Source organism: Sitophilus oryzae, unplaced genomic scaffold, assembly GCF_002938485.1.
Source record: "Sitophilus oryzae breed Bouriz unplaced genomic scaffold, Soryzae_2.0 scaffold_937_pilon_pilon, whole genome shotgun sequence".
NCBI lineage: Eukaryota > Metazoa > Arthropoda > Insecta > Coleoptera > Curculionidae > Sitophilus > Sitophilus oryzae.
Genome location: NW_022147569.1, coordinates 2,127,825 through 2,195,279, shown reverse-complemented (window position 1 = coordinate 2,195,279; position 67,455 = coordinate 2,127,825). Strand labels below are relative to the sequence as shown.

At 34.7% G+C, this 67,455-nt stretch overlaps 4 protein-coding genes across 5 annotated transcripts; 2 read left to right on the top strand and 2 right to left on the bottom strand.

The window, feature by feature from the left end:
• The first annotated feature begins 20,116 nt into the window (after positions 1-20,116).
• On the top strand, positions 20,117-21,385 carry LOC115890931. Its single transcript, XM_030911295.1, has one exon. It carries the CDS (start codon positions 20,117-20,119, stop codon positions 21,383-21,385), a length of 1,269 nt encoding a protein of 422 aa, XP_030767155.1.
• A 9,879-nt stretch (positions 21,386-31,264) lies between these two features.
• On the bottom strand, positions 31,265-32,599 carry LOC115890930 (matrix metalloproteinase-16-like). Its single transcript, XM_030911294.1, has one exon. The coding sequence runs from the start codon at positions 32,582-32,584 to the stop codon at positions 31,265-31,267; it is 1,320 nt and encodes a 439-aa protein (XP_030767154.1). The 5' UTR covers positions 32,585-32,599.
• A 659-nt stretch (positions 32,600-33,258) lies between these two features.
• On the bottom strand, positions 33,259-34,479 carry LOC115890929. The gene has a single exon (XM_030911293.1). The coding sequence runs from the start codon at positions 34,477-34,479 to the stop codon at positions 33,259-33,261; it is 1,221 nt and encodes a 406-aa protein (XP_030767153.1).
• A 5,211-nt stretch (positions 34,480-39,690) lies between these two features.
• Positions 39,691-44,993, top strand: LOC115890903. Of its 2 annotated transcripts, none has more exons than XM_030911256.1 (3): positions 39,691-40,176; positions 40,234-41,293; positions 41,354-44,993. In XM_030911256.1, exons 2-3 carry the CDS (start codon positions 41,021-41,023, stop codon positions 44,789-44,791), a joined length of 3,711 nt encoding a protein of 1,236 aa, XP_030767116.1. In that variant the 5' UTR covers positions 39,691-40,176; positions 40,234-41,020; the 3' UTR covers positions 44,792-44,993. The 2 variants fall into 2 exon arrangements, with proteins under 2 accessions (XP_030767116.1, XP_030767115.1); XM_030911255.1 differs by having other exon boundaries at positions 39,691-40,516; positions 40,576-41,293.
• The last annotated feature ends 22,462 nt before the right edge of the window (positions 44,994-67,455 follow it).

Here is a 67,455-nt window from a genome sequence, read left to right as displayed (position 1 = left end):
CTCATTGTACTTCGTTCAGTTACGTATTGTCGAAGGCAAAGTGTCCTATATCGTCGTGATTGTACCTCAATATTTGCCATCTACAAGCTTTGGGCAACACAGCACGATTTCCAACCTCTGTGCGCTTATACACCACTCCTTTTCGTAAATTATATTCTTTGAAAATTGCTTTGTTGTTATTTCTTTCTCCAGATTGTATGATTCTTTTTATACTACTAATATCTTTGTCCTGTTCTTGTGTAGCTAATAGCCAATCATTTTCATTGATCAAGGTGGCATAAACACCTTTCACAAAATCGACAGTCGGGTTTCTGCTAAGAGCATCAACGTGGCTCATGGCAGTTCCTGGACGATGGACTATTTGAAATTGATACTCTTGAAGCTCAAGGATCCATCTTCCAATTCGTCGATTCAAATCTTTCTTTGTTATAGCATTTTTCACGGCTGAACAGTCCGTAACTATTTTGAATATCTTTCCAATCAAATAGTGTCTGAATCTCCTTACTGACATTACTATAGCAAGTGCTTCGAGTTCGAATGAATGATATCTCTGTTCAGTTGGAGTGGTAGTTTTACTGTAATAGTCAACTACTCGCTCGTTTCCATTTTCAATCTGAATTAGCATTCCAGCTAAACTAATTCTACTAGCGTCTGTGTAGAGTATAGTTTCTCTTGTGGAATCGAACAACGTCAAAACAGGTTCGTTCATATAGCCTTTAAGACATTCATATGCTTTTTGCTGTTCTGTGGACCACGTCCATGGTTTATCTTTCTTCAGCAAACTGGTTAATGCCTTTGATTTTTGTGCGAACTGATCTATAAACTTCCTGAAGTGTCCAACCAGTCCGAGAAATTGTCTTACTTGATGCACGTCTTTTGGAACTGGAAACTTCTCTATTGCTTCTATTTTAACTTTGCTTGGTTGAACCTGACCGTTTTCCACGACGTAGCCCAAAAACTCTATCTTTTCGGACAAAAAGTGACATTTGGAAAGTTGTAGACTAACTCCATACTCTTGTAGTCGATTTAAAACTGTCTCCAGGATTTCAAAATTTTCCTCAATGGTCGCTGTAGGGATCAGTATGTCGTCTAAGTACACAACCACTTTAGTAAACCTTAGATCACGTAAGATGGTATCTATTGCTCGTTGAAATACATACGGCGCATTAGTCAATCTAAAAGGAACTTTCAAATACTCAAATTTTCCTTCAGGAGTAATGAATGCGGTTATTGGAATTGATTCTTCAGAGAGGTTAATCTGGTGGTAACCTGATCTACAATTCAGCGTTGTAAAATATTTCTTATCAGTTAGTCTATCGATAAGATCCTCTATTATAGGTAAGGGATAACTTTGTTTTACGGTTTGTTTGTTGTCAAGTCTGTAATCAACAACTAAGCGCTTCTGACCGGTTTTCTTATTCACCATGATGACCGGACTTGCGAACGGCGACTGCGAAGGACGTATGGTTTCGTTTAGTAGAAGCTCGTCAATTATTTTGCGTAACTCAAATTTTTCAGCTTCAGCAAGCCTATAGGGTCTCTGGACAACAGGTTTATCAGATTTCAGCTGAATGGTCATTTCAAAACCTTTTATGCTACTGAGTTTTGTCTTTCCATCAGGGAAACAATCTGAATATTTCTCAATCATCAATCGTTTTTCTTGTACTTCTTGATTTACTACGCCGATTTTTACACTACACTGGATCGAATTAAGTTTTTCTTGCCTGACAGAATTCACTTCTAACGCTAATGCGTTGAACAATAGCTTATCACCAACGCGCGAGTAACGTATTGATATATTTTCAGTAAAGTTTTGACCTATCACAATATCTATGCCTGGAATGCACTGTACAACGACAAGAAGATCAATACACAAGTAAACGCTATCTATAAGTACTTTACACGATACTTTTCCGTGAACATCAATCTCTGATCCACCGAACACCGTAAGGATCACTGGGTTTGAAAGTTCAGTCACTCTTAGCTTATATTTGCGCACGAAAGATTCTGTAACCATTGAGCACTCACTTCCAAAATCGATGAAACACGTTGTTATAATTTGTCCGTTGATTTCTATTGATTTGTAGAATTTGTTTCTGTCACCTTCTCGTGATATGTACAACACGCGTTTCTCATTGTTTTCCAGAGGGCTTGATTGCATTTGTGTTCTTCTTTTGCGTTTAAAACATTCTTCGATTGTATGGCCCTTTTGGCGACAATAATTACAATGTTTTCTTTGTGTCTGGACAGTGTTTTGGACTGTATTCTGATTAGTGTTCTGTGGACAACTGTTTTGTTTATGTCCAGCTTGCTTGCACCGATAACATATAACGGGTTTTGGTGCTTCCCTAAATGACTTGGCAGGCTTTACAGTGAAATTTGATCTGCTAGTCGACGGACGAGACTGATCTAAAATAGAAGACAACTCGAATGATTTTAGGTACACAGCTAGTTTAGCAGGATTTTGAATATTAGCAGCTTTAACAGAAAATTTTATATTTTGATTTTCTAGTCCACCCACTATTAAATTAACCTCGTCAATGCCGCTCAACTGTGAGCCCATTTTTCGGATATACGACAATTTTTCGAAACAATATTCATATAAATTTTGGTTTGGTTTTGGCTTGAACGCAAGCATTTCAGTCATTAAATTATGCAAATCCCGAGTAGAAGGAAAAGTAGTTGTAAGTAGCGTTTTCCACTCAACCCACGACTTAGGTACAAAAGGCAGAGACTTGTGGTTTCTGCAGACCCCCTTAATTTATTTATCGCTAAATGGCAAATATTTACATCATCCCATTTATAAATATTCGCATGTTCGTCAATCTTGGAAATCCATCGGTTTACATCGTAATGCAATGGATCGAATTCAGAAATATCGGTATCTCGCACAGACATACCCATCCGTGGCCTATGTTCACTTTTAACTAAATCAATTATATCTAGCAAACCTGATTTTAGTAAGTCCTTATCTCTCAGGGACACCGCCCCTGTAGGAACGTTTTTCTTGATCAAGCTTTTTCACTTTTTTCTGACGTTCTTCACTGCTAGACGAGCTGCTGGAAGAGCTACTTCGCTGTCGGCGTCTATGATGCTTTCGTTTTCCCATTTTCACTCGCGAAAACACAACTTTAGTACTAAAACGACGAACTTCACTAATTAATTCCGCTTCTGATGAGAACTTGGGTATGTTTTAGTTTAAATAAAACATACAGCTTCGCAAAATGTTTATATATTGCCCAATTTGGCACTAAAAACAGAATAATCACAATAACAAAACAACAATAATCTCCCGGTCGTAAACAACTATTACTGCGCAGTCTCCATATGTCACGCCACAGCACAAATGTACCGCCTCTCTGGGTGACATCCCAGGGTCATCCAGCCTACTGCATACGTTCTCCGGTTAGAGAACACCAGGGGTGCCAACACATGGTAGATTATATTGGTATAACCTGTATTTATTCAGTAATTTTTATACCTAATTAATATGATATTTAGAGATTTTTTTAATCTAATATCAAATTATGTATTTTTGCATTAAATGGAGTTATTTAAATAAATTATGTAACAATTAAATTTAACTAGTTTTTAAATTGATTTTCAGTTTTTTCTTTGTTTAAACAAATTATTGGTCGGGCGGCGCGTTTGCTATGAGATTTACCGCCCAGTCGACGGGAAGGACAAGCCAACCGGAGCTCGGCGCGCGGCGCGAGTTTTTGGTGCAGGCTCGGCGATCCACGCGCCGTGTAACTGCACATATGGAACCCGGACCGTGTCCCGAAGATAGTCAAGCCGACCCAATCACACGGAGCGCGGCGCGAAATTTTTTGTTTCAGGCTCGGCGATCCACGCGCCGTGTAATTCTGAAGTAGCGGATTAAATATTAATATTTATATCACAGGAAAATAGTCCTATTGCTTAAAATTTTTTGTAGGGCTGTATCTCAGAGTAGGAGCTGTATCAAATTTAATACCTTTGATGATGACACATTAAAGCATCAGTCAAAATCGAAACGATTTGGGTGTCAACGGCGCTCCAGGATGAAGCGGGGATAAATGGGCAAATAGCAGAACTGAAATCAGAAATATCTTATCTTAAAGTGGAAATGACCTCTATGACAACGGAAGTGGCGGAGTTAAGAAGGGAAATTCGGGAAGACTACAGGAAAACCAGCGTCTTGTTTGACGAAATTTTAATCAAAATTGAAGCAATTACATTGACCAATCCTCACACAAATCCAAGAGAAGCACAAAAAATTCAGCCTATCCAGGATAATCTTCTCCAAGAATACTCATTCCTTCTATCAGCCATAGAAGAAATTAACGACTTCGAAACCAAACTAAATATTAAACAAGAGTTAACACAAGAGTTCTTTAATTTCCTTAAAAAAATAGGTGGCTCCACTGGTGATGGTGACGCGACAAAGGTAGGGTATAAAATTGTCGATACCCTATTTTCAAAAGAAATACTAACTAAATATTCTTGGACGGGTATTTCCAAGAAAAAAGTGAACTTAGAAGGGGTAAAGCATTCCTTTAGTGCTTTAAAAAAAAATAGTCCGAGTTATTTTTGAGGCCCTACTAGGGTGTGATAGTAGGTACACTCTGCAAAAGCACGAAAAATTTTTAAAGAGGGGTTTTTAAAGCTCGCAACCAAAAGACAGCAGAGAAAACTAAAAGCTACCTAGAAAATTTTCAAAAGGACATGCACTGATCTCTGTTAAAGACCTAAACTTTATAACATCATTCGCTACATGGCATAAATTATGCACATTGCTGCTGATCATTTCCTCTACCATATAAATTTCCAAATGTTTCTATAAACTCTGATATTAACCTATCAGCAACATCTATGTACTTCAAATAAGCTGAATATTATAGAATAGTACTAGCACAAAATAAAAGAAAATAATTATGATATATACGAGGAGATAAAATATCTTTAAGAACTACCGGTCCTAAATACAGCAGAAAAGTCCTATATTCAGATCCTTTCCAAAATTTTAAACATTTTAGGGGTTTGGTTTGGTTTGGTTGTGAAACGAAAATAAAAGAAAATAATTATGATATATACGAGGAGATAAAATATCTTTAAGAACTACCGGTCCTAAATACAGCAGAAAAGTCCTATATTCAGATCCTTTCCAAAATTTTAAACATTTTAGGGGTCTTATTGCCCTGTAAATTTCAACAGGCCTTCTAGTATTACAATTGAATTTGTTTTTATGTTCGTTTTAAATACTAAGATAAATTAATTATGTGAAATATCTGTATATTTGCAATGATAACAACTAACAATGGTAAGAAAATTTTAGTTTTAACATGAAATATTACTACTTACAATTGAAGCATTCCCTCGAATAAGGGTTTATGTTGCATTTTTCAGATATTGGGATTTTTGCACAAAAAGGGTCTATGTAGACAAGTTCATACTTTTACAGTAATAAATACTCGATAATGTGCTGTCATCTATGAACATGCGGCACCATCTTATTAAACCAAACCCTTATTCCCGAGACTCTAGAGTTTATTACATATATCTCTAATACTGATTTATTATTATTTGTGTTGTGCAACTTTTTATATTTCGGGATATAATCTTAAAGATAATACTACGGGCCACGTTGGTCTGCAAGAGGGGTTTTGATGACAGCGGCGGACATAGTGTTTATAAGCAAAAATTCTGTGATTCCGAAAATACTGACGAATACTTGTTTACCATTGCTTTCGTGCCTTTGAAATTAATTGTAACTGCCTCAAAACAGCACCTGTGGACCAATGAGCGCCCTTCGTCAAACATGTTACTGTTGGCCAATTGATTTTTCTTTTACAAAAGAATGTCGCGATCTGTGTTTTGGAAAAAGAAGAAAATATAAAATCCCAAATCCAGAACCTCGTACCCCACAATATTTGCGTCAGCGGATATCGACTTGAAGTATTTTGATTTGTATTTATAACTATTTGTATTTATAACTATTGTTTGATAGTAGCATATGCAACATCTTATCGAAAACGAATTCTTCTTCGAAATGTTATATTTGCGGTGCCAAACCATCTGAAATGAATTCGCCAAAGGTTCACGACATGAAACGAATTTTCAGTATGATCTAGGTCAGGATTGGAAGAGCGAAACGCTTGCCCAGCAGTTAAAAGACCATACCATAACTTGGTATACTGATGCTTCCAAAACCAATACGGGAACAGGGATCGGAGTGTTTGGGCCGAGAGCTAATTACTCCGAACCAATGGGCACTTACCCTAGTATCCTACAGGCAGAAATCTACGCTATCGAGAGATGCGTACAACTTATCTTAGATAGGAACTATCGGAAACAAGAAATAGCCATCTTATCTGATAGTCAAGCAGCGTTAAAAGCGATCAACTCAGTATCAATCAACTCGAAATTGGTCAAAGAATGCATAGAGAAGCTAAATAAATTAGGTAAAAAAAACAAAGTCCTCCTACTCTAGGTGCCTGCTCACCAAGGGATAGAAGGCAATGAAAATGCAAATGATCTAGCTAGAAAAGGAGCGAACACTTCACTAACTGGACCAGAACCGTTCTGCTTTCCAAGTGGTTACCAACTCAAGGCGGAACTCAAGAACTTGGAAGATTCCGTCCGCAACCTGGAATGGGAATCTTGCAACGGTCTAAGATACTCGAAGAAGTTTCTAAGGGCTTATGATCAAGAAAAATCACAGATCTTCCTGGGTTTAAGTAAGAACAATCTTCGGATTGTCACGCGGTTTTTAACAGGACACTGTCTCCTCAATGAACACCTCAGTAGATTGAAACTAAGAAGAAAGGGCGAATGCAGATTCTGTGGGGAGATGGGGAAACACCAGTACACCTCATCACTGAGTGCGCCGAGACGACAACCATTCGTGCCATGAATTTTGGTACGACTGATATTGGAGATGGAGAACTACCCTCTATAAAACCGTCCCAGATACTGGCTTTTGTCAAAGCCCTGGGACTGTATGATGAGTTATGATTCAATAAAGGGGGACACAATGGATCTGTAAGGTCGAAGTGATTAACTCCCCTCCCACTCATTCTAAATTCTAAAAAAAAAATCTAAATGGTCTAGGTTCTTTGCATTTGTGGATAAGATGTTTTGAATGTCTTGTCCACATTGCCTACATATTGTCCTTTAAAGCATGGCGCGTTATAGGATCTGAAAATAAGGCTGTTTTCTTAAATGAAAAGAATATAATTCAATTGGCCTTTAAGTCTCGAATGGGTTTGATTGTGGATCAATCAAAGCAGGGGTTCGGGTGTTCGAACGATAGGAACACTGCTAGGAGGTTTTTCGCTGATCCCAAACTCAGTTCCGAGATAACCAGAGTAGACGAAAACCTAATTAAAGAATTTTCTATAATTTTAAGTGTGATCGCTAGTGGACGGAAAATAAACCTTACTAAGTTTGGTAATTTCATAACACAGATGAGAGAGTCTTATTTCCGCTTATATGGGTGGTATTACATGCCCTGTAGTATGCAGAAGTTATTAATCCATGGTGTTCAAATAATCGAATCGTTCGATTTGTTTGAGCTGCTTTTAGGGCAGTTATCAGAACAAGCCCTAGAAGCCACCCATAAATTTTTCCGTCGCAATAGATTGAATCACACGCGAAAGTCTTCACGGAAAAAATACTTGCCAGGATTTATTTAAGTATATGGCTCTTTCGTCTGACCCATTTATTGTGTCTCAGAGGAATAGTAGAACAAAAGACTCGAAACCAATTATCGAGATCGAAGAGTTCCTCGTTCCCCCTTCCCATGCTTTAAAAAATAACCGTGAACCGATCTTTGATGTTGAAAATTTTGGCTTAGGCAACTCGGACAGTGATGGTGAGTTTTCAGATTAATATAGAACGAGTATGTATATATTCTTTTATTAATAAAAAATATTTTCTTGCCTTTAGCTGTGTATTTTTTTGTAATTTCGAAAAATCGAAAGTAGGGAAAAAAAAGTAAAAAGAAAACTGTTTTGCTTGTCGTAAAGGGGAGAACCAAGCTCCACTCCCACAACCGGTTTCTGGGCCTACCCTTCATCAGGTGGGCTGTCCAGGGGCTTTCACAGTTCATTTCATAATATATTCTTTTATTGACCAGATTTTGTAAAATTGGATTTTTGGATTATTGAACGTAATCCTATTTTGTTTATGGTATCTTTTCTGTATGAAATCCACAGAATTAAATTACATTAACTTAATTTAAGCTATGCTTAATTTAACTGTACAGGATTTAGCTGTAATGTACCTTTTTGATAACTTGTAAGTTAATTTTTTAAAGAAAACATCACCGATCAGTTTTAACTCTAGTGTAATTAACAGTTTTCTAGTGTAATTTGAACTGATATTTTAGTTTTAACTCTCATGCACTTCGTTGCAAAATATGGCTTATGGAGCTTATTTTTTAATGAACTTTATTTGATTATTTGAATATTTCAAACTTCATTTTTGTCAAAATAGATTACCTACATTTTTAGTTTATTTTCTGCAGTGTTTAAGTTTATTTTTTTAAATTAGGCTGTTTCAGTTTGATAATAAATATTCTCTATTTTTCTATAAGACTATGAACTATATATTATTCAACTTACCTTAAAGTAATCACCAGTCGTTCTTCCGGTCCAATGGCCAATGGGCTGTTTGTTGTAGTTTGTCGAATTTTTTCGTAGATATGGCGACACTTTCTCCAAAATATAGTCAAAAATGCCAATCTCCATTCTTAAATATTGAAAAAATCGGACTGGATGTTATCTCACTTCAAAAAATAATATATGATACACTGCTATAAGTCGGCGAAGCGCCGCATTATCGAATAAAATATCATCTTCACTGTCGGAGAATATTGTACATACTGGTTTGAATTGGCAAAGTCGAGCACTAATCGCAACTTTTGTCTCCTTACTATGTACGTGTCTCCTGTCGCGTCGTTTATCTTGTCTCTTACCTCGTCGCTGTGCCTCTAGCCTCGTCGCATATATGGAATATGTACCTTACCACAACATCCCTTCATGTCGAGTTCCTGTATATTATCAAAAACAAAAAATCACAGTATACTTCATTAAAGTATACCTTTGCCTAACATTTGGGACCGGTTGGCATCGGGTATTCTTTCAATTGCAGGTTTATGCGCGCGTAGACATTTTAAAACATACCCGATCGCAATATTCCACCACGTAGATACGGAGGTTATTTTTGTTCCCTCGTTTTTACTCGCTGGAATATTTTGTTTACGTTTTGTCATTTTTTGTCAACATGTAGTATTGTTTGTTTGAGTTACTTATGTGTTTCAATTCGGATAAGTTTAAAAATAAATAGTTTTAATGCAAAAACGGTAAATAAAGTGCAAAGGTGAAACAAAAGTGTATATTACGAAGTGATAACTTCATAAACCTAAAGCAACCTAAAGGTACACGTTATAAATCTTTTCTAAAATTAACGATTTTGAGTACAGTGTGGAATCAATGACAAGTCCAAATACTTTTTTACAGGGTCAGGATCGATGTAGCCATTTGCGACTGTGAGGCTGAAAAATGATTTGGAAAGAAGATTTTGCAAACACCTATGTGGCATTGAACAAAAGTTCGGGGTAGTATTTCTTAATTCTTCTCGTCTATCAATACAGGATAGAATGTTACTAGCAAGAATTGCAACGGGAGATGATATAAATGAAGCTTTTTTCATGAATATGAAACTAAATGAAACACAGGACAATGATTTGGGCATTCCACAGTGCTCTTCCATACAAGAACCATCGCTGCAGCAAATACAGCATGATGCCAATCCTTCGTCATGTTCACAAGAAATGACTATATAATTTCCGGACCAATACAAAAATATAGTTGAAGAGTTAAAAACTGAAATTCAACGCTTTACACATCACTTGTTTGAAATGAACTCCACTTTTCACAATCTAAGAGCTCTTACAACATTTGACACCAGATAAAAACGAGACATGGGCCAAGGAACATTAAAGTTCAAAGCACAGCATTGACCCGACGTAAAAACAGTGGGATAGTGAAAACCAAATCTACGATTCAAAGTGGGCGGCCATTTAACACAGAACGAAGAACTTTTGGAAAATCTACAAGTAAGAAACGGAAGCATAACCTAGAACAGAATATTGAAATGAATGTCCCTAATGCACGCTAAATTTAGGTTTAAAAAAAATAGGTTTTATTTAGGTTAAAACTTGTTTGTGTTCTTTTAGTTTTCATTTCACATTACAAAAATTTCTTTTGTAAAAACGCTTCTTTATTATCCGCATATTATGTAGAATGTAGAATTTTCATTTCATTCATTCTACATTCTACATCCTCATATCAACTTTCTCTTTTTTTCTCTTAATCCTTATAATTTCTCGATCTACCTCTATAGCGTAATTGCAACTCTGAAGTCACAAGCGGGTATATTATACTAGTTCAGAATTGCACAATGCGCTACTTGAAATTATACCCCACCAAAATGTTGCAATGAGGTATATTTTGAAAACCTATCCGCGGCATTGCATATTTTTATTGTATACACGAACTCAACACGAAGGGACGTTGTGGTAAGGTATATATTCCAAACGAGGGGTGTCTCACTATTGGAATTACCTGTACATTTTCTTGGCAGTCGCTGGCAGTCATTGGCAGTCTTACGGCAGTCGCCTATAATAATTACATGGCAGTCATAGGCAGTCTTCTTCGCAGTCATTGGCAGGCGCTTGGTATTAAAACGATATGTTGGCAGTACATGTACATTTTTTACCCAAGTGATGGTAGACACCCCTCGATTCCAAATATGCAGCCTCGTCGCTCCACTATGTTTTTACCCTTACACGTTAAAATCCAACCCGCAGAGTTTACCTGACCCGATCGGTATATGGTAAAATAATGACGAAACTGTACTACCACTCGTTGCCGCTAGATGGCAGTTGCGTCGTCTTCAAATTCAACATGTTGCTGGGCGGCCGCGGCCGTTGGAAAAATAATGATATATTGCCCAGTCGCGTCTTGTATTCTATGTAAAGTAATGTATTTGTAAATAATATATTATTAATTAGTAAATATAAATATTATATATATATAATTAGAAATGAATGACATAGAATACACGTAAGTGTATTCTATGTCAATATTATTCCGAAATTTTGTTCGTTTCATTTAAAGAAATTATGAAAATAAGACGTAAGTGTACTTTCTGTCATTCTTGTCCAAAATATTTAGGTTTTACTTAACTTATTGGTCCATTACGTCATTGCTGTCCCGAAATGTACTTTTTCTTTTTGGTAATTACGTTATTGTTGTCCCGAAACGTACATTTTCTTTTGGTAAAAGTGTTTAAGTAGAAATATTAGCATTGTTGTCTTAAATCACAAATTTTGACTTTTTGCCTTGACAACTGGTTACTTGATATTTCCATGTGTTCAAATAATAGGAAAAATGGTTAATTTTGAAAAAATAATCAGTTCAAATATGGTAATATTTGGAACTTCAGCATTATTAGTAAAAAAAATCTATATTATACACGAGAAAGCCGTTATGGAACCTGCACCGGTCCCTAATGACTTACTTTTCACCTTAAATACATAATAATAATATACTATTATTTATATTACAGAGGTACCAAAAGGGTTTTTGGGAGAAAAATGGATTCGAGAACGGCCAAAATATTGAAGCTTGCTATTGTTCCAGATTTAAAGAGAACCAAGAGGACCCCATTGATAATGACGATACTGGAAGTGTCAGTTCTTTAACCGTAGGACTTGCGGAATCAGGGCCGTTGGTTCCTCCTGTTTTGGATACAGTTAAGGGCAGGGATAAGGGTGATCCTAAAATTGATGTTGGTTCGACAATAAAATCAGTTTCTCCAGAACCATAAATTTCTGCAGGTTTGGTTAGGGAAACGCAGCTAACCAAGCCTGACAAATATATTGTAAACTCAACCAGCATAAAGTTAAGAAGAATTCCTAGATTGACCTATAATGACCCGGCTGATGCAAGAGAGCATAACGATATTTCTTCTGGTTCTAGTGACGATTTTTTTCCAGGAAGTGAACATTTATCAAGCAACTCGTGTGAGCATATGCCTGGCACTTCTAATCAGAATGCTGTTTTTCGCCAAAAAATGTTTAATAGTTCAGAAACTACTGAAAATGACGGAAAACCCGCATCTCCTAAAAAGGGCAAGAAAAGAAGCCACAACCCTGATAATTGGATAAGAGAAAAAGCTAAAGGCTAAGAAATTGTGGTCAAAGCTACACATCAAAATCGGAGAAAATTATTGGTGAAAAAAAGATGGGCCCGCCGTGCAAAGAAAAATATATTTTATCATGATAAAAAAAAATTAATGAGAATTTTAGAAACGAAATGTCTAACGGCGGGAAGCCGATATAGACGCAAAAAAAATTCGTGCTGACCGTGCGGGTGACTGATATCTACGCAAGCAAGGAGGTAGAGTTTACTGCGGGAAACGACCGCGGAAGCAAATCAAAATCCGTTATTTGGGACCTTAAAAATCGGTTGTTTTCGGCGGCATTCGTTTAAATAAGGTGGGGAGACGGTAGGGTATGTCAGATGTTTGAGGACTGTTGTATTTAGACCATGTGGGTATTTAGCCGGTGCCGCTTAGTTCGTTTTATTTTATGGTAGTTTTGTCGCATTATGGCACGTAAAAAACACCTCACTGATGAAGATCTTTTCAATATATTAGCTAATAGCGATAGTGAGGAGGACATAGGGGTAACAATGCATGAAGATGACATGGAATGGGAAAACATTTCAGATAGTAGCGAAGAGGAAGAAGAACCTGAACTAAGGTTATTTTTGTTATTTTATAATAGATTTTTTGTTAAGTTTTTCTAAGTTAACTGAATATACAATACAGGGTGTGCAAAAAATATATGATATGGGTGAGATTTTTGATGGTGTTTTTATCAGAATATTTTGATTCTGATAAAAATTTATCTTTCAACATTAACTGGTTTTTAAGGTGCTTCAGACAGAGAATGATACAGACGATGAATCAGATCCTGGGAATGCTTCAGTAAATGAATTTCCCAACCAGTTTCACTGGACAGATAATGATTTAACACCAAATAATTATGAATTTAGACCCGATAATTCCGGCTGTAAGGTAATGAAGTTAACGGAAGATAGCTCAATTCTTGATGTATTTGAAACCTTCTTTTCTGCTGATATTGTGAGCAAGATAGTAGAGCAGACAAATTTATATTATCACTTTGTAGTTCAAGACCAGCCATTAGAAAGTTCGCGAATAAAAAAATGGAAAGAGACTAATGAAGATGAAATGTTCGTTTTCTTAGCGTTAACCGTTCTTATGACTCAAGTACAAAAACAGAACATCAATGACTATTGGTCTAAATACTTTTTGATTGAGACACCTGCATTTGGTCAAGTGATGTCACGTGATAGATACTTGCTGCTTCTAAAGTTATTACATTTCTTTGACAATTCAAATCCAAATAAAGTAATCCTTTACACCGATAACTGGTATACCAGTCCTTTACTGTATCAGGCATTGTTCAATAAAAAAGTAAATTGTTGTGGAACAGTTAAGTCCAACAGAAAACATATGCCCAACCTATCAAAAAAACTTGAAAGAGGCCGAGTTCAGTATTTTTCTACTGAGAGATTACCGGCATTAAAATGGCAAGATAAAAGGGAAGTAAGGATGCTATCATCGAAGCATAATAGCAGTATGGAAAAAATAAAAAAGAAGAATGGAGAAGAAGTGGAAAAACCAAAATGTATTCTAGATTATAATCAGAATATGGGAGCAGTCGACAAAAGTGACATGATGCTTAGTAGTACTGAGACAATAAGAAAAAGTGTGAAATGGTACAAAAAAGTATTTTTTCATATTTTAGACATAACGATTTTAAATTGACAAATTTTGTATAAGGTTTTAACTGGCAAACAGATATCCTTATTAGACTTTCAGTGATGTCTTATAAAAGAGTTACTAGAAAAGCATCATAAGATAAAACCAAGAACATCTACGAGCCATAGACCTGAAACTGGACATTCACCATTACGATTAATTGAAAGACACTTTCCTTCAATTGGTGTACGCTCAGAAAAAAAAACTATATCCAAAAGATGTACTGTCTGTGCAAAACGGGAAGTAAGAAAACAGACCAGAGTTACATATGCCCAAACTGTAATGTTCCACTTTGTGTTGTTGGGTGCTTCCAAAGATACCACACGGTCTTAAAGTTTTAGATATATTATGTATTTTTGACTAATAAATGGTTATTTTTATATGTTTTGTGTTCAGATTACTAACTTCGCACATTTCCGTTTTTTATGTGGAATTACTTGTATACTGATAGTTTATAATAAAGATGTTGCAACAGACTGTGTTGTTTTAATAACTAAATAAATAAATGACCAAGCAATAAATAAAGTTTATTCTGGGTATTCAGTTAGCTGCGAAAAGCGCATATTCAACGCTTTAATATACAGGGTGAGTCTTAACTAAGTGTAAATATTTTTAGGGGTTGTATATTTCGACCCTAGAAACACATCTATTTTCGCGAAATATTTTTTTAAATTTTGAAAAAAATTTTGGATTTTTTTTAAATTTTTAGTTAAAAAACATAATATCTTCATAATATGGTAACATAGATAGTAGATTAAATTTACAAGAAAGAAAACCCAGAAAAGATACAGTGGTTCTCAAAATTTAAGCGAAAAATCAATTTTTTTTAAATTTTCAAAATAAAATATCTCGGGTATTTTGGACTTATTTGAAAACGGTAAAGAGAAAATATGTTTTATTTGTCGAGATCTACCAGCACTGAAAACATTTAAGACTCACCCTGTATAATTTAACTGCGGAAAGCGGCTGCAGACGCACTGGTCTCCCACTGCAGTACAGTAGGTACAACTTTTGAAAACCGGTTCAGCAGTGAAAGGGCTAAGGAATACTGGGCACTCTGTTCTCTACAAAGACAACGCGATTTTTTGGCTGCCCATATTGAAAAAATTGGATCTAAAGTACTGACGCATTTCAGCTGCGAACCCAGAAATCCCAATTATAATAATTTGGATTGTAAAAGGGGAGAAATGTAAAAGGAACAATTATTGTTCCTTTTACATTTCTAAAGAAGGGCACAGAATTCGTGAATGCAAGACATTCTTAATTAATACTCTCGGTATAAATGAAAGAACAATCAGAACTGTTATAAAGTCTAAGGCAAAGGGTACTGGAATGGTACCAACTGATAACAGAGGCAAGCATCAAAATCACAAAAAGATTGATGAAGAAATATCGAAGTTCGTACGTGACCACATTAATTCAGTTCCTCGTATCGAGAGTCACTATGTCAGAAAAGACACAAAAAGGGAATTTATTAACGGTAGCCGAGTTATACCAAAATTATTCAACACAGAGGTCTTCCGTTAATAAGATTGCAGCAAACGTTACGATAAATACTCAAGAATATTCAATAAAGAGTTCAATATAGGTTTCTTTTTGCCCAAAAAACACCAGTGTGACATTTGTGAAGCCTATAAAAACTCCCAAACCTTGAGATTAATTACCAAAGCCACCTAAAAGAAAAAGAATTAAGTTGAAGTGAAAAACAAAATGATAAAGAGAAAGCCAAAAATAATGAATGTGTGCTTGCAGTTTATGACTTGCAGGTTGCTACCTTCCCGTTTGGGAGGTGGGTTCAAAATTGTACCTATATAAAACACCAAATTTTAGTTCAATGTAATTACACAATGTGCCTAATTTAAAATTTAACCATAAAAAATTTGTCCCACGTGATAATTAATAACCCAAAATTTATATTAACTTATCCAAACTGTGGGCGATTTTCTTGGAAATAATACAAAAGATGCAACGCTATTAGTTTCGTCTCAATCCAACCGTAGTTGTATGATATAACTAATATCAATTAACCGTAGACAATTATTAACCTTTCCCAAAATCAAATGAAAGGATTTTTCAACTCAAAACGTGACTTCACTGCCAGCGTGCCGAAAAGAAAAGAAGGAAATCACCAGACAGGTGGGCGCTTGGAATTTTAATCTCGATACACCCTCCTGATATAAATTTAGCTATAAAATCCCTAGGTACATCCACAACCAGTTAAGTACCAATGTTGCCAGGATTAATCCGATAATAAAAGAAAATTAATAATAAATCAAACAATAATAATAAGTTAAATGCAATTACAACTAGATACAATTGATAAGAGTTTAAGATCATTAATAAATAAAAGTATTAAAATAAGTTAAACACTAAAATTAATTATTTAGAGACTAAATATGAATGAGGTGAAATATGATTTAAGAAAACTTCAAGAAGCTGGCAACACCGTTAGACCCGTTGATGATTTGACGTTTCTGCCCTAACCACAAATTAATTAATCTAAACAAAAATCACAATCAGATTATTTATTAATAATAATTATTGAAGGTATTATTGTTATTAAAAAGGTATGTACATCGTTTCGTATAATATAATTAATATAATATGGTTTCCCTTTGTAGCAACCAAACAACTAACAAAATGCAATGAATATTTCCACTTGAACAGAAGTAAACAAATACCAAAAGTAAGTATATAAAGTGGTTATTATTAATATTACTTTAATTAACGTTATTTTAGATAAATAAGAAGTCTTTACACGATGCATTTACCCTTCCATAACCTGAAGAATAATACCTCAAGATCGAGTCAAAGATATTATTTACAAAATATTACATTTGGCTAAAAATACAACAATATGAAGTTAAATTATGATTTAAAGTTAATGCACATTTGCTTTACTTGTAAATAGAAAATAAATAAATAATTAATATGTATTAAGAAATGTATTGTTATATTTTATTAACGTGCCATCTTCAAGGTTATAAATAAAATAATAAATCTCCACATTCACCATTTTGTCAAGATATATCAATTAAAATAAATATAAGAAAATTAAATCCCCTTTAAAATATATACTACCCACACTTCAATACCCACTCGACCCACCACTGTCATCAGGTTTTTCTACAAATCCCGTATCAACTGCTATAATTTTACAGTAGAATGGGTACATTCTACCCATTTTTAAAAATTCCATTAAATAAAAATGCCAGATAAGCTTTTATTGTTCTTGAATGGATTTTACTTTCATGTTTAATTTAATATATTAATATATATTTTTATTATCAGTTATTATTAAGCAAAGTACAAGGAGCAAAAATAAGACCAAACCCCTGCTTGTATGTTATTCTCTACATTAAGTTTATTAAGACTGAAGGAAGGTCATTCGACGACTGGTTTCGGAGATTTATCTCCATCGTCAGTAGAGGTGTAGCGAATCGTATGTATTCGTTACTAAGTAACGAGTATTTTATTGGATTCGAAATACCGATTCGTTACTATCACATACAATTACGACGAAAAGCGGGATTGCGGCGAATTATTTATTTGACGCTGTATGCACAATTCTTCCCGCGCCGCGCCGCTTCGATTCCGCGAGATAGGACTACAGCGAAACTGGTGATTAATATGGCGTGTTTTACAGAAAATTTAAACGAATTGGTAAAGAAATACCCAATTCTATGACACGAAAAATCCTGAATATAAAAACCCTAGAAAACGTGATAAAATATGGGATAAAATTTGTAGGTTCTTCCGGACTAATCGACTCCCATAATTTGTATCATTTTTGCGAATATTTTCTCTAATAAAATTTAAGATCTCTTCGAAACAGTCACTTGGCATTCTAAAATATATATAAAATCGTTTAGGATCTATTTGCAGTTGCAGCATTAAAAAATTATTATATATTATATAAATTAATTTACAATCAGAATATTAACGAAAAAAATAAAAAAATTATGTCCCAAGGCAGCTTCGTGCCGCGCTATCCTGCCGTGCTCGATTTATGTTCACGCCTAGCATTTAACAGATTAAATAAAAAAAATACAGGGACTTCATTACACCTGTAAATTTCCTAAATGTTTAAAGAAGTACTTTTATCCTGTATCAGATACAAATTATAAAAATAAATCATTTTTTAGATTTCCTGTTAAAGATATTTCTGTGTGCCGTCAATGGAAAAAAATTGTAACATAAGTGATAACACAAAAGTGCAATAATTTTTTTATCTGTCAAGAACATTTTCATCCTTGTGAATATAATAACTATAATAGAATTAAGTTAAACTCTGGATCTATTCCTAATTGTTTAATAATTCAGAATGATCATGATTATTGTCAACCTAATAAATCTAATGAAGTTCATAACTGGGTACCCTCCTCTGATGTACCTATTTCTGTAAATAACTATAACAGCTTACCTAGTACTTCCAAAGAAGTTTCTAATGTAGTACCTTCCTTTGATGGTATTAGTTTTCAAAACGATCATGGTTATTGTCTACCTAGTACCTCTTATGAAGTTCAAAATTCAGTAGCCTCTCCTATTAATATTTCTGCACAAACTATTTCAAATTTAGAGTCTATTTCAAATAATAGTCAACAGTTTAATTTTCTTAGCAAAGATTTTTCAGTAACCGATAATTCAGATAATGCAGTAGCCAGCACAAGCAAAGTTAATACAAATATGTCTGATAGAGAACATTCAATGTATAAGGTACACAGAAATATTTGTTCGAAATTCTCGAAATTAAACTAAAGGTTTTAAAAAAGTTACAGGATGAAGGAAAATTTGAATTTATTGATAATAATTTAAACGATGTTACTAAATTTTTTTTTAATTCTCAGTTACGCATTATTAATAGAAAATCTAAAGGCAAAAGCTGGTCTGTTGATGACAAAACTTTTGCCCTATCCATGTATAAACGCAGCCCCAGGTTGTATAGGTATCTTTGTCATTATTTTCGGTTACCGTCAATTCGTTCGCTTAAACGCGTTTTGGCTAAATTTTCTTTTAAACCAGGACTTAGGTAAATTGCTAGAATACTTAAAATTAGAAGTTGATAAAATGGATGAAGATGATAAATATTGTTCTTTATTATTTGATGAATTGGACTTAAGTAGTAGTTTCCATTTTGATATTCATAAAGAAAAAATTATCGGCTATGAAGATCTCGGTCATTTAGGACGATCTATTAAACCAGCAAATCATGCCCTCGCATTTATGATTCGCGGAGTTAGAAAGCAGTGGAAACAAATTATAGCATATTATTTTACATCTTCTTCAATTTCCACTGCGTCTTTAAAATAATTAATACCTTATATTATAAATGAATTACAGGGGCTTGGCTTAAAAGTAATATCAACTATATTGATCAAGGTGCCACTAATCAAGCCGCCCTTAGAGCTCTCAGTTTAGAAACCAAAGGTTCAACTCAGCACCTATTTTCTGTAAACAATGTAGATATAGGGGAAAGGAGTCGAATATCGATCAGTGGCTAATATCGATCATCTTAGTTTTACACAATCCTACAGAGATATAAAACTATTGAATGCGTGCTGCCATCTGTTAAATCAGATCAAAATTACCAACAGCAATTTCAGGCAGTTTAATTGTAAAGTCGAGTGTGTATGCTCATAAATAGTTTTTGTGCAGTTTTCTTATAGTTTTTTCGGCTTTTGCTATCAATAGTTTCATGGCACTTTAAGGTGTTTTATGTAGTGTTTACAAATATTATACTTGATTGAGGTTGGGAGTTTTCAATGTTAAAAAAATGGCGTCCTTACGGCGGGCAATATCGGCCAGCATGATCGATATTACACGCCTATGATCGATATTGGCCTAATGCCTTATATTCTTTGTAGATGCCCCCAAAAAATATTTTCCTAAGACAAATCGCTCTACATGGTCTGAGGAAAATATGAAACGGGCTGTGAAGGCGGTTGAACAGAAGACACAGTCCATTAGAAAGGCGGCACAATTAAATGGAATACCATATGCCACGTTAAGCGATTGAAAAACAGGTATCCTAGTAAAAAAGTAAAATTAGGTAGGAAACTTGTATTAAATGAAGATCAAGAGACAGAACTGGAAAGTCATATTTTAAAATTGTCAAACATGTTCTACGGATTGACACTAAGTAAAACTAGGTAGGGAACCTGTATTAAATGAAGATCAAGAGACAGAACTGGAAAGTCATATTTTAAAATTGTCAAACATGTTCTACGGATTGACACTAAGTAAAACCAAACAACTTGCTTTCGAATATGCAGTTGGAAATAACTTACCACATAATTTTAACGTCGAAAAGAAAACCTGCGGTAAAGATTGGCTGCGTGGTTTCTTAGCACGGCATCCACAAATTTCTCTCAGACGTCCAGAAGCTACCAGTCTTAACCGAGTAATTGCGTTTAATCGAAAAGATGTGAACTTATTTTATGACAATTTAGAACTAGTCTTCGAAAAATATAAATTTCCTGCAAGACGCATTTATAACGTGGATGAGACGGGAATTAGTAGAGTATATAAACCTCATCGAGTTTTGGTGGAAAAAGGGAGAAAACAGGTGGGTGCAATTACAAGTGGCGAAAGGGGCCAGACAACCACTGTTGTACGTTGTATGAGTGCCGCAGGATATTTCGTGCCGCCAATGTTTATTTTTAAACGCGAACGTATGAATGTCGCTTTGGAAAAAAATGGACCTGTAGATGCAATCTACCGTTGCTCGAAATCAGGATGGATCACTGAAGATTTATTTCTGGAGTGGTTAAAGCATTTCGCTCAATATGTAAATGTCTCTACTGTAGATCTAGTGCTAGTAATTTTAGAAAATCATACCACACACTCTTCCTTGAAGTCTTATAAATTCTGTCGTGAAAACGGGATTGTTCTTGTTTCACTGCCCCCACACACTTCCCACCGGCTCCAGCCTCTGGACGTCACATTTTTCAGTTCACTAAAGACAGCATATAGTAAGGAATGCGATCTTCATATGAAGACCCATCATTATAGCAAAATTGAAGTGACTGACATCGCAGAGCTCTTTGCCAAAGCTTATAATCGCATCACTTCTAAAGAAAAAGGTTTAAATGGGTTTAAAAATACGGGTATATTTCCGTTAGACAGAAACCTATTTGGTGAGGAAGAATTTACTGAAATGACAGTAGAAGCAACAGTAGGAGCAAATTCCGACATCGAAAGAGAAGCTAGCGAATTAAGCTTTTCTCCCGAAAATTCGGTTTATTTAGATTCGAAGCCCGGAACTAGTACGGCTTCAGACTCACCATATGTACCAACCAAAAGCTACTATAAAAAATATATGCGTCAAACTACACCGCCACTGGAAACCTATAATACGAAGCCGCGTGCTAATTTAGATAAAAAAAGCGTCAGCGCAGGTCATCTTCCAGCGATAGCTTTTCAACAGACATTACAGAGGTCTCCGACGAAAACGCAACCGATGATGGAGACAAGACCGTTCTATTAAAGAGTACATCCTTTGAAGACTTTCATCCAACACCCCGATTAATAGAAAAACCACTCTTTAAAAAAAGAAAACAAATGTCCCATATACTAACATCCACTCCGCTGCAGGCATCTTTAGAGGAGAAAGAAGCAAAGAGAGAGAAAAAGAAAGTTGACGAAGCCACAAAAAAATTATTCCAACAAGGAAGATCGGTGGGATTTAAAAAGACAGCAGCTAAAACACAAATTAAGGACAAGTCTAAACGTAAACAGCAACATGGAGAGTGTATAAAAGAGAACGATTTATGTCCAATATGCGTAGAGACTGGAAGGACAGATGAACAGTGGTGGCGGTGCAGATCAAGTGGTACTTGGCTTCATGCTGCCTGTACTGCGGTATCTTAGCCAGGGGTGTTTTGAAATTTGATAAAAATAAATTCGCAAAATTTCAATATATAGAATCCGCATTCAATTTAGACAAAGAAACTAGAACATTTAGCCAGTTACCTTACTTAAGTAAAGAACATTTTAATTTTAAAAATAAAAATCCCCCATATGAACTTCCAAGTAGGCAAATTATATCCAGAACCTTAGTGCCAAGTATTTATGAACAATGCTTGAATAAGTGTAGAGAAATGGTTAAAGATATAAAGGCAGTTTCTTTGACTACTGATTGTTGGACTTCCGCAAATAACGAGAGTTATATAGGAGTTACAATTCATTTTATAGATGAAAATTTTATTCTCCAAACGATGCTTTTAAAATGTGCAGTATTTCATGAGTCCCATACAAGTGCCAACCTAGCTGCAGAACTAAGAGCTATAACACAGGAATTGTGTATTGATAAAAAAAATATTTTAGCAATATCCGATAATACCGCTAACGTAAAAAGTGCCATTATGAATAGTTTAGAACGGAAGTCCTTCGGATGTTACGCGCATACCCTGAATTTGATAGTTCGGGATTCGATCAGCGAGGTAACGGGGTTACTTGAAAAAGTAAAAACTATTGTTTCGCACTTTAAAAGGTGCTCGAAAGCGTAATAAAAATTGATGATCTTCCAGGAGAACAGTGGCATTAAATATCCTAAGAAACTCCTTCAGGACCTTGTTGTAACTAGGTGGAACTCCACATACCACATGATTGAACGTTTTGTCGAGCTAGAAGAAGCTATATGAAGTACGATAGCTCTTCTAGACTCAGAGTTGCCCCAACTGACATTAGATGATTGGGTCATGCTAAAAGAACTGAAAGTAATTTTGAAGCCATTTGAGGATGCTACTCGAATTATAAGTGGAAGACAATATCTTGTAGCTTCTTTAGTTATGGTCCTTACAGGAGCTCTTTTAGATGTCTGTAATGAAATTTTAAAAATAGAAATGTCCACAGTTTCCAAAACTATTCTTAAAAAATTGCAACATGTACTCCGAAACAGATTTGGAAATGTTGTAGTCGTAACTACTTATTTAGATCCTCGTTTTAATAATCCTCTTCCCTTTAAAAATCAAGATGCACTGGAAAGAGTGAAAAAAATGTAATAGGAGAGTTGGGGGAGATTATTTTAAAAAAGACCCTATTAATCCAGTCCAACCACCCACAAATACTGCAGAAGACAATTTAACTAAAAAGCTTGCATTTTCAGTGTGGGCTACAATCGACAAGATCACCTCAGCAAATCAAATTAGAATACCAAATAAAAGTTCTATCTCTAGGGCCATTATAGAAATCCAGAGATACATGAAAGACATTATTCTTGATCGAAAAAAGACCCGTTAGAATGGTGCAAGGAAAATGCATATATGTATCCTAATTTAAGTGTACTGGCTAAACAAAAATTATGTGCTGTGGCGACCTCAGTACCATGCGAAAGCTTATTTTCAACGGCAGGCGAAATACTTAGTGACAGTCGACGTCGTCTTAAGTGGAAAAATATAGAACAATTATTATTTTTAAACTTTAATGCAAAATTTTGTAAATAAAAAGTAAATATATCACAAAACACCCATTTCGTTCCAAAGATAGATATATGATTTTTATAAATATTTGTTAGATGTATCTATTTGCACCTGTTTTTTTTTCAGAGTTGATAATCCTTTATGTTTGTTTTTGTTTACGATTTTTTAAAATATTTGTTAGATGTATCTTTTTACACTTGTTTTTTTCAGAGTAGGTACACTCCTTTATGTTTGTTTTTGTTTGATTTTTTAAATATTTGTTACATGTATCAAGGATGTATCTATTTACACCTGTTTTTTTCAGTGTAGGTACTCCTTTATGTTTGTTTGCGTTTATAATTTGTTTAAATATTTGTTAGATATATCTATTTACACCTGTTTTTTTCAGTGTAGGTACTCCTTTATGTTTGTTTGTGTTTATAATTTGTTTAAATATTTGTTAGATGTATCTATTTACACCTGTTTTTTTTTCAGAGTAGGTACTCCTTTATGTTTTTTTTTGTTTATGATTCGTTTACCTAAATACCGTATGATCGAGAAAAAACGGCGTCAGCAATGGCTATGAAATGAATATCGCTGTCAATTTTTATATGTAAATTTACATGGAAAATATCATCGACCGTCATTTCCCAACCATCTGGACGCAGTTTTTTTTTTCGATTATACGGTATTTGTTAGATGTATCTATTTGCACCTGTTTTTTTTTCAGAGTAAGTACTCCCTTATGTTTGCTTTTGTTTTTATTTTATTTTAAACAAAGATATATAAAAAACAAGATTATCAATATATTGATATATTTTTTTGTATTTTTTGCAGTTGACGACTGCAAAAATTGGTGGAAGAGTATTAAGTCAAACCAGTCAAATGGAACCTGTATGAACGCCTACAATTTCTTGAGAGGATCAAACAAGAAAGGAGCTCCATAAACACCTTATCTGAAAACAGTTGGGGATGACCAAAATACCCTGGATGATCATGATTTGAAAATTGAGAACCATCAACACGCGAAACGCCTAGGATACAATCTACCCTTCCTTGATATTTTCGTCGATCAAAATAATTTACATTTAATTCAAAATCAATACAATTAAATGACGTTGATTGGACTTCTATGTTAAGCAAAGAAGACCTTAATAATACCTATATATTTTGGCCGACTGTATATAATTATGAAAACTTAATTGGAAACAGGGTATTTAAAGACCTAGCAAGCTATGCTTTAAAGCTGTTATCTCTTTCAGTGTCCAAGGCGGCTTCGGAACATATCGTCGGTCTCCGCACGTAGTGGCGTAACTGACATTTTATAAATTCTTCAGGGGAGCCAAAAAACGAAAATGGTACCATTTTAATTAGATGTCTAGCGAAATTTATGGCAGTGGTGTCAATAATTATTTTTTTAATTATTTGCTCAATAATTATGCTTTCTATAGGCACTACTAAGAGAGTGTAATCATTTTCCATTTTGATGAAAAAAAATATTTTAGACAGTTGTGACAACGTGAAAAAGTTTTTTAAAAAAATTGTTTGTTACGCCAAAATAGTAAAATTTAGTTACGTTTCTATGTGGTCACTTTTTTGTTATTTTTTACACCAAAAGTAGTTATTTGCAAAATAATTTGAGAAATACTCGAAGAGAAGTCTTTCTATTTAGAATAAAGCAAAAATTCATATTTAAAGAACTATATTACAAAAAAAGTATATAAAAAACTTAATTTTAATAAAAAATCCCATGAACTTAAACAAAAGCTATTACTTATAGGTTATTTTTCAATAAAAACCTAAAGTAACAAATAAATTCAAAAAAATACATTCAAGAATAAACCAAATAAAAAAAATAACTAAACAGACCAATATAAACAAAAAGACAAAAGAACTAATTTTCATGCGGTAATGAAAAAAAAACTGTTGTAGTTCAGGCATTCGCACAACGGGAGTTTGGCACTTGCAGAGTGATGTTAAATCCTCGTATTTTTTCTTTGAAATCGGAATTCGCCCGGAGTTTAATTTTTTTAAGGGCACACTCGAGAGTACACTCCGTTGTTTTAAAATTATTTTGTCAAAACTATTCTCGTTATGACTGTATTTAAAAAATATATTAATTGGTTCTTCTTTTGTCACCATTAGTTCCATAATGTTTGTCCATTTAATTGGTCTATTTTTACTGCAACTTTCTCTAATGGCTAGAATTTTTAATTATTTGGAATAAGATTTAAAATCCCAAAAATCAGTAAAGCTCATTGGGTACACCATAAGGCTTTTTAGGTCTGGCGCATCTCATTACAGGGTAAAGTTGGGATGGTATATTAAGATCTCCTGAATGTTGTAAGGCATAGCTTATGGCACTATGAGGGCTATCACCCTCGTTCTGGCCGTGGTTAGTTTCGAAAATTTTTTAGAAATCTCTTTAATATTTTTGTGTACTTCCAGAGAGTACAAAAGCATAGACGCTACTATTGAATTTTTATTTTGGCCATAACAACCATCAGAATATAGGTTAATTTTTTCTTTTCCCATTAAAGCATACTCTGATATTACTTTAAAAAGACAAGTTGCAATTTCAGCTGATCCACGTTTACTGTTTGTTTCATCCCACGTAAAACAAAAGCACTTTTTAGTTACAACGTTGTAAACCGCAAAGTTAAATACTGACAATCTAGATTTGTAAAGTATTGTGCTTTATTTGGAAATGGGAAGGTAGATAACCTGTTGAAGGTCAAATACAGCGCACACATCAGATAAGTTCTCCTGAGCATATTGTTTATCATGGTCCTTCTTTCCTCTTACTAATTTTTTTTTCTAAAATATGTTTTTCATATTTTTCTTTTAAGGAATTTTTAGTTTCTTCATTTCCCTCTCTAAAATTGATACAAAGGGAACATTGGTCCTTTTTCGGCTTTAAAAATGATAATTTTTTTGTTTTAAAAACCTTTCGGAATGTAGAAAAACTTGAGATATTCTGATTTCCTTTTTTTGCCTGTTCTTCAGCAAACATTTTATACATTTTTCTAAGAGATAATTCTGGATGTAGATACATTCTATTGGAGCTTGATCTGCAAAAATGCGATTCAACTCGTGGGTATCTGTCAATTTGATTCTCTAATCTTTTATATTACTACTTTCTCTTTGTTTAATTTCTCCATTTCTTTGTCTTCCTCCTCTTTTTTCCCGTTCCATAACACCCATTTTACTCAATTTTAGGAGGGCCGTACGAAGGGTGCGTTCGGAAATACCTAATGTATTTAAAAAAAAATTGCATACCCTAATTTTCTCATGGTTAACAGTTAAATAATAAGATCGTGAGTTTTCTCTACGTGAATTTTCCTCAGTTATAGTATGTTGTCTTTTTTTAAAAATATTAACATGTCTTGTTACAAATTCACGTTGCATTGTCAGATCTCCGAGACTTAAAAAATCTTGAAAAATTTGCTGTCTTATATTTTAATCACCAATTTGGCCACATTGTTTGCCCAATCCCTGACACTTTTCAGAATTGCAACGCTCTTTCATCGTTTTAGCAGGAACTTTTTTTTAAGTTGTAGTACTGATGTAGATATTCTTTTCCAGAATTACGCAGTAATTTTGCTTGTTTTTGTTTATTAGTTCTTTTCTTTTTACTGTTATTATCACTCTCTTTTGGGGCACCTTCTACAGAAAACTCCTTCTTACTTTTTTCATTGTTACAACAATTTTGCGATTTTTCTGTCTCCTTCCTTACCTAACTGTGACGCAACAAGAATTTCAAGTTTCTGGTTTGTTTTGTTGTATAGGGATTTAACACCTTTACCATGATATTTACATGTAGGTACATCTTCCAAAAAGTGATCATAACAAAGTAGAAAATCACATATTTCGAAAATTTCTTTTTTACAGCTGCGCACGTGACATATTCTAAAGGGAGGATCCGCATCAGAGTCATAATTATCTGATGAAGATTTATAATCTGATTCTCGGAAGTCGTCAATATGTGAAGTTTCCTGTAATAAAAATATATAAAAAATTCTGGATGCTGTGCAAAATATAAAAGGGAGTTTAGACGTTTATAATCGAAGTCTTTTTTACACTTAAATGTGTTTTTTACGATGACAAAGTAACCTCGGGTTGTAAGAAAGTCTGTTTAAATTTACCAACCCTTAAACCACCGTTATTATGGTTGAACACATTGTTTTTAAGCTTATTGCCATGGTTATTATGATTTAACGGTGAATAAATATTTAACAAACGTTCATACACCCTGCTCTAAAGCGTTTAAAAAAAAATTATAAACGTAATAATATATACATACATTTTGATCGATAATATTTTTACCAGAATGTCCTTTGAGTTCTTTTTGTCCTTTTTCCATTTTTAGCCAAAAAGCAAATAATTTTGCAGCACTTTTAACACACCAGTAAACGGACAATAAATAGATAAATAACTATTTATAGGTAAATATTTGAAATTTAAATTAAAATATTTTTTTATATATCCATTTATGTTTAATGTGACTTGCAGATACGCCACCGAACAAAATTTATTTAATGATTTTTAATCTCACGTAGAGGCGTAAGTAAACATACGCCTGTATGTGAAAAATTAATTATATTAGTTTGCAGATAAGCCAAAAACTGATAATTAAATTTTAGCAAAATGGTTCCGCCTATACGTATAATAATATTTGAGGTGATAGAACAACTTAAAATACATGTTTTACTAGCGCGAATCAAAATTTTTGATTTTGTCAGATACGTGCGGAGACCGACGATATGTTTAGCTTTATAAATATTACAAAAACAAAAATTAGAAACAGGATGCAAACAGAAATGTTAAATGCATTGTTAACTTTAAAATCGTTTAGTATCAACCATGGAGTTTGCTGTACCAATTTCTCACCAACTAAACCTAAAATAATGTTTGAGAAATTTACTAATGACATTTAAAGTAAGAGAAGGGTTGAAAACGATGTCGTTAATAATGAGAATGAAGTCTTTTGCATTTTAGAAGACGCGGATGACTTTAATATCCCATGTTTAAGCATCCTTAATTGACTGAACTCTGAACTGTTATTTTAAAGTTCTTTTTAGGAGTTTAAGTTACCTGTTTTGTTCCTATGAGGTTTATACCTTAAGCAATATATAAAGACTGTGTTATAAAATAAAATACTTTAATAAAATTTCAATGTTTTATTTATAAATCAATTAATATTAATATTCTTTAAAAATACAAGTAGATAATAAATGGGGGAAATCAGCGATAAGCCCCGTGTATTTCTTATGGACTTCCGGTGAAGATAAAAACGTAGAATATTTTTTGATCGTGTGTGAATACGAGGTGTGGTATGAAAGTGTGTGTTGGGGGCGAAGTCGTAGTTGAAGGAGTGAGGGGCCCCTTTAGCGTTAGTGGTGAGGGGCGAAGTCCTAGGGTGGGGCCCCTTTGGCGTTAATGGTGAGGGGCGAAGTCCTAGGGTGGGGCCCGTTTGGCGTTAATGGTGAGGGGCGAAGTCCTAGGGTGGGGCCCCTTTAGCGTTAGTGGTGAGGGGCGAAGTCCTAGGGTGGGGCCCCTTTGGCGTGAATGGTGCCTTAGAAGTTAGGTTATGTGTGACTTCCGGTCTGAATTCCAGGAATTATGGTGATGACGTCATCGCCAGGAACGGTGGGTGACATAATTGACCTTGAAGGAGTGGGGCCCGTTTGGCGTTAGTGGTGAGGGGCGAAGTCCTAGGGTGGGGCCCCTTTGGCGTTAATGGTGAGGGGCGAAGTGCTAGGGTGGGGCCCCCTTTGGCGTGAATGGTGTCGTGTGTAGATTAGCGTCTGCGTGTTAGAAGTTAGGTTATGTGTGACTTCCGGTCTGAATTCCAGGAATTATGGTGATGACGTCATCGCCAGGAACGGTTGGATTAATTGACCTTGAAGTAGTTGTGTTGCGGTTTGGTGCACTTCCGGTCTGAATTCCAGTAATTCTGGCGGAGGGGGGTCGGTGGTATTTGGGCTTGCGCATGATCTTGTGGAGCAGCAGGATGCGCATGCGTTAAATATGAATACTGTGATTTTGTTTGCATTTTTGTTAGTATAGTTCTCGTCCTCGTAATAGTACGAACGTGATTTAATTATTAAAATGGCAGCAGTAAATGAAGAACTGGATCTAGTTTTATGGGACATCTACAACGAATTTTCTAAAATGAATTGGAGTTGTGGTCACGAGGCGGTGTACGGTAGAGAACGGTTTTTCACGGAGCAAGAATGTAAGGAAGAAGAAGAAAGATTTGGACGTGCAATGGAGGCAACGTTACGTTGTCTAAATACGTATAATTTGGAAGAGCTCATAATAAATGTCTCAGCACTGGGTTTACTGTGGTATCTTGAACCACTGAAAAAGTTTATGACAGCTGACCTCGTGCAAACATGGTTCCCAGAAAATCGTTATGAAGGGGATGAGGACGAAGAAGAATGCAAGGAAATTTATAATTTAGAACATTTATATATTTTATGATTTGTTCAAATAAAACGGAATAAAACAAAATTATCTCATATTATTCTATGTTTTATTTACCAATTGTTATTCCTATCCTAAAATATATAATAAATATAAATATTTTACAATAAATAAAAAAATAAAATAAACCAATAAAAAAATAAAAAAAAATGGGGGTCAGGTGGATTCGAACACAGATGATACTTACCTTACCTATATAATTCAAACTAGCAGCCTAACGAACAAACCTACGGGACCACCCGACCCCCATTTATCATTGTTGAAACTAAAATATATAAACCACTGATCGTTATTAGTGTCTTTAAAAATTTGGTGGATTTGGCAACATCGCAATGGGGTGCATACTTAAAATGTTCTTCTATAGGACAGTCTTCCCGCCTCCATTTGAAAATTTCAATGTTACAATGTACGCATCTGCATATGTCTCCTTCCTGTATATAGTAAAATCCAGCGCTTGCCAAAGATTTTGCATCCACTTGTCCATTCCAATTTTTGAAACTTTTCAAACGGTCCTCGTAAGATATCGGATCGACGCTCTCACCGCACATTTTTCTGCTGATAAGGGAATGTAATTTACGGTGACTGTGGTTGGCGTAAGGATTGACGACGTTTATCTCTTAAATATTTATATACAACTACGATCACTACAATTCCAAGAATGAGCACAATATCACAAATTAATTCATATATAGGTATTTGGTTCTTGTCCTCCCCCTTCCCACCCACCGTCACATCTTCGTACGAGTTTATCTGTATGGATGTGTTCTGTATATGTAGATTCCATCCTAGATCGGTAAAACTTCTATTCAGATATACGAATCGGATTTTATAGAAAAACATCGAATCCAACATATTAGTTGTATCGTATTGGTAGACACTGATATTATTTATTGTATTTTCTTGCAGTCGACTCCATCCAACAGTAGGCCATTTTTCCTTCAAATCGAGCGTTATAAAGGCTTCTTGTACGTCAATAGGATGTAGTATATATAATATATTGGATACAAAAGCAGTTAATAACAACACCTGCATTTTTTCTCTGTTATTGGAATGAAACGATCTTTCACGACGAAAAGATTAAAACAAACTGAAATATTATATAATAAACAATAACAATATATAAAATAACTAGCCGTTCTTCTTCTCTCTCTCTCTCTCTCTCTTTCTCTTTCTATCTCTAAGTAATATAGTTGTGGTGAAAAGTCGACAACTGATCCAGAAGATGCTTTATTTGTTCTAATATTCCTATGGTGGGACAGTGTATATCGAACACGGATAAATCCATAGTTCCAACCTTTTGTATTTGTCTCGTAAATTCGTTGAAAGCATAATATGTGCTATCTTGAAAAAAATATAATAATCCATTGGTATAGCGGAATGTATGGGATAAAGTTGAAGGTATACCAGGAAATAAATTTTCAATACTACCATGTTGCTTTGGTTTAAATGTGCATTCGTCAAATTCGATGTACATTTTATCATAAAATATATATGGTAGGTGTTGCCTGAGTACGAATTAAATATTGAGATATATGTTTATTTTTTGGAATACCTAAATTATCCAATGCTCTACCCATCCCTCCATTTTTTGGAATAAAACTCGGAAAATCAAACAGATACAGTCTGTTATCACTAATTAGTAAAATATCACCGGAGGGTCTTCGATAAATGTGATCAACTTGTTTGAAACTCTTCGGTAAAAATGTTAAATAATCTGTTATAATTTCAGGCTTACCAACCACCTTTACTTTAAGATCGATGATCCAAACCCACGTTTTATAAAATACATATAGATTACTGTTTAAAATTAGGAATGCATTGAATTTTTTTATATCACATATCTGAGGAGGGTTTACTTGTGGAGTAGAATTTATTATTTTTTCTGTCGTTGTTGTTTGTAGTATCCTTGATGATGTAGAGGGTGGTGGTGGTGGTGGTGTTGGTTTAGGAACATCGGGAACACCATATAAATATTGAATAGCAAGTATATCGTCTGGACTTAGATCATGATATGTTGGATTATATACAGCATTCATTATAGCGTTATTATTAGATGAATGCCTTAAACCTAACGTATGTCCAATTTCATGTAATAAGACCCAATATAAACTGTATCCGGACTGATTTTGTATATCTCGAGAATAAATCCAGTCTTCACTTCGATCCAAGTGGATTTCGAGACATTCTGGATTTTGTCTCGGCATTGTTGCATGCGCTAAAACTCCTCCGCGACCATCGAAATCACTACTGCACAAACTCACCTTACTTCTATCACATCGATCATAGTGCTGACGGAAACCATCGGCGAAGGAAATTACTATATCCGGTTTGAAAATGATTTCCCGTTCAAATTTCAACTTTGTAACCTTTTCCCACGTAGTAAATGCTCTTTCGGCAACATTTATATAAGGATCCTGTGTTACGCGAAGAAAATTCCAGGTAATTTTTGTTTTGTTCCACTTATTAGATCCTACGGAAAATGGCACCAGCAAGTAATCGTCCTTGACACCACAACGTGATCTTTCCATAAGCGATATGGTTTCATTATTCAGATCTCCATTATTCTCGGGCAAGTGGTAAAATTGCTGGAAGTTTGAAATGGCCTCCCTAAATAACGTCTGCAGTGACGACGCATTATATGTTTCCTCGTCTTGAACGTTGCTGGTATTATTATGATTAATATAACCATATCTTTCTAAATACTCTGTGGCAAACTGTAATTTATCGTTGCTGTCACTACACGCACACTGTAAAAAATATATAATAATAAATAATGAATAAATGTTTCCTATCTTCATTTTATCGACTTTACTCAATCACTGTCTTATTTAAACTGAACAAAAATATAAAAAATAGGTATATTTAAATAAAAATCGATTTATTTACTTCTAAAAAACGTCTATATTATATCTTATCATACAAGTAACATATTATTTACAATATCATTATATAGTTGAATACAATTATTTTTACTACACATACAATATTTGAGGTTATGTGAAAAACAAGATGGCCGACTTTTATAAAATTTTGGCATTTGACATTTTACATTAACAATCTTAATTTGCGCCTCATACAATAGTCTATTTAAAAATTCTAGTTTTTGATGACCTCGAACATAAATACAATCTACATAATACTTATCTAAAATATTCACAATGGCACTTTTAACTTGTTCAATGTTATCCATATTTCCGACCGCGCTATAATTGATTCCATGATAAAACTTTTCCAGATAACGCACTTCTTTTCGCTCTTCATTTGTTAAGCTACATAGTGACCTCGGTGACGTAATTGTAAAATGTTCACATCTCTGTCCATCATAAATGGTTAGTTCTTTTGCTTCAAACCCATCTTTTGACAATTTACTATTGAAAAATCCCTGTATGTCTATTACGATAAACTTCATGGTCGATGTTAATTCGGCAACAACCAAAATCGATCTACCATTGCTTCTAATAGATCCTATAATTTATAATAATTCTTTGACGGCTGTCGTTAAGGCACTGTATTCAAATATTTTATCGTGTACAATTATACAGTAGCATCGAGTGTTTAATGGAAAATTTTCGCTTGCTTCAAATTCCAATTTAACATCCACAGTAGACGATTTGATATCTTCTTGTTTGGATGAATCGATTACGAAAATGGGAAATTTTTCAAATGAGTCGTAATTAAATAGGGGAAATGACGTATTTCTTCCATAGAATATCTTTTGAAAATCACAATATATTTGGAAAGCTTCGGTATATCTCTTCTTTTTAAAATCAAAATTTTGATTTTCAAACGGATATATTTCTGAATTGAGCCACAATCGGATATTTCGTAAATTTAGATGGTCAAATTCGGATACACTAGCTTTGGAATTATCCTTACGATCTGTTTGAAAAGCAATGCAAACATATCTGGGACGCATTAAATTCGAGGCTGTCTTTACACTCCACACATCCTTGTGTGTTGATCTTAATGCGGGTAGTTCATGAAATTCCCATTGTCTAAATGGTATTTGTATAACTTTATCCGTATTCATTTGTTCCAATAAATGTAGTTTATATTTATCGTTAGGGTGTACGTGCTTTACTTTAAGCTCGATTTTTTGCACTTCAATTGTGGCAGTACTGGTTCCACTACTTTCGTAACAATTATCATCGGTACGAGCCCTAATCAAACGAAATTTATGCTTCCCCGTCAAAACTCGTCGATAATCGTGAAATACACTAAACAAGTGTGAAAGGGGAATTCGTAACGTGAATGAGTTATCTGTATGATAAGTGGCTATTGCGGAATTTTTCTTTTCCAAATTACACCATCCAGCACCCTCTAATGCTGTGACTTCATTGCTTGTATAGCACAGGTATCCTCGCATAGCTGTTACCAGACCAGGATCTCGAACCTTATCAATTTCCTTTCCGTTGAGTTCGTACGATATGGACTCGAATAAGTATGCTCCTACATTATTTGTTAATTTACATTTTCCTCTGGGTGCCTCGCCTTCATTAATCGGTTTAAAAACACACTCTAAATACAGGTAACCACTAGAAAAATCGACTAAAATGTCCTGTTGATTGATAATGATTTCAATTTCATCGTTGTTTCCAAAGGAATTCGTTTGCGGATAGTATGTATGTTCCTGTTCTTTCACTACGACCTCGTCGAATACGGCCTTTTGAAATATATTTAGTTTATCGGACATGATAACCTAACTTCTTTAAAATATCCAAATTTTTCTGGGTTAATTCTTGATTGTACCGATGTTTCGACAAACAAGATTTTCGTCGTTGACCACAACGATGATGTTGCTTGTTCGAACCCTTAATACCTACTGACGCTTTCTCCACCTGTCCCTTGAATTTATTGTCCGCGAAGAAAAATCCATCTTGAATAGTGTGTTTAATAACTAGGCCCATTTTTTCTCAATTCTAATCTTACCACTACCTCTTCGTTACGGAAATTCACTAGATCTCCGTTCTGATCTAAAATTCTGATTGTGATATTGTCTATAAGATTCTTATTAATAATCGGTAAATATATATAATTGTTTGGTTCAATGTTTATAGCGTAACCAGGATCAACAGACGGTGCAAATTCAAATATCGTATGAGATGGTTTATTTCCATAAAAACATCCACTTGATATATTACACTCGATTCGTATAGTAGCTACTTTGATGATATTGACAGGTAGATCAGACTCGTATGTTTGTAGCTGTGGTAAAATTCTCGGTGAAAATCCTAAAAGTTGTCCTAGCGAATCACTTGCTCTAAAATCGATGTGAAATATACTTTTCAATTCGCACTTTAATGTATTGTTATTAGGTTTAAGCGAAAATATTTGATCTCTAGCTGCCTGAACACAGCCGCTTTCCTTCGAACACAATTTCTTCTGAATAAAATTTTCAATATCGGCTATTTCATAAGCCCCTGTAGGAACACTGACCTTCGTCCAAGATTTATTATCAGCACTAATATACAGACTATTATTAACACCGTCTTCTATATTAGGTATACTGTTATAAGTGTGAAAACCAATCAATGCCAAGGAATAGTTGAATTTTGAATCCAGTTGAATGGGTGGATAAAAATCAACACTTAACACGCTGCTTCGACCTGTTAGGGTAAATGTCTGAGACATGACTAAATAAAAACACACAAATGTTATTCCTTATATAGCTTTATTTTTTCCATAACGAAACAGAAATTCTAGACATAAATGACCACAATTATAAGAATTAAATTTTTGATATCGTACATAATTATAGTATATTTTTACAGGTTCCTTTTTTTTCGTCACGTACAAAACTAAATCTGTGGGTGGTTTTAAATTGCCAAAACTATCGAAATAGTATACAGTACGTCCCTCTTTAACATAAGCTACCCAATGAGTACCTCTACCTAAATTTGAATCTAAATTAACTACCCCGCATTCAAACCGATGTGCGCCATTTTTCGGTAGATTATCACGCATAAATACACCACGAAAATGTTTGAGTTTTAACTGCCGTGCATATTCACAAATATCGATATTAGTAAGGGCTCTATGGGGTAGCTTTATTGGCAGTTTTTTTTATTTTGAACGTTTTTTCCTAAATATAATCCAAGTCCTTTTTTATATGGTTTCAAATATAGTCCGCTTCCTCCAGTTCTATTGTTGTTGTTGTTGTTACCTATGGCAATAGCTTCCATTGTCTTGTTATGACGTTCCGCTTCCTCCAATTTTTGGCGGGCAGCTTTTGCCTGATTTACAGCCTTAACTACTCCCGAAACACCTCCCGCCAATGATCCCAAAGCACTAACACCAGCTAATAAGGGTATTAAAGGTAAAAATCCACCTGATTTAGGTACGGGAATGATGCGTGGGACACGTATATTTTTTTTTCCTCCCGCTTCTTTAACATATTGTCGTGCTGCGTGTACCATTGCCTTAACATCTCCATTATTTGAATTTAGGTTATTTTTTAGCGGCTTCAGAATGGACCTTTCAAACGAACACTTTCGTTTTTGGCGTTGTAATCGTCGTGGCCGTCGTCGTCGACGTTGTCGTTTATGCTTTTGTTTTTCTCCAACTATTTTCAGCTTACTAATCGCATTACCCATTCCAAATTTTCTCTTTGTTTTCATTGCTGTGGTTACGAACCAGGAGGCGACTTTCTCACCTGCTTTCGCGTCTTTCGACTTGACTCTTTCCCAAGCTTTATACCCTAGAATTTTATCAGCTTTATGTCTATCCGCCAAATCTTTACTTTGAGAGTAGGCGATATCGTGCTCCTTACACGCTCGATCTAATTCGTTTATGCCTGGATCTCCTCTGGCTAATCGTTTAGCTAGCTTTGTTCCTGGTCCACAATACTGATAACCCGGTATATGAAGTTCTACAGGTAAAGAATTTATAACCTTGTTCAGCAGTCCGCTCCCTTCGACAACTAACATAATACTAAACTAAATATCGAAGCTACCCGCCTTTTATTTGTCATGCAAATAAAATAATCGAACTATTTCGAAATCAGTTAGTCTTATCTAAGCAGTTGTAGAATGAGGTTCGTTCAGCAAAAGGTATTATTACCTGTTCAAAATCAAGATGTAAGTGTTGTTTGCGAAAATACCCGTCATGGTTCTCTCCTACCTAATACTATTAGAGCTATAATATGTGGTCCGAGTAATTGTGGTAAAACAAATGCGTTGTTAAGTCTAATATTTGAACCGAATGGATTGCGGTTTGAAAATATATACGTATTTTCGAAGTCATTGTTTCAGCCGAAATATGAATTATTACAGAATGTCATTAGCAAAATAAAAGGAATAGGATACTTTACCTACGATCAAAACGAACAGATAATAGATCCCAGTGAGGCAAAAGAAAATTCCATTATAATTTTCGATGATGTTGCTTGTGATAAACAGAATAAAATTAGGGGATAAATATATACTAAAGCCTATATCTGATCCTTTAGAAGAAATTAATAAGATAATCTCTACGACAAACACTTTACCATCAAAACCTTCGAAAATTACTAGAAAGTCTTTTTTCAAGAAGAAGAAGAAAGCAAGGAAGAGTATGGTCGGTAAAATATCCAGCCACCAGCACCCCTCGAATAGTAGTAGCACTCAAATCGATAATGAAAGCGAGATCGATCAAACCTTAGTATATGAATCTGCTCAATCGGATAGTGACATTCAGAGCGCGGAAGAGGAGGAGGAGGAGGAGCAAGAGGAGGAAAAAATAACTAAAAGGAAGCCATTTAGGTACAGTGAAAATTTAGAAAAATCCTTTCAGAAGTATTCAGATTTGCCGAAAAAATATATTTTGGAAATTTTCCACAATAAAGACGTATATGATGATGTTTTTGGTCCACGATTTAACGTTGAAAACGAAACATGGGAAATCGGAAATGTAGCCTTACGTATAACAAAGGATGGAGATTTTTTCGTTGGTAAAAACAAATATACCGGTACACCAGGTCTATACGAATTAATGTTTAAAAAACGACCTGAAAATTATTCAAGATTAGAATTGAATAATTATAGGAAAATCGTATTGCAAACTAATCTTCCCTATAGGGATTTTAATAACACAAACCAGTTAAGAGGTAGTAGATCGTGGAAATATAAAAATATTATGAAACCTATTGTTGCTACAAGAGAGGGTAGAATTGTGGGTAGTGGCAACAACAATAATAATAATAATATTTACAACACAAATAAAATCGACTATGTTTATTGGGACGATCCAAATGAATTGGTGTCTCGATTAGCCCTATTACATGCATCCACAAATGCCGGAAATAATTCACACTTGAATGAAATCAATGCCATAGAAGAGGAATTACGTGAAGCTAAAATTATATATTAAATGAATCTATAATTTAACCCTCAGTATTAAAATGTCTCTAGACAAGTTCGGACGTACGTCTCTGGTTACCAGGGATCGACAAAGGGCAAGTCAAAACCACTTGCAGTATCAGTTTTCCTACACAACAGACGGCAACTTTGATCTAAAAGGTAGAAAATTTTCTAATGCTATTGATCCGGTAAATTCTCAGGATTACACTACAAAGAATTACGTTGATAAGCTTACTGATAAGAAATATTTACTTTTGAAGAAGGAAAATCAAGAATATATCGATAGTAAATATTTCGAAATTGAACAAAAAATCAATTCTACAACCGAAGATTTGCGAAATAACATCAAGGATAGTACAACAAAAACTATAGGGGATATTAACAAGGGTATTGAAGTGTTTGAATTTGGTCTACAGAATATAGAAAAAAAATTACGTAGAGAATTTACGAAAATTGTACAAGAAGAATTAGATAGAAAATTAACAGCACAAAAGAAAGCTATTGAAATAGCAACAAATAATTTAGAAAAGATTAAGTAATAAACAGAGAGAGAGAGAGATGGGTGATGTGAAAACGCAAATTGTTAATGAATTATATAAGGCGCCAAGAAAGAATTTCAAAAGACGAAAAACGGTAGTGAAATCAATAGGAGATTTGTTTCAAATAGATTTGGCCGACTTTCAAAATTTGGCCTTTGCCAATCGTGGGTACAAGTACATTTTAGTCGTAATCGACTGTTTTTCGAAATATCTCTGGACGAGACCTTTAAAAACCAAGTCTGCCGAAAACGTAACCGAAGCTATGCAGTCTATCTTAAATGATGTAGAGCATAAACCTAAAAACCTGCAGTACGACCAAGGACGAGAATTTTTAAATTTACCATTCCGCAAACTCATGAACAATTATAACATAAATCATTATCATACCTATAGTATAATTAAGTGTGCTATTGTGGAAAGAGTGATTAGAACTCTTAAAACTAAACTCTATAAAGAATTTCATATCAACGGATCTTATAATTGGCTAGATCATCTTCAAGATGTGACCAATAAATACAACGATACAGTACACAGAACAATTAAAATGAAGCCTAAGAATGTAACCAAAAAACATGAAAAAAAACTACTTTCAACTGTATACAAACGCAACGATAGGGAATATTTTCGAAGAAATAAGTACAATTTGGGGGATACTGTACGAATCTCGAAATATAAACATTTTTTTGAGAAAGGATATACGCCCAGCTGGACCACAGAGTTGTTTAGAATTAATGAAATTAATTCATTATACCCACCCACATACTTATTGTCGGATCTGGAAGGAAACCCTATAAAGGGGTGTTTTTATGAGGAAGAGCTACAACGAACAAATTATCCTAACACATATTTAGTGGAGAAAGTCATACGAAGAAAGGGTAACAAGGTTTTTGTGAAATGGCTAGGATTTGACAAGAAATTCAACAGCTGGATTCAAAAGTCTGCAATTGTTTAATTTGAATTATCTTGTACGTTGTACGAGATAATTATTTTTTGTTTTTAATTGTATATTGTATTCTAAATTGAATAAACGTTTTTTGATTAACTATTAAGAATTTGATTTTATTTAAAAAAAAATATTTTTTAAACAAGTGTAATCTCTAGCGGATATTGGTTTACGGTTTTCCTTTTTCGCATAAAAAAAAGACACGAGCTTATCATTTTATAAAATTTTATAGGAAACCATATTGGTTTCCAAATGCGGTTTTTTTTATATTACCTCAGAAGACATGAAAAACAAAACGTTCACTCGTCTTAAGAACAGTAACGTAGCAACAAGTAAAAAAAAATGGATCGTCAAGTATTTCGGAAAAAACTGTATATGTGCACAAATTGTAGAAGAATTTCGAAAATAACGGTCGAAAAGGGTATGGTGCATGAGACACCACCCTTCTATAGATTCTGCCCCGTCTGTTCTGCTTTTACAGTGTTTAATATAATTATGAAACATGTGGTAATGGTAAATGTTAGAGACGGAAGAGTGTAGAGACGGATGAGTATATAGTTTCCCATATTTATGTAAGTAAAATACTACTACCTACACCTATGCTTTAGTAATACCCCCTCTTTTTTCAGATATATTACAAGAAAATATAAATTTAAATCATCATTCAATATTTGCTTAGTTATCGCTTTGCTTAAGTTATAGTATCAATAAAAAGAAAATGGAACCAGAAGTAGCTAGAACAAAATTGTATATTTGCAGTGGTTGTAAAAAACTTAACAAAATCATTATGGAGAAAGGATGGCTGTATAAGCCAAATAGGTTCCTAAAATTTTGTCCATTTTGTGCTGATTACAGAATATTTAGAATTAGAATGCATCAATTAAATTGAACAAGATAATTTCCTATATTTATGTAAGTAAAACACTATTACCTACGCCTATGCTTTAGTAATACCCCCCCTCTTTTTTCAGATATATTACAAGAAAATATAAATTTAAATCATCATTCAATATTTGCTTAGTTACCGTTTTGCTTCATCAAGTAACAGTTGATTTTTTTTATTTTTTTCTGTGTTTTAAACAATAAAAGAAAAAATGGAAAGGTTAAACAGTGTCAGTAGATGTGAATACAAACCAAAAATATCTGTGGAAACGCTAAAGGTCAATGAAAAATATAAGGTTTTAAATTTAAAAAAAATGCGTGGTGCCTATGGCGATACAGTATTGGTTGAAGTGGAAGAAGGGGTATTTTTCTTACCAAAAAGAATAGCAACTTCAATGACGAAACCAGTCGTTGATGAGCTTTTGGGTGGCACTGGCTGCTACATAAAATATTTAGGAAAGAAGACGATCGGTGGTCTAGCCAACCCTGTGAATATATTTGAATTCGAACAGTAGACTTCACAAATTAGTAAATATGGAAGACATCTTACGGACTACAGGAAAACTATTTAAACTTGTTAAAACACAAAATGAAGTGGACAGATTTTTAAAATTAAACAAAAAAAATATCAAATTGGTTCTAAGAAAACTGAAGGTGGATGATAATTTAACATTTGGGGAAAAGTTGCAAATAGAAAATGCACTGGCTTTACTAAAATCGTACAATATTCAAATTCAAAGGAAAATTATACATGGCAGTGGAGTTCGAAGTACATCTTCATCCTCGAAGAGAATTTTATGGAAACAAGTAAGTTTTTACAATTTTTATTTAAATAATTTTATTTATTTTCCCCGTTTTTAATTCCAGATTAGTTCAGCTTTTCAATCAAGAATAATAACAGCATCAATAGTTAATATATCTCACACTGACACTAAATTATTTTTAAACGAATGTTCAAAATTATTAAAAATTAGATTTAAAAATATACTTAGAAAATTGCAGTCTTTTAAAGTAAATTTAAAACTTTGTTGCCTATTTGAATTGCCCTCTACGGGGGAAGAAGAAATCAAACAATTTGGAACTGTCAACAAAGAAGTGTTATCTTCAAGTAATGTGTCGAGAATACTACAAGAACTTCAAGCTATACTATTGACTAAGCTGGAAGAATTTGAACATCGTGGGTCTGGATGGAGATATCTAGGTATTTCACATTTAATAGTATCGATTAACAAGTATTCACCAATCAATGGAGCCACCTACGTTTCCCTTCCAAGCTGGTTAAGCGGCAAAGGCATTGTTAATATAAAAAATAACGATTCAAGGTGTTTTGCTTGGTGTATACTAGCTCATTTATTTCCTGTTCAAAATGATTGTGAAAATGTAAATTCTTATCCTCAAAACATACACGACTTTTTAAATTTTAAAAATATCGAATTTCCTGTAGCCCTAACTTCTATATCTAAGTTTGAAAAACAGAATCCGAATATATCAATAAACGTATTTGGCATTGACAATAAATCAAAATGTATTATAGGTCCTTACTATCACACAAAAATAGTTAAAGAAAAGCATATTAATTTATTATATCTCATTTCAAAATACCAAAAAAATGGACATTATTGCTTAATTACGGATTTATCGAAATTAGTAAAAGAACACGTAACCAAATCTAAAAGTTCCTTTTTTGTTTGTGAACTCTGTCTTAATCATTTTTCAAGCGAAAAGAAATACCAAACTCATCGTGAAAATTGTTTATTATTTTCACCTGTTAAAGTAACAACACCTAGTGAATCGGATTCTGTTTTAAAATTTAAAAATTTTAAAGCTCTAATTCTAAGACCTTTCGTTATATATGCAGATTTTGAGTGTTTTACGAAAAAAATTCAATTCTGTAAATCTAATCCGGATAGGTCATTTAACACTAATTATCAAATCCACGAGCCGTATAGTGTAGCATATAATATTGTTTGTTCATTTAATAGTGACCTGAATAAATTTAATTTATATCGAGGAGAAAAGTGTGCCGTGTGGTTCGTGAATCAGCTAAAGGAAGAATCGTTTAAAATTTCAAATATATTCAAAGAATTAAGAGTAAAACATAAAAATTACGTATCCCTAAATGAGGACGAACTTAATGATTTCATTAAAACCACAAGTTGTACAGTCTGCGATAACATATTTACTAGTGCGAATTTTAAAGTCCGTCATCACGATCACTATACAGGGCGTTATATTTCTTGTATTTGTAACAATTGTAATTTACAGATTCAAACTGATACTACTATTCCCGTTTTCTTTCACAACTTAAATTATGATTTACATGTATTCATTAGAGAACTTTCAAAAATTTCCCATGTGGAAATACTTCCTTTAAATCATGAAAATTATATTTCTCTTTCCGTGTATTTCGGTGATATAAAATTAATGTTTTTGGATTCCTTTAAATTTTTGCCTGCATCGTTAGAAACGCTAGCGAATAATTTGGATAGAGAATTATTGCAACCGTTAAGAATACATTTTAATAATGAATTAGAATTCGATCTAGCTATGAGGAAGGGAGTATTTCCGTATGATTATGTAGACGATTGGGATAAACTTAACGATACTATTTTACCACCACATAACTGTTTTTATTCGTTGTTAAAAAACCAAAATATATCTGAAGAAGAGTATCGGCATGCGCAAATGGTTTGGTCTACTTTTAATGTGAATAATATGGGTGATTATAGCGATATTTATCTAAAGATTGACGTTCTCTTACTAACATCAATATTTGAAAATTTTCGAAAATTGTCTTTCAAGTATTATGGATTAGATGCAGCCGCTTTTCTAACATTACCCTCCTTTTCATGGGCAGCGGCTTTAAAAATGTCGAAAATTAATTTAAAATTATTAACCGATATAGATCAAATTTTATTTATAGAAAAAGGAATACGAGGAGGGGTGTGTCAAGCAATTTGTCGTTATAGTAAATCTAATAACCCGTATTATTCTGAAAATTTCGATAACACAAAACCACATACTTATTTATCTTATTGGGATTTAAATAATTTATATGGATGGGCTCAATCACAAAATTTACCATTTAACGATTTTCGATGGTTAGAACAGTTCGAGGTTGAAATTTTAAAGTTTAATTTATTAAAATGTTTTGATCGAGTTACTAGTAAGTATGGAAGTTCAAAGGAAAAATCAATTATTTTAGAAGTAGACCTAATCTATCCGTCGCATTTGCACGATCAACATAAATTTTTGCCTTTTTGTCCCGAACACAAAATCTGTCCGAATTCAAAATCTCAAACAAAATTGCTCTGTACACTAAACGATAAACATAAGTATGTAATTCATTTTGAAAATTTGTGTCTATGTTTAAGACATGGTCTAATATTAAAAGACATTTATAGAGTTTTAGAATTTAGTCAAAAGCCTTGGCTTAAATCATATATTGAATTTAATACGAAAAAAAGAATGGAAGCCAAGAATGATTTCGAGAAGGATTTTTTTAAATTATTAATTAATGCAAATTTTGGAAAAACTATAGAACGAGATAGAAAGAAACGAAATATTAAACTAGTTAGAAACTGGAATTCAGCTCGTAAATATATTTCAAGACCTGAATTTAAAAATGTTAAAATATACGACGAAAATTTAATATCTATCGAATTAAATAAAACTAATATACTTTTTAATAAACCAATATATGCGGGCTTTACCATTTTAGAACTTTCCAAAATTCGGATGTATAGTTTTTATTATGACTATGTCTTAAATAAAATTGAACCGCTTTTTAGTACTAAGCTTTGTTATATGGACACAGACTCTTTTGTTTTTGAATTTACTAGTAAATGTGTAAATCCAGAACTGTCCATTTATGACATAATTAAAAGAGACTGTAAGAATTTCTTTGATACGTCTGAATATGACGATACTAATCCATACTGTATTCCAAAAGTTAACAAAAAAACTCCTGGTATGATGAAGGACGAGCTAAAAGGAAAAATTTTATCGGAATTTATTTGTCTCAGATCAAAGGTTTACATGTATAGAATCGAAGGAAAAGACTCTAACGCGAAACTTAAGGGTGTTAGCAAGTCTGCTTCTAGTCGTTTAACATTCGAAGATTTCTATACATCACTTTTTCACAATAAGAAATCTTATCTATCTTTCAATACAATTCAGTCAAAAAACCACAATAATTATTCTATACATGTAAAAAAATTAGCTTTAGATCCTTGTGATAACAAAAGATTTATTATGGCTGATAACATAAACACGTTACCATGGGGACACTTTTCTCTCTTGTAACAGTTTTATTTATTAGGTATTATTAAGCGTTTCATCTTAAGTCTAAATATTTTCTTGTATTATGTATAAATATTTTCTTGTATTATGTATAAATATAATACTGTTTACAGTTTTTTTTTTCAAGATTTGTATCCACTAACATTTTAATACTTTAGTTATATTTATGTATGTATTATGTAGTGTATAAGATGTCAACTTTTTGTTATTCTGGGTATTCTTATATAATTTTCTGTTATATCTATTAGTTTACTTAGATCTATTTTTTAAAATATATGATGTCTTCCATATTTTAAGATATATATATATTTTTTTCTATATACTTGACGTTCCATTTTATTTTTGCTTGTTGCTTAGATTACATATGTAGGAGATAGTTATTATTTTGGGTTTCAAATAAAATATGCTTATTTACTAGTTTACTTGTTTTATTTTATGAATATTATAAAAAAATATTTTAACAATCACTATATTACAGTATACATTTTTATTCCTCGAAAAATTCGTTTGTTTACTAGTTTACTTGTTTTATTAATATTATAAAAAAATAAATATTTTAACAATCACTATACTACAGTCACAGTAATTTAAATACATTTTTTTATTCATCGAAAAAGATGTTTATTTGCTTTATTTTATTAATAGATATTATAAAAAAATATATTTTAACAATCACTATACTACAGTAATTTAAATACATTTTTATTCATAGATATGCAACCATACATTCATATCTTAAAGCTTTCATCTTAAAACTAAATATTTAACAATATCTATAGTACCCCAGTAATTTAAATATATAGTTTTTTGTATTCATGGGTATGCAACCAAACACACACATCCCAAAGCATAAGTTATGAGATATCTCGATCATGACATCCTCACAACCTTCATAGTAATTAGATCCTCTTATCAGTAATGTGGTTAGAGAGCTTCAACACAACATCTTACGAGGATCGCTTGAGAAGTATCTAAAATTGTTATGTAAAAGACGAAGCAAAAATTATTGTTAAGTATTTTTAACATTCGCTCAATATCAGGCACATTCAAATATTTTTCAGATTTTAATAATTTTGTCAATGACAATAATTTATAAACAATATTTTACCAATATATACAAGTCCTAACTCCATGATTGCGCAATATTACGTAATATTTCATCACCTATTCGACGCATGCGCATCCTGCTGCTCCACAAGATCATGCGCAAGCCCAAATACCACCGACCCCCCTCCGCCAGAATTACTGGAATTCAGACCGGAAGTGCACCAAACCGCAACACAACTACTAAGGTCAATTAATCCAACTGTTCCTGGCGATGACGTCGGTCACCATAATTCCTGGAATTCAGACTTCCAGTCACACATAACCCAACTCTAACACGCAGACGCGCCAATCTACACGACACCATTCACGCCAAAGGGGGCCCTAATCTCTAGCACTCTGCCCCTCACCATTAACGCCAAAGGGGCCCCACCCTAGACTTCTGCCCTCACCACTAACGCCAAACGGGCCCCACCTCAAGGCGTCAATTATGTCACCCACTGCTCCTGGCGATGACGTGTCATCACCATAATTCCAATTCAGACCGGAAGTCACACACATAACCTAACTTCTAAGGCAATTCATTCACGCCAAAGGCCCCACCCCAGGGACTTCGCCCCTCACCACTAACGCTAAAGTGGGCCCCACTCCTAGACTTCTGCCCCCTCACCATTAACGCCAAACGGGCCCCACCCTAGACTTCGGCCTCACCATTAACGCCAAGGGGCCCCACCACCAAGGACTTCTGCCCCCTCACCACTAACGCTAAAGGGCCCCTCACACTCCTTCAACTAACACTCCCCGCCCCCCAACACACACTTTCATACCACACCTCAGTATTCACACACGATCAAAAAAATATTCCTACGTTTTTATCTTCACTGAAGCCCATAAGAAATACACGGGCTTATCGCTGATTTCCCCATTTATTATCTACTAATACAATAAAAAATATAGATGGCGTGTTTCAGTTAAATTTTCTGTGCAAATTGTTTTTACCTTTCTTCTCAGTCTATCGTCTAAAAACACTACGCCTCTCCTATCCCTTCACAAGGAATCCATGAATCCATTAATCACCAAATAATCACCCAAAAAAGGCTCAAATCAACAGTTTTTACAAAAATAATTCCAAATAAGCATTTATCTACTAAATTTGTTGTTTGTTAATTGAATCAGCGTCAGCTGTTTTGACATTTACGTGTCTAGCCAGATGGAATGATGGGAAACAGCTGATTAGTCTTATTTTTAAAAAAAAATGGCCTAAATATAAGCACAGTGCAGTCGCATCACATGAATTTGTAATGAATTTTATAGTGGTCAAAATATTATGAATCAAACACATTTTTGTAAAATATTTCAAAAATTTTTTATGAAAATAATAGCTATAATTTTCGGAGTAAATTTCACAAGAATTTCGGACGTGTAAAACGGCTCTAAATAATAACACAATACACACAAGCTTTGAGTAGGCAAACTTGTAGGGCAGACGTATGCCGATATGGCGATTAATGGCGCTTTGGCTGAAAGTTTTATGCGACACGGAAAAAGGTGGCAAATTTCGCAGGGCCTTAATTAGTTAAGTGCGCGCAAACTTATAAGTGTTTATACAGGGTGTCCCAGAAATAAGTATTTTAAGGGTGGTAGATCCGATAAAAGAAACATATTTTCTCTTATCGTTTTTCAAGCAAGTCCAAATAACGGAGTTATTTTCCTTTGAAAATTTCCAAAAAATATTTTTTGCTAAAATTTTAAGAACCACTGTATCTTTTTGGATTTCTTTCTTGTAAATTTAATGCTATGTCTATTTTTATCTATGTTGCCATATTATCATTAGGAAATTATGTGTTTTTAACTAAAAACTAAAAGATTCCAAAAAACTTTCAAAAAAATTTCGAATTTTCAAAAATTTTTTTTCGCGAAAAACTCACAGGCGTTTTTCTGGGGTTGAACTATACTACCAGTTAAAATATTCTGCACTTATTTGGACACCCTGTATATTTTGGAATCGGCACACTGAACGGAGCTCGAATTTTCGATAAATAAAAGAGGTAAAAATGTTAAGATCGTTAACCTATCTTACGTTATATTACAGGGTGAGTGATAAAAAACAAATAGAAATTCCTAATATTTATTCAAAATACGCAACACATTTAATTTTTGGATATCTTAGCACAACTACTAAATACTATTATCGCAGATGGCACAAACAACAATGATAAGTGATTTTTATTATTTAATCCTTGAAGCATTTTAAAATGTAATCTAATTTTTCTGTTTGCGTGACATTTTAACCTCCTTTATTTTTATAGACTAATATTATTCTGTGCTTGTTTATAGGGAATATGAAGTAAATATTATATAGCGTATTAACTATTAAATGTTATGTATGTTTGTTTGAAATAAAATTGTGAATTTTTTGCTAATTTAACCCTAGTTTCCACTAATATCTAGTTTGTTTTTATATAGAAGAAAAGGGTTTGGGAAACCCTTATTTTAATAGAAAAATTAAAAACTATTTAGTTCAAGTATCTAACTAAAATACAATATTAAATTAAATCCTAACTCTAGGTGTGTGAAGAAAAACACATTTTTATTGGTTTTGCGTAGTGGAAAAGGGCAATGGAAACCCTTATTTTTAACAGAAAATAAAAATACCCCATTGATCTATTAGTACACATAACACTAAAATACAATGCGTTGTTAAATCATAATTCTACATAATATGAAGGAAAACGCAATTTATTGGTTCTGTGTAGTGAAAAAGTGCTGGAAACCCTTATTTTAATATTTCTCCCGTATTTTCGGCTTAGTTAGTCTGACAAGTACATTCAAGATGAAACGCCGAAAGATCAGCGAAATGAAAACCTTCTTGACCCAGTTGAGTCAACTCTGGCGGTAAAAGAAATGGTGCCGGTTCTAAACAACGTCGGAGCGACAGATTCCAAAAGAACAAGGAAGCAGATAATGCACTTAGCCGGTATATTTTCTCGCCTGAAGACAAGACCCTACTGCCGTCCTGTCCCTTCCAATAGCAAGAGAAACTCCACCCTGTTACAGTGCACAACATTTAGATGTGTACCTGATTACGTGACCGAGCCGGGATACCATGCAAAGCAATTGGTACTAGATCTTTTGCCCGGTTTGACAACCTGCATGATAAGTGTGTACAGAAAGGTATGCTTATCTTATCTGAAGTAAAGTTATGCTATGCACAGAGCCTATGTCGATAAACCAGATGAAGAGCTCCCTCAAAGAAGAGTATAACTTGAGGAATTATTAGACCTAACAACATTGGTGTTAGCACTTTACCATACCTTTTAGCTATCCTCCGAATGTATCGGTAACTCGCGATGGTAACATGATCGTTACCCCCATATTGGCAGAGTTTAGAGAAATGAACTACGAGAATTGTTCTGGTGCTCCCCACCTACTCACCCAGGCAATTACTTCCCTTCTCAGACTTTTAAGAGACGGAATCCTCTATTGACCAGGGATGTTCATGCTATAGCAGCGTGGACTTGAAAAATTTACCTGGCATAGATTGGGAAGAATTCGATGGACTCGCCGCCACCTGCGGCGGTTCAAGGCCCTCGATGGTTAGGCCTCAGCGCCGCTAGCGCCGAGTTTTGGTTACGAAACAACAGAATCAAGTGACTGATGCTGAATACAGGACGTTTGTGCAAATAGTGCAATCAATGAATTCCAAAAAGGGATTCCAACCTTACAACCGATTTGTCTCATGGACAAGGTACTCTTAGTCAAACTGTTAGAGTTCCCGATTGGTTAGTCAGCTCCTCATGTTCCTGGTTCTCAAATGGACGACACAAGCGAATATGATCAAAAGCTTCTGGCGTGGCGTTTGGATTAAATTTTCTCCTAGATGTGGGTTTAGTGGTTATGAGAGAAATGCCTTCTCCTTTCTTGTTTAATGAGTATTTTATTTTTCGTTTCAGTTTTAGTGAAAGATATATCCATTAAAAGGGGATTTAGAATTTTTTTAGAATGAGTGGAGGGGGGGTTAATCACTGACCTAACAGATCCATTGTGTCCCCCTTTCTGAATCATAATCTCCAATATACAGTCCCAGGGCTTTGACAAAAGCCAGTATCTGGGACGGTTTTATAGAGGGCAGTTTCATCTCCAATATCAGTCGTACCAAAATTCATGGCACGAATGGTTGTCGTCTCGGCGCACTCATAGTGATGAGGTGTACTGGTGTTTCACCATCTCCCCACAGAATCAGTAATTCGCCGTTTCTTCTTAGTTTCAATCTACTGAGGTGTTCATTGAGGAGACAGTGTCCTGTTAAAAACCCCACAATCCGGAAGATTGTTCTTTACTCAGACCCAGTAAGATCTGTGGATTTTTCTTGGATCATGCTTCCTCAGAAACTTCTTCGAGTGTCCTAGACCATTGCAAGATTTCCATTCCAGGCCAGGATGGAATCTTCCAAGTTCTTGAGTTCCGCCTTGAGTTGGTTACCACTTGGAAAGCAGAACGGTTCTGGTCCAGTTAGTGGAGGTCTGCCCTTTCCTAGCTAGATTATTTGCTTTCTTTTTTCATTGCCTTCTATCCCTTGGTGAGCAGGCACCCAGTGTAGGAGGACTTTGTTTTCTTTGCCTAATTTATTCAGCTTCTATGCATTCTTTTGACCACTCTCGAATTGATTGGATACTGAGTTGATCGCCTTTAATGCTGCTTGACTATCAGATAAGATGGCTATTTCTTGTTTCCGATAGTTCCTATCTAATATAAGTGTTGTACCATCTCCTCGATAGCGTATTTCCCGCCTGTAGTATACTAGGTAAGTGCCCATTGGTTCGAGTACTAGCCTCGGCCCAAACACCTGACTCTCACACTCCATCCTTCTTGGAAGCATCAGTATACCAAGTTATAGTATGGTTCTTTTTAACTGCTGGGTGTTTGCTCTTCCAATCCTTCTTATTGCTCACAATACTACTGACATGTTTGCCAAAGTTGTATTGTCTCTTTGTCCACTGGGAGCTGCAGAAGTGGTATTTCCCTTTTTGAGGGTGTTCCAAGCCCCTGATCTGACAATTCTCCCAGTACTAATTCCGTTAGTGACCATTCTAATCATTGTCGCATTGGCATATCTAACAATGACAATGTGCAGTGGTGTTAGATCTAGAATGACCTCATTGCCGCTGTTGGACAGGTTCCTCATGGCTCCTGTGATGCAAACACATGCTAGTCTCTGGACTTTACAGGTTTAGCCTTGCTGTCCGTTGCTCTGGTTTTGTGTACCAGGCAACTGCTCCATAAGTAATCATCATGGGTCTTACTATCATGGTATACATCCAGCGCAAAATGTTAGGGAGCAGCCCCATCTATTTCCGGCCAGTCTTCTGCATATCATGAGAGCCTTTGCGTTTTGTTGGTAGTGTTCTTTAATATGCCTGTTCCACAGGAGTTTACTGTCCAGGGTTATTCCCAGGTATTTAACTTCCTGGGTTGGCAGTATTTCCTTTCCATCTAGTTGGATTCTTTTCAAGTTTTTCAGACTTCGCCTTCTGGTGAATGGCACTATCGCGGTTTTGTCTGAGGGGATAAAATATTTATATATGTACTAAAGGGGATAAAATAATTATATGTCTGACCTATACTCCACGACATCAAAAAAAATTATTTGGAGACTTGCCCATACAACACATCAGAATAAAAATGTTTGACAAGGAAAAAGGTCTAAAATTGTTTGAAACAGCATTAAGAAGATTTAACTTTAAAATCCGTTTGGATGAGGAGGATGAAGAGGAGGAATCCCAACAACAAATAGAGAGAGTGTCCTAGTAGAAAAAGGTAAAAGTTTCGCAACCAGAATCATCATTGCTGGTGTGTAGGATTAGTCTAGATTCTGAAGAAGAAGGGTTGGGTGATGATGTTGTAAACACTCAAAGGACGGCATAAGAAATCTCTAAGTGTCTTAGTTGAGGATGATGATATTCAGCCAGAAATTTTAAGATTTTTAACTGTATTATATTATTTAAAATTTTAATTTCTTTTTTCAATTTTAACTATATTATACTATTTAAACTTAAACTTTTTTATTTTTACATTTTAATTGTTAATATTATCAATATACTATATACAATACTGTAAAATCAATAATTTTGTACCTTATAATACTCCCTAGGCTTTTGTAATTTTAATTATCAATATACTATATGTAATACTGTGTAATCACACTTGTACTAATAATAATTTTTCATAATTTTTTTGTTAGTCCTCAAGACATCATTACAACATGAACTATGCACTCGAGCAGACAAAACTGTGTAGTGTAACACCTACATGTTTAGGTAATAATATGTGGACACCACCCAAACTAACTGAACTAAGTGCAAACGTAATAAGTTACCATGTAAAAAAGAAAGAGGATATTAAAAAAATAAATGTACCTCTATCTTGTCAAACATTAATTACTACACAGTATTGTGCACATTCGCTATTGATTAAACAGAGATCATATTTGAGTAAAATAATGAATTTACTCTATTTTAGATGAAAATGTACTCAATTATTTCACTTAAGAAATTCACTCCCTGAGAAATATGTGTTCACTCGGGCTGATTTTTTACAGTGCACCTATTAGTACACATCATAACAGTAAAATACAATGCGTTGTTAAATCACAATTCTACATATGAAGAAAAACGCAATTTATTGGTTCGGTGTAGTGAAAAAGGGTGCTGGAAACCTTTATTTTAATAGAAAAATAAAAAAATAATTTAATTCCAGTATCTATTAGTACAATTAACATTAAAATATAATGCTTTGTTAAATCTTAACTCTATATATGAAGAAAAACACAGTTTATAAGTGAAACGTTACTTGTTGATTCGGTTAATTTTTATCTTTTAAAACATGTATAAATAGCCAGCAAAAATTAAAACGCTTGCATTCACACAGTTACTCTAGTAGTTCAGCAATAATTTGAAAAAATGGCTAACGTTCCATCCACCATCATAATTAAATCATTAGAAAAATCAAATTTTCCACTAGATATGGGTTTAGTGGTTATGAGAGAAATGTTCATGTAAGTTTTTTATCCAGTGTGTTTTTTTTACAGCAATAATCATTTTGACTTCTCCTTTCTTGTTTAATGAGTATTTTTATTTTTCGTTTCAGTTTTAGTGTGAAAGATATATCCATTAAAGGGGATAAAATATTTATGTCTGACCTATACTCCACGACATCAAAAAAAATTTGGAGACTTGCCCATACAATACATCAGAATAAAAATGTTTGACAAGGAAAAAGATCTAAAATTGTTTGAAACAGCATTAAGAAGATTTAACTTTAAAATCCGTTTGGAGAACGAGGATGAAGAGGAGGAATCCCAACAACACAGAGAGCGGTCCTAGTAGAAAAAAGGTAAAAGTTTCGCAACCAGAATCATCATTGCTAGTGTCTAGGATTAGTCTAGATTCCGAAGAAGGTGATGATGTTGGAAACACTCAAAGGACGCATAAAAAATCTCTAAGTGTCTTAGTTGAGGATGATGATATATTCAGCCAGAAATTTTAAGATTTTTAACTGTATTATATTATTTAAAATTTTAATTGTTTTTTCAATTTTAACTATATTATACTATTTAAAACTTTAACTTTTTTTATTTTTACATTTTAATTGTTAATATTATCAATATACTAGATACAATACTGTAAAATCACACTTGTACCTATAATAATTTGTATTTTTTTAAATTTTAATTATCAATATGTTATATGTAATACTGTGTAATCACACTTGTACTACTAATAATTTTTCATAATTTTTTTGTTAGTGCTCGAGATATCATTACAACTTGAACTATGCAATCGAGCAGAGAAAACTGTGTAGTGTAACACCTACATACTTAGGTAATAATATGTGGACACCACCCAAACTAACTGAACTAAGTGCAAACGTAATAAGTTACCATGTAAAAATGAAAGAGGATATTAAAAAAAATGTACCTCTATCTTGTCAAACACTAATTAGTACACAATATTGTGCACAATCGCTATTGATTAAATAGAGATCATATTTGAGTAAAATGATGAATTTACTCTATTTTAGATGAAAATGTACTCAATTATTTCACTCAAGAAATTCACTCCCTGAGAAATATGTGTTCACTCGAGCTGATTTTTTACAGTGTATCTATTAGTAAACATCATAACACTAAAATACAATGCGTTGTTAAATCACAATTCTACATATGAAGAAAAACGCAATTTATTGGTTCTGTGTAGTGAAAAAGGGTGCTGGAAACCCTTATTTTAATAGAAATATTAAAAAATAGTTAATTTCCAGTAGGTATCTATTAGTACAATTACCATTAAAATATAATGCTTTGTTAAATCTTAACTCTACATACGAAGAAAAACACAATTAATAAGTGTGAAACGTTACTTGTTGATTCGGTTAATTTTTATCTTTTAAAACATGTATAAATAGCCAGCAAAAATTAAAACGCTTGCATTCACACAGTTATTCTAGTAGTTCAGCAATAATTTGAAAAAATGGCTAACGTTCCATCCACCATCATAATTAAATCATTAGAAAAATCAAAATTTCCACTAGATATGGGTTTAGTGGTTATGAGAGAAATGTTCATGTAAGTTTTTTATCCAGTGTGTTTTTTTACAGCAATAATCATTTTGACTTCTCCTTTCTTGTTTAATGAGTATTTTAATTTTTCGTTTTAGTTTTGGTGTGAAAGATATATCCATTAAAGGTGATAAAATATTTATATGTCTGACCTATACTCCACGACATCAAAAAAAAATTTGGAGACTTGCCCATACAATACATCAGAATAAAAATGTTTGACAAGGAAAAATATCTAAAATTGTTTGAAACGGCATTAAGAAGATTTAACTTTAAAATCCGTTTGGATAAGGAGGATGAAGAGGAGGAATCCCAACAACAAATAGAGAGCGGTCCTAGTAGAAAAAAGGTAAAAGTTTCGCAACCAGAATCATCATTGCTAGTGTCTAGGATTAGTCTAGATTCTGAAGAAGGTGATGACGTTGTAAACACTCAAAGGACGCATAAGAAATCTCTAAATGCCTTAGTTGAGGATGATGATATATTCAGCCAGAAATTTAAAGATTTTTAACTGTATTTTATTATTTAAAATTTTAATTTCTTTTTCAATTTTAACTATATTATACTATTTAAAACTTAAACTTTTTTTATTTTTACATTTTAATTGTTAATATTATCAATATACTAGATACAATACTGTAAAATCACACTTGTACCTATAATAATTTGTATTTTTGTAATTTTAATTATCAATATACTATATGTAATACTGTGTAATCACACTTGTTCTAATTATAATTTTTCATAATTTTTTTGTTAGTTCTCGAGACATCATTACAACTTGAACTATGCATTCGAGCAGACAAAACTGTGTAGTGTAACACCTACATATTTAGGCAATAATATGTGGACACTACCCAAACTAACTGAACTAAGTGCAAACGTAATAAGTTACCATGTAAAAAAGAAAGAGGATATTAAAAAATAAATGTACCTCTATCTTGTCAAACATTAATTAGTACACATGTATAGGCATCAGGTTTTTTTAAAGTGGAAAAAGTAACTGGCGTACACCTAAACCTATTATTCATAAAGTCGTACTTTTTCCAGTATTCAGTAGGTGTATCATCTGAAAATGTTTTATGTAATTTAAAGATTTTTAATCGTTCAATTTTTTTTCCAGATGGTCGTAAGCAAAAAAATCATATTTTGAAGGCTAACTTCGGACATGGTTCGAAGTTACAAAAAGCAACTGGGGAGTCGCCCCTACCAAAATTATTCACCAGAGAGGTTACAGCAAGCAGTAGCAGATGTCAAAGCCAAGCGAAAAACATTAAGAAAGGCGGCTGAGTATTATAGGATTCCCAAATCCACAATTGGGGATAAAATTAAGGGGATTCATGATAAGAATCCAGAACGGTAACCAGTGCTGAGTATCGAGGAAGAGGCAAAGTTTTTGACTGATATTTTTAGAAATAATCAATCTTTTTCAATAAAAATGTCTTAAATAATGTTTGAAGTTATTAATTTTTGGAGTTTTTTTTTATTAAAAAATGAACTTGATTTTTTTTTAAAACTTATATTTTTGTCTGAAGTTTCCTTTTAACTGGTATAATATCAAATTTACACATTTTTAAAGGCATGTCCGAAGTTACCCCACCAATGGGGATAACTTCGGACACTTTTCAAACAAAAAAATATATACGTTAGAAAAAGAAAGTTTCAAATTTTTTTTAGTTAGACATAGGAGAAGGATGTAGTATCCCACACAAAAAAATATTGGTTGAATTTGAACACACTTAGGTCAAGAAACTTACAAAAAACCTCAAAAACGAAGTAGCCCTGGTAAGTTTTACGGTACCTTTTTAACAATAAAAATTTCAGTAGACGAATTAGCCTGGTATTTTTTATCTAAAACACTTCGAGTTTTAGATATTCTAACGTGATCTCCAATTTTAAATTTAGGCTCTGATGCTTATTTTATATGAGTAAGGTGTTTTAAGCAAATATTTTTCATTTTTTCACTTACTTCAGAAAGTTTCATACCAATTGTTCTATGTTTTTTATTATTATAAGTAACTATTACTTGTGGTAATAGGGTATACCATTTATATATTCCATTTAAGTTTAATCAAAATCATGCTTTTTAGTGTTCTTACTACACGTTTAACTATGGAAGCCTTCTTTTCACTGTAAGTGTAGTAATGTCTTACATTATACATTTTAAAAAGTGTTTGACAAAAGTTTAGGAGAATGCTCATTAAAACCCTTTTCCATGGCTACTGCTACTTCCTGTCCCAGTTTTTGATTTTAAGTTATTAATATTTAGTTACTTTCCTGTTTAAGGGGATGGGTTAATTTTATTTTATATTTTTGAGTGTATTATTTTTTTATAGTACTGTACTCTACCCTAATTCCGACACCCTCCCAAATTCCGTCATATTTTTTTTTATTTCAATATATTAAGCAAATCCTGACTTTAAAGATAACAAAACACAGTTATTTTGTCGTACGAGTAACTTGGCAACAATGTGCGTAACAGTCAATTATATTGATTAGTTTGATCGACGCATAGATTTAGTAAGAACAGATATCACATTGTGCATTTTAACCCGATCAAACAATGGGAGGTTGACTACGTACTGTAAAAACCAACTGAGATAGAGAAGGCGACATTGCCACATCTCAAATTTGCGCCTATCTACTTAGTTTGATTTGCAGAAAAGGTGACTTTAAAACCTTCACCGGATATCAATAAATCTCAATTTCTTAATTAAATTAATAGTTTATTTTTAAAGAAGCATGCGTAATAATATGTTATTAACCAGAGAATATATGCGTTACTATTAAAGGACATGTTTACTGTGTAATGTGCTGAAACGTCTAGAACTATTGGCAACGTCGCTGCTAGCCTTCCAGAATGAAATGAGCCGTCCGCCCCACCACCCCTCGCGACGGCCCTTGGTCCGTTATAGCGTACTACGTTTAGCTTACGGTGTGTTTGAAGTCGGAATCAAGTCCGAAGTGAACTTTTCAGTGTTTTTCAGTAGTTTTTGTTTTTGTTTAACGTACTTTTGAATCCGCCAATTTTCAATATGCTACGACAGTGTCAAATGTGTGGAAAAATAAGCTCAAATTACCCGAATTTGTCTTTTCACAGGTAGGTATTGTTTCCGCCGTAATCGCCGTACATAGGCGTCCCACATGGGAGCCTCTCACAATTAAAATAATTTTAAAATAATTTCTAATTATATTTGTTGAATTTTGATCTATTAAAACAAGACCGTAGTAGCCGGTAATTGAATTATAATTCGTCTCAATTACTACCTAACTGTTGTAGATCATAACAAATTTGAATATAAACGTTGCATTTGAAACTTTATTATAAGCCAGAAAGTTAAATTGCGTCATATTTTGGTCATTATATACGATATTCTAAAGGAATTTTGCTCAACAAATAAACAAAGGTGTTTACCCGACCTTTTTTACATTTTATTGCTTTATTATATCTTGTATCTGCCCCTTCGGTCTTGTTTAGACAATTTTTTACCACCGTACAATACAAATACCTCTTCCTAGAGTTATTTGTACGGTGTGTTTACCTTTTTTTAGATTGGGACGAACTGTAAATAATTCTTAGGCTACTAGTTTTATACATACCTCCCAGGCCTCCCAAAAAGCTTTTTACCTATTACGTTTTTGGTTTGTGATTTTTAATTCAATTTTTTACATAAGATCGGGGCCATTGTAACGCACATTTTCAAAATATTTTTGTCAACATACAGGGTGATTCAAACCGCAATACATATGCTTAATACAGTTCATGAAGATTGGGACATTTAACTAAAATTTGATTGTCTGATGTAGCTACCTAAGTAATGGATTTGTAAATAAACGTATATTCATTATTATGCGACAGAAATCCCATACAGTAGCACACAGATTTGATACTTTTAATGATAAATGCCTTCGATTGAGAGACTAAAAGGTAATTGCCTCGTATCAGAGCCATCAGCCATAATACGAGAAGAAGACCGAAAGTCAAATCTTGTCTTATATTTTCAAAAAAACACAATTTTCTCATTAAACTAAATATTGATTTTAGGCATAGGAAGTTATTAATAATACAAGATTAAACAACTATTACACAGTACTACACAGGAAGCTATCGATTGCGAACTAACTAAATCGTTACTAATTACTAATTTTGAAAAGTTCTTTTTTTAAGATCAAAAAGGTAAAACTAAAACCTAAACTATCATTTCAGATTAAACGGGAAGTTCTAAATAATGTTGCCTATTCTAAACAAGAAAAATTTATTTACAAGTTTTATAACATCTCTAATTAAATTTGGACGAAAAGAATATTTCTGTTTGCTGTAGGTAATTTTCTCAGGGAAAATAAGAAAATAAAAATAACTTTTTAAGTAAAAAAAAAGTCAAAAAGACAAGTTATTCTAAAAAAGGACTGTCCTTTTCAAAAAAGGACAGGTGGCAACCCTAGGTATTTCTGGAATGGAAATTTAATGGCAAATCTACAACTTTAGTTTGAAAATATGTTCCGGCCACCTATGTTAACAAAAATGTCTAAAATGTGCTTTACCATTGCCTCCATATTCTGAAAAAAAATTGAAAGAAAAGTCACCAACCACACACCTAATATAGAACTGTTTCGGAAGCCTGAGTCACCCTGTAAATATTCAAAAGTAACTGAAAGTTTATATAGAAGTAACTGAAAGTTTAAATTGAAAATCGACGTTGGAGCGATTTTCGAAAAGCACCTACTAACGTTTCAACATAGGTATATGTGGGATATTAATTATATTATTATATTAGACCTTATAACAAAACTCATCTGACGAAAAACTGTTAATGTAGTATATTAATATGGAGTAAAAATTTTACTAATTAATTTACTTTTACTTTACTAATTAAATTCGTTCCAAAAAACGATACGCCAATGGCCATTAGAACAATCCAAATGCGCCTAGTTGCCGGGGTCGGAAATTTTAGACTTCTCTGTCTCTTCTGTCCTTGTTTGACACATTGGAATGTTTGATACACTACCAACGAGTATTTATGAATGAGATGTTCGGTCTATCTTTATAATGTCTTTGGATCGACGCCAAAACAAGATATTTAGTCGTGCTCCAGCAGTCGACGCTGACGGCTGTTGTTTTGTTATAAGGTAAGCCACTTGCACGTACCAATTTAATGAAAGATTTCGGTGACCTGTGAGATATAATTACCCAATATTTTGGTGTTGTCGACTATTTTAATGTTTAAAGGTTAACCAACCACCAAAATATTATATTTTTTCCTAAAATTTCTGCAAAAAATGAGGATGTCGGAGTTCGGATCAAACCCAACAGTTTTTTATTTAAATTTTTCCATATTTCTAATTATCGGAAAAAAATTATTTGAGTAGGTTAAAACTCGCAATGAATCTAATTTTTTAATTTTCAAATTCCGTCATAGGCTTTTCGCGATATTTTCATAAATAACATAAAGTTATAATTTGGGTGTCGGAATTTGAGTTTCGGCTGTGACGGCTTTACGGTTGTGCTTATGACGGAATTCGCGCCAAAGGCAAAAACAATTTAAATTCGTTTTTTACGCTCAATTAACAAAAAAGAAACATTTATTCACACAAGGTTCGCGATAACTCATATTTTGGAATTCTCTATTTCCGTCATAGCCTTTTTACCATTTCTTTGTTAATATGCGTGATAAAGTTTAGGTAACGGAATTTAGGTTCCGGCTATGACGGGTTTTTGGTTGCACTTCTACTCATGTGTTTCATAAGAAAAAAAATTCACAGATTTTGCAACATGCGCAACCATCATAGGCCTATTGAAAATACCAGACACAAGTCGGCGGTTGTCGAAGAAAAAAGCCTTTTTTTTACACACCCCTTAATTTTAAATGAACTTATTCGATATTTTACGGTCGTACCCTTATAATGTTTACTACTGAACTGTGACATTTATTTCTTGGTTACAGAAACCATGCAATGTACAATGTCTTTCACCCCTACTCGTGGGAACTTTATGGACAGAGGACATAAAAAAAACAAAAAAACGAACGAGGAGGACTCAGAAATGAGTGACTCCTCAAGAAATGTTCCGGAGAATCCCGAAAGGGAAGACTCTGGAGCAGAACCAGACACCGACACTGGGCCAAGTACAACGAGGGCAGATTCGTCTGCGGATCGTGAGAAACAGCCTGCCGAGGTGTCAAATATAACCACAGGACTTGGAAACATAGGCCTGCGGAACAAGAGAATTTCAGGAGCACAGAAAAAGAGGATCCTGAAAGCTAAAAAAATAGCAGAGGGAACCTGGACAAGGGAGAACCCTGCTAAGAAATATAGGGCAAAGAGAGGAGGGAAAACGGACAAACCCGGACCGTCAACCTGCTCCACTCCAGCCAAGAAAAAGGAGGAAAGTACGGGCAAAAAAAGACCGCACTCGGACTCCTCTACACCACCTGTGGCCAGTCTGAGGAAGAAACCCAGGAGCACGGAAGTGCAGACTGGTGTTTCTTACAGTGACGCCTCAAGGGAACTTAGGATGGCGGTGATTTCCAGACGCCATCCCGAGACAACACTGAGTCAGGAGCAAGCGGACCTGATTCAAGCGAGGCTGTTGGCGGCATTGACTGAAACACCTTCAGGGAGCCAGAGTCCGCCGCAGTTTGAGGGAACTAGGTACGTGGGAGGGATTCTTTGGATCTCATGTGCCAACGACCTCACCAAAGAATGGCTGCAGCATACTGTAGCCGGCTTAAACAATCTCTGGGAAGGGGCGGACTTGACTACGGTCAACTCTAAGGACCTTCCTAAGAGACCAAAAGTCCTCGTCTGGAACCAGAGACAGTCGAGGAAAGTGAAGTCAGTACCTGGCTTGGGCGTCAAAACCCTAGCCTGAATGTGGGAGACTGGCTTACACTAAGCAGGAAGGTGGAGAAGAATGGCCAAACCATCGCCTTCTCCATCGACTTAGCGTCTTTTAGTGCCCTTGAGCAGACCCAGTTCTAGGCTTACTATAAGCTCGGACGGGTCTTCTTCCGGGCACTGAAGGGCGCTGAGTCTCGAAATGAGGGTCGTCCAGGCGAACCTGCACCACAGTAGGGCAGCTACGGCTGTCCTCTGTAAGGTAATGGAGACCTGTGACATTGCCTTGATACAAGAACCCTGGATAAACCAGGGTCAAATAAAAGACCTCAAGGGAGTCGGGGTGGAACTTATATACAGTAGAACCTCTGACAGACCTAGGACCTGCATACTAATTAAAACACACATAAAAGTACTGCCCTTACTAAAATTCTGTAACAATGATCTGACAGCGGTACACATAAAAACGAACGGAGAAGGGCCGAAGGACATTATAATCGGATCGGCTTATCTTCCTTTCGATGACCCTGATCCACCACCACCAGAGACTGTGGAAGAGCTAGTGAGGTACTGCAGAGGAAATGGATCTCAGTTGATCATTGGCTCGGACGCAAATCCGCACCACACTCTCTGGGGAAGCACAGACACAAACCCTAGAGGCGAAGCTCTGCTGCAATTCTTTATGGCAAATAATTTAGACGTAATGAATAAAGGTAACAGGCCTACTTTTGTGACCACACAAAGGCAGGAAGTTATAGATCTAACTTAGCCACCACTTTTGTTAGCAATTTCATAAAAAACTGGAGTGTGTCAGAGGAGGAGAGTTGCTCGGACCACAAACACATAAGGTTTGAAATCTCGGGAATACAAAGGACCGTAGAAACCTACCGTGATCCTCGGAATGCAAATTGGGAAGCCTTTGGGGCAGACCTAACTAGCAAACTGACGAGTATCAAATCAATGGTAAGGAATGCGACTGAGGTGGAACTGGTCGCGGAGCAATTGACTGACGCGATCAGATCTTCTTTTGAGGAAAACTGCCCCCAGACTGTCAGAAGCCACAAACGGGCAACACCCTGGTGGACCGTCCAGCTAGAGGCAAGGAGAAGGCAGGTAAGGAAAAACTGGAATAGGGCAAAAAGATCCGGCGATTGGGGGGAATATAAGACCTCTTTGACCGAATATAACAAGGAACTGAAGAGAGCAAAGAGATTATCTTGGAGGAGGTACTGCGAGGGCATTGATAGTACCTCAGAATGTGCCAGACTTCAAAAAATACTCTCTAAGGACTCTCAGACCTCAATTAACTCTCTTGTAACTAGTGCAGGAGAATACACATCCACTGGGAAAGAGACGCTGACCGAACTCTTTCGGGTACACTTTCCCAGATCAATAGCCTTGGAGCAATCCCCAGAAACCTGGAAGAGTAGTGGACTTGAGAACTTCACGAGAAGAGCCTCAAGGGAAGACTGGCAGGTTTCAAAAAGGGTGATTGACCAATCAAAGTTAAAATGGGCTATAAGCTCATTTGAGCCATACAAATCACCGGGACCGGACGGTATTTGTCCAATAATGCTCCAGAAAGGACAGACCTACTGACGAGCAAACTTTGTACACTACTAAGAGCTAGTCTGGCCTTAGGATATATACCGAGAATTTGGAGGCTGACCAGGGTAGCTTTTATACCCAAGAATGGGCGTCTGGACTATTCTACGGCAAAGGCTTTTAGGCCCCTCAGTCTTATGTCGTTCGTACTAAAGGCTCTTGAGAAACTAATGGACAGGTATGTTAGGGATGAAATAATGGGAAAAAGACCATTTTCAAGACCAGCATGCCTATACAGCAGGACGATCAACCGAATCGGCACTCTATCAGCTAGTAAGCAAAGTGGAGTCGACGTTCGAAACAAGAGAAGTGCTTTTAGGGGCATTCCTCGACATAGAAGGGGCGTTTGATAACACCTCATTTCAGTCACTGACGAGTAGAGCTACAAGGAACCTCGGATTAGAGGGAGACCTGCTGCAGGTGGATAGACTGCATGCTCAAAAGTCGAGTGGCATATACCACCCCTCCCTAAATGAGACTGTTGCAGTCCGGGTGGCGGGAGGATGCCCGCAGGGGGAGTTCTCCCTCTGCTGTGGAATCTCGATATGGACGGACTGCTTAATAGTCTCAACAGGGCTGGTTTCCCACACTCTGGGGATATGCAGACGATTTGGTCGTGTTAGTCAGAGGTAAGTTTAACACAACAGTAAGGGAGCGAATGCAAAGGGCCTTGAAGATTGTGGAATCATGGGTGACACGGGAGGTTATTAGTCCTACAAAAACCGTAATAAACCCCTTCACCAAGCGCAGAATACTTGAGGGACTAGGCCCTCTAATACTCTGCGGTGATGAGATTCCTCTCTCGGGGGAGGTCAAGTATCTAGGAATCACGCTTGATACCAAACTGACCTGGAACCGACATTTGGAAAATGTCACAAGGAGGGTACTACACTAGCGGTAGTCAGACGCCTTCATGGAAAAATCTGGGGCCTTAGACCACAGATGGTGCACTGGCTGTACACTGGAGTGGTAAGGCCTTCAGTAACATATGCATCCTTGGTATGGTGGCCTAAAATAATGCAACAAACAACAATGTTCAGCCTCAGCAAGGTGCAAAGACTTGCTTGTCTGAGCATAACAGGGGCGATGAAATCAACGCCCACTGCATCAATGGAGGCGTTTCTGGACCTTCCGCCTCTTCACATAGTGATCCAGGCGGAGGCAAGAATGGGACTCTATCGACAACAAAGTGTCTTGTCTCTGGGAAAAAGGACAGAAACAGGACACTCAAAGATGGGAAATCCTATCGGAGGACCTCTACTCCAAATGAGATCGGACCAAATGACCCCTCTTTATCACTACCACAAACCATTCGAGATGAACAAAATGGATGGAGGAATGTGGACAGATATAACATTCCTTCAGGATGGACTAACCTGGTATACAGACGGGTCAAAGACCGCTGAAGGAACAGGAGCTGGAATATTTGGGGAAAGACCAAGGGTAAGTTTATCCTTTTCCTTGGGTAAACACTTAACCGTATTCCAGACAGAAATTTTCGCCATTCTACAATGTGCGAGAGAAAACAATAGAGAGCTTATTCAGATAAGCTCATCAATATATGCTCAAACAGACAGGCGGCACTTGGGGCGCTTATGAGCCCAAAGGTATCGTCGAGACTCGTCTGGGAATGCCTAGGTGAACTGGAAGCTATGGCTCGACGGAACAGAATTAAATTATTCTAGGTGCCGGGCCACAGCGGCATCCAAGGCAACGAAAAAGCCGATGAGCTAGCTAGGCAAGGATCATCGGCATCTTATCTTGGTCCAGAGCCAGTACTGGGAATACCCAAATGTATGGCCCGTAGTGCACTAAAACTCTGGATCAGGAAAAAGCAGAATGTCCACTGGAGAAACCGACACGGGCACAGGCACAGCAAGGCTTTTATCCAAGGACCTAGCTCCAAAACCGCAAAAGAACTGCTAATGCTTAGCAGGAATAAATTGCGGATTACAACAGTCCTCTTGACAGGACATATGGCTGTCAAGTGTTACCTGAACAAGCTCAATCTGTATCAAGGAAGTCTTTGCTGCAGACTTTGCGCTAAAGATCCTGAAACAGCGGAGCACATAATATGTCACTGCGAGGCTCTGGATCGCAAGCGACACTTTTTATTTGGGAAAGCTAGGCTAGAACCGGAGGAACTATGCTCCCATCCTATCAAGGACCTGCATAAGTTAGTGCAGGGCACAGAGATAGGAGAATGGGTGCAGATATAGAAAGGGGACAAACACAATAGGCCTCACGGGTCGCAGTGTTTCCGGCAGAGGACGGCCCCTTATTGTGGAAAAAAAAGAAAACCATGCAATGTAAGGTTGTGGCGGTAAGCAGCAAAAATAAATTACATTAATAAAAATTAATGTAAAAAATAAAATTTGATCACAAAAAGTTTTTATTATTTTTTTAAAGTAATAACCATAAATATAAAATCTTGACACTTAGTGATGGTGGTTTCATTATGTTGTTTCTTGCATTGGACTTTATTAATTAAATATAAATCTGAAACAAAATTTCTGATTATATTTCGGCCTCGTTTCGTAAATAAGAGGTATAGTGTGACCAACGGATCTGTAGCTACGGGGCATCGGCAGGGGAACGCAGTTGTAAACAAAACACGCCCAATTTCATTCATAAAATAGGCATGGGCGTACGGTGTTATATGAAAATAATGTGTATCATAAATATAATACTCAGATTAATAATTTTTTTCAAAAAACTTTATGCTGTTTGAACGTTACTGTTGAGTTAGCAGATAAACACTAAAGGCTTTTATTAAAAGCTTCCCTTAGCAACACTAAAAGCTTTTATTAAAAGCTTCCTTAAATATTTTGAATCATCTTATTATTGTGTTGTTAATATAATAGAAGAAATAATTACAGCTGGGGGTTGGAACCTTTGGTGTTACACAGCAAAATAAAACACTAAATCAGTACAATACACCAAAACACTTTTAATTTTACACTGGACGCACGTTTCGCTAACCATGTCTGCCATCAGCAGATGATCAAGACTGAGTCTTGAGGTATATTTATTTATATATCTGTACTAACTATATTTTTTTCTATAATACATAATTTTAGATATAACTATTTCCAGCAAAAAAAAATCTTGAAAATAGTTAACTTTGGAAGCGCAAACAAAACATAATTTTACTCATCAGTAGATCTGATATTGCCTATTACACCAGATATGGTATCGCTCCGCCAGCAGTTTTTAAAGGTTAGGTCATTGTCTACCCATATGTTACATCCAAATAGATAATACTTGGCTATATTTTCGAATTTCGCGTATATATATTTATATCTCTCTCTGCAATATAATGGGCCGCTCCATTAATATTTATCTGTTATTTTAACATTTACGCCAAAAAAATTCATTTGATTTTAATAACCCCCTAAGCGTTTCCCTGCAAAAGGAAAATTCGATTCTTCCTGCAATTTTTGCAAAAGCTTTCTAATTGTGGGGACGAGTTTGAATTCGAGATAAAATCTATTTATCAAATTCCTGACCACTTCGAAAAAGTCGTTGAGCTTTTCGACAGCAGTCTCACGTGGTCGTTTCTTTCCAGAGAGGATATCATTTTATCGGGGTTAGTTTTCAGCCTTTTTTTTATCTTCTGTGTGAATTTTTTTATAGCCGATACGCTAACTCCGGTATAAAGAAATATCCGCTCAAGTTTACGTTTAAGCGGCAACTCAAGCGAACTCTCTGTAGCTTCTTCATCGCAAACCCTATTATGAACACAAGGAAATACACCAAATGAGATTTCATCCACGTTATTATTAACTTACCTATATAAATTAGCTATTATTTCTCTTGTCTGACTATGTAGCGTCTTACCCTTAACAAATTTATTCGTTTTAAAACACAAATATACGATCAAACTTGATATTAATAATTAAAAACTACGAACGAAAAACATTATAACAAGATAACAAAACAATAAAACACAACTTAACTATCAAATATACTAAAAATATAGGAATAAAGTTTAGGATAACCGGTATAAAATAATGAAATAAAGTAATAATGATCAAAAAAATGACACCGCCACTGGATATTTCAATAGTATTCAATATTCCTACTCTTTTCAGAAGAGACCGTGAAGTTGGGGATAAAGCAAGCGAATAGGAAAGGCGTAAAAGCCATGGCAACCGCGTGGTAACAAATCCTGTGACGTACTTCGCCAATCATGTTCGATGAATAGGCGGCCATGCGCGGCGATGCCGGTTTGCCAATGATATCGTTGAAAAATCTTCAACTTTCATAATAAGCAGATTATACAGAATGAAAGAAATAAGTTATTAAATAAAACATATCGAACAATATGAACTACGTTAAAATTCCTTAGTAATATACGTCAGAATATATGCTAAACACATTATATATAATAAAAATATATTAAATTTATAGTTCATGTCTGGCAATTTTGCAATTTTATAGATAAACGTGGCGATGTCGATTTTTTTTTCTCGCATTCCTTCCGTAGCTTCAGATCCGCTGGTCAAACAGTAACGTAGTACTCCTTATCGCAGTCTCAACCCACACAGTTCAAAGAAAATTCACCTGTC

Bases quoted from the DNA above. Each gene is read 5' to 3' on its own strand.
- LOC115890930 (XM_030911294.1), bottom strand. From the start codon at position 32,584: ATGAAGATAGGAAACATTTATTCATTATTTATTATTATATATTTTTTA.
- LOC115890929 (XM_030911293.1), bottom strand. From the start codon at position 34,479: ATGTCCGATAAACTAAATATATTTCAAAAGGCCGTATTCGACGAGGTC.
- LOC115890903 (XM_030911256.1), top strand. From the start codon at position 41,021: ATGGAAGACATCTTACGGACTACAGGAAAACTATTTAAACTTGTTAAA. The intron at 41,294-41,353 runs GTAAGTTTTTAC...TTTTAATTCCAG, and splicing joins AGAGAATTTTATGGAAACAA to ATTAGTTCAGCTTTTCAATC.
- LOC115890931 (XM_030911295.1), top strand. From the start codon at position 20,117: ATGTTCTACGGATTGACACTAAGTAAAACCAAACAACTTGCTTTCGAA.